Raw genomic sequence first — 72,089 nt, 5'->3', positions numbered from 1 at the left:
TTTTACCAAATTATTTAGTGGTACATTCTTAACCTGCTGTTTGCTCTGAGGCAATTTTAATCAGGAGAAATATATTATGGTGCTTTTATCTGCAAAGGTTTTTTCTACTTTATCACTTGCCAGGATCATGACAAAATTGTTTTCCCAACACTGAAAGGCTCTGAGTTGGATTTTCCTTACACCTTTCACTTCTATTTACAAACTAGCCAATTCTAATCTAAGCCTACTTATTTCTCATAATACCTTACTAAATACAGCAAATAGCAATGCACACACATTATTCACATCTTGCTTTTCAACCAGAGTCAGAAATTTGTTACTCAGTTTTCTGCTCACATTATTATAGGAAAGAGATGCATTGTTTTGCTACTAATAAAGTGAAGCTCCATCTCTCCAGCCTTTAATACGAGCTCTCTCTCTGCTCATCAAATACAGTGGGTATTAAAAAAAAAACAAAAACAAAAACCAGCATCCCACGTCTGGTACCAATTTGTACATAGTCAAGATAGGCTAGATTATACGACTGAAGCAAATAATGCTCATATCTCTGTACTCAACACAACAAAGGTTTATTTCTGGTTTATTCAGAATCTATGGACTATTTAGACAACTCTTAAGGCACTTTGATCATTGTAGAATTCAGCAATCCATGCTGTTTTGATTCGGTGGCTCCACAACACAAGACCTCCCAGTCAGTGCAGCAGTGGAAGAGAGAGACTGAAAAAGGGTAGCTGGTATTTTCATGATTTGAGCCCAAAAATGAGACACAAGACACTTCTGACTTTGTTCTTCTCCAAGACAGTCATGTGGTCCAACATAACCATAAGGATAGCAAAGATATAGGGGAAGAATATAATATTAATTGAGCATCACTCTCTACCACAAGATGGGGGAAAAATCCTCAATTTTCCCTATAGCTTTGTAAAAACTATTTACAAATATTAAAACGTTTACAAATGTAAAAATGATACTATGATATTTTTATACAAATTAAAAATTTTTATAACTAATACTATCTCAAATGAAAAATACAGGCTGTAGATTCTAGTACTTTAGAGTTGAGATGATTTTATAATCGTAATAAACTGTCTTGGCTTATTAGTTCTAGTGGTTTTAGACCTAGAGAGTAAAACACCAAACATCTGTGAAGTATTTGATATTAGCTAAAGTTGGGAAACACATTCTATTTGCAGTTTTTCTGCTTCCATACCAAAAAAATAGATATTTAATTCACAATTTTCTGCTAATATTAAGAAAACCTATTAATGGAACAATTCCAGACTAATCTACTTCATTTGCTGGTGGGAAAAAAGAAATACCACAATTTTGATTGAAAACTTCAAATTTAACTGGCTTTCCTAGAATTAATTTTAAGTGACCTGAAAGTTAGAAGACTTGTATAAAATCATTCTAAACACACTGTTAAATTGGAGGAAAGGGGGATGGTGATAAAGTGGTGAAAATATTAGGAGAAGAACAAATTAAATTTAATGGCCCCCCAAATTAAGTCTTGTCATAGATAAATTATAGTTAATTAATAGATACACATGTGTCTGCCACCTTATTTTAATACCTGCATTTTTCTGTGGTAAATCTGATAAATCCATATTATTCCCTGCTTGGCCTCTTTTTACTGGAAATTCACTAAATGATACGTACCCGAGATTACTGCTCTAATTAGAGAAAATAAGTTTCGACTTTGAATCTGATCTGTCGTCTGGCTCTTTTATAGCTGACCTGACTTCTAAAGAAACAGATCTCTTTAAAAACAGAAACTGTTAGAATGTAGTCATATTTGACATATTATAACTGTACATTTGTTTGATCTTACCCAACAATTTGAATGTATACCAACAGAAAGAACGCTCACAGCTGCCACTACAGGCATGCTTGCAATCATTTTAATGATACCATTAGATGTTGAACTTCAGGGTTTGCTGTTCCAGGCTGTTCTATTAAAAACATGTGAGATAAGTTTACCTGTGCACAGTGGGGGGGGGGGGGGTGGCAATCTAAATGAATCATGCTAAATACTGATAGAATTCAGTTCATTCCCTATGCTAAAATACGGTCTGAAAACCAAATAGTTTTTTATGGTAGAACAATCCCTTTCCACTGGACCAGTCTAATTTTTTTTTTTTTTTTTTTTTTTTTTTGTAATATAATGACCAGATTTCTCCTGATCTCAAATCATTTGAACTTCAGTGTCTCTGGAAAACTCTCTCAGCTGACAGGTGGGTTCTTAGCACATGTGAGAAACCTGAGCTTAAAAGGCTTTTCTAAAACATTTACCTGTTTCTTAAGCCCTCTTAGATTTAGATATTTGTGTGTGTGTGTGGGGGGGGGGGGGGTGGGTGGTTAAGTAACCATAACCTCATTGCTTCTAAACTTCTCTTTAGAAAGGGGAGGAAATCATTTTGTGCTTTTTGAAGGCTAAAAGAATTACAGGATAATTCCTCCTGATGAAAAGATCCTTATCTGTACTGTTGTTAAAGCACATTTTGTTTCAAGGATTTATGAGTATACTGTTCATAACATTTAAAATGATTACTTGAATAAATTCTAGAAATTTGTTTATTTTTCAGTACCTTCATTGCATACAACTTTCTGTATTTCCAGAGGCCTACGTTGTTTAATAACGCCAGAATTCTGAGTAATTCTTTATACAACTTTATATAACCACACGAAACAAAGAGGGAGACAGATTACACTTACATTTATAAAATGCCTTCTATGGGACTAAAATTGTACTAAGCCCTAGGAACAGAAACATAAATAACTAGAAAATTAAATGTGTTTTAAGTAGCTTTGTAGATTAATAGAGGAGGAACCTTCATTTTCTGATAACAGGCCGGGAACATTTCCACTCAAGGCCTGTACATGATCCTACAAAAGCTTTCCAATTACTCAGCTGTACCCAAGAGATGTATAGAAACAAAGCCTCGTAAGTATGATCAAGAAAACAAATATGTGAAAGGTGTTTGGAATATCTTCTTACTGCTGTGATCGTATGTGACAATCTAGAGTATCAAAGCCAAAATTTGCCCTTTGTAATTAAGGAACACATTACATCATGAAGAGAAAGAACTACAAGTAATGATCTCATTTTCATTTCTCACACCATGAGGATTGGAAATAGTGGTGGTGGAGTTCTCAGCAGAGCAAGTTTCTTTTTCTCTCTTTCAGATACAAAATCAAGAGAAGGAAAAAACAGCTATCAATAAGTAGCTTCTCTCACTGTATGGTTAAAGTAAAACTCTGTTTTGATTTTGACCTTCTAGGTTTCTGGAGGTGTCCTCACTTTTGTGAGAATATGTTATAGCAAATCTAACCTTTGTACCTCTTCCCAAGGGTAAAAAAGATGAAATTCTCTGATTGCCCTATCAACTGTTTGCAGGAGGAAGCCTATTTTGTGAGTCTGAAGTGTGTAATGACGCACCCTGAGAGCGCATTTAGCCTCCCTGTCTATGCAGCTTTTATGGTTTCATTTCCCCCTTCTGATTCTGAAGTATGTAATTGTGTAGCTGAACGGTACACACCTGGCTTCTGAGTAGTCTAACCCAGGTTGGTAGGAAAATAATTCATACATCTCTGAAGTCACAGAAACATTAATATATCAAATTCAATAAAACTGTACAGAGATCCTGAACATATCTGCCTCTGTATGACATAGAATCACTTGTTAGGTGAAGTAAGTGTACTTGGACATCTCTTAGTACTCATAGGAGTAAAGAAGACATTAAGTCTACTTGAATCAAAATGTGTTCTACCCATCTCCCTGCTGCCATACACCAACAAAAATTTTCTAGAAAATATTAACGAACTAATACTTGATCAGGATGAAAGGATATCCATGCTATCAACAGAACTGATACAGTCACGGGCATCTAAAGCCTTTTAAACCAGAACAAGCTTTGAAGAAAATTATAACCTGAAGAATATGTAAAATACATTCAAGAGTACTCAAAAATTTATAACTGGGTATTCTGTGCAGGCTGGGATTAATGGAAGTTATAGGTACTTTTCTAACCCCTTTGCCATTATATCCTTAATGTTGACAATATTAAACTCAGTGTATCACAGTTAGAATTTCCCAAAGTAACAGCCCCAAGTACTCTTAACATAAAGTTAAATATATAAATATATATTTAAAATAAATACATAAATTTGACACTAAAATTTACGACCATGTTTCTGAGATATTTTGTATTTATAAAGAAAGTGTAGCCACTGGTTGTCCTGAATGTTCTACTGAGACTTGTAAACCTTCCAGCCCCAATTCCATTATGGTAGGATTCTTCCTACACATCTGGCAGTCCAAGATTTTTTTTTTATTGATACTTTTAATATATTGGGCTAAAAGAAAAAAATCTCTTGGTAGTCAATAAATGTATTATTATAACAGCTGGCACCCAATTGCTGGTACAATTTCAATGATGTTTCCAGTATTAACTCCTATACAACTGGAAATAAGAAATGGCCCTTCTGATCATATGAAATATGATCTGTGAGAGCATTAGCTTCCTTATTGTTTGCTATCTTCTGACTCCCTGAAATATTTCTTAACTCTGTGCACTTAAGTAAGGAACATCTTGCTACGCTTGATGCTCTAAGGCAGAGTTTCCAAGTCATCAATAAGATTCCCAGGCCATCAGTAAGTGTCAATACCAGTCAGGAACAGGGCAGTAAGAGTGAGATGATGAAATTACCTCTAAATGTAGAATCACCTGATGATTAGATGAAAAAGAACAAGGAACCATCTTTTCCTGCCTGGACATTTTAGAGACCCTTGTTAGGATTTATGGAAACATTTGGTCAAATTACTGTTTGAACTACTTGGGGAGTTAGACAGTGCTAACAGAGGGCACTGCTGGTGAACGACGAGGAAAAAAATCAGAATGTTGGCTTGTGTTTAGTTACTTTTTGAGACCACTGGAAAAGGAAATTAAAAGAGAATAAATGAAGATAGACCTGAGGTGGGTAGTTTGAAAGCAAAAAGGAAAGAAAATATGGTTTGTTAATACTGATACTTTGCCTGTGGGTTGCAATCCAGGGTGACTGAGAGTCCATCTCATAATTTGGAGCTTGGCAAGTTTGGAAATCCAACTCCTGTTTGTCAAGTTGAAGCTAGTATATGCGCCAGCATGGAAACTTCAGCCTTATTAGGAGATACAATTGGTGGCAGATTTTCCTCCTCAGCTTTCATCAAGAGGGTGAACCTTCTAGCAAAGATCCAATTGCAGGCTTTGCCTACCCATCCCAGCTTAAAGGCTAAGTCTAAACAATTTATTTTGGCCATGGATTCAGGAGCATGAAATTGAGTAAAAGCAGATGGACTGAAGCATACTGAAAATTAAGGAAAATATACTAACAACAAAGCACTAAATCTGGGTAGTCAGCATCTGTGGAAATCTCTGGGCCTCCAAGCTTCGTGAATGGATCCTCCAGGAAGAACAGCATTCCCATCTCGGTTATATCTGACAAGGAAATCTACCAGAAATCAGAGAGGAAAGTTCCTCTCTCAGGAATAGACCTCAAGACTTTAGAACAGAAGCAAGGACTTAAAAACTGGCTAATTACTTTGTTACCCAGATAGGGACCTCCTGCTATTCCTATCCAGTAGGGTAAGAGGTGTGCTCTCAATAATTATAGTGTTTCTCATTGTCTACATCTAAAATGAAAAATTAAGTTGTGGCATTGCTTCTCCACAATTGTATGTTGTCTGTGTCAAAGGCAAATGCCTTCAGTTTTAGTCCTGAATCTCTAGTTGCTGAGTAGTTAGATTTAACTTGTCTGAGAGTAATGAATGACACCCAGATATCTTAGAAATGGAGCCCTATGCAATACTTGGAAGAGACTTTGAGGTGGTCTGCCTGTGGATAACAGGCTCGCTTTCCAGGTGAAATGAAAATGGATGCTGTGAACTCAGTGGCAGGGATATTGCAGATACCATTGGTTGGTATCCCACAATCCATTCCCAACTTCCTTTACCAATGTGAATTCCCTCCCACTAAATACTTCATGACCCTCACTTGAAGCCATGTGCCTAACTCTGGGAAAGATAACCATAAATTTTACTGGGGGGCTTATGTAAAAAAAAGTAATCTGCTGATAAGGTTTAGTAACAGGAAGAGAGCTGGCTATCATCACTCCTTCCCCATGTTTCCTGCCTTGCAAATGTGATTCCTAGAGCTTTGGAAACAATCGGGAAACAATTACAGGGACAAATTGTCAACGGACTAAGAATAAATGGATAGGTTTACACTATTCCTTATTTTTTGGATGGATCATCCATGAAACAATCTACCTCTCGGTGTCTTTAAATAAATAAGAAATTATCTTATATTGTGCAACCACTGTTGGTCATTTTGTTGCTTGTAACTTAATGCATTTTTAACTTTATATTCTAATAGATCATTAACTCAGTTTTGTTCCAATGTGCACCATGTGATTTGGAAAATCAGAAATCTAGATCATAATCTTAAGAGTAATTTCCAAGTAGAATCTATACGTCGTAGCATTCTGAGTATTGCTTGCTAACCTTTAAATAAGAATAGTTAAAATAAAACTGGATGATAATTTTGAAGTATAGTTCATAGGAACCCAGCTTTCTGTGCAATACTAGAGGCTGATTTAATAAGTGTGTCATATTAAAAAATGTTTTTGTCTTTGGAATCTGTTATAACAAAGGGCCCAGTGTGAGTGTAATAGCCATAATTGAGAGCTGATTGAAACAAAATTAAATTAAAAAAATGAAAACCTAGAGATTTAACACGCAGAAAAGTACTCTCCAAGTGTAAGAAGACATATGTAATTGGAGTTTTGAAAATTCCATAAATAAGATTTTCATTGCCAGCAATTAGTAAAGAAAATCTGCAAGTGACTCCTTGCCACAAGAAAACAAATAAGAATTATATATAAAATGTAGGAATTTCCTTTTTAAATGCCATTCTTTAAGGGAAACAAACAAACAGAAATGAATCCACAGAGTCGTAAAAGAATGAAAGTGATAATTACAGCATATAGTACTACCATATATAACCAGATAAGCACAGAATCTCAGGGACAAATAGAAAATCTCAAAAGTGGCAAGAAAAAAAGATAGATTCTAAAGAATGGCAATAAACTGGCATCTCAGCAGCAATGATGGAAGCCAGAAGACTGTGTAATAATATCTTCAATATGTTTAAATATTTTACTTAATTGTGAAAAAATGACTTATAATTCCATACTTAGACCTACAATCTTTTAAGAACCAAGGTGAAATAAAGTATTTATTTTCAGGTAAATGAAAAGTAAAAGGCTTTACTGTCAACAGACAGTTACAAAACAAAATTCTGAAGGAAAACGGTTCCTGATTGAAGATTTGGCATATACTAAGAAATGCTGAGAAAAATAATGAGTTTTATTTCTTTTTGATCTGTATAATCTTTATTTTTGCCTTAAAGAAATTATCTAAGACCTAGACTCTAATCCTTAGTTTCCTCTTTCAAGGCAAAAAATGACCTCAGCATGTTTGCAATTTAACAGAGTAACTAGTAGATAATAAGCAGTTTGTATATGCTACGCAAAATTTTGATGATGCCTTTGCATCATTGCCCAGCATAAGTTAACAAAGTATTTTTTGTTTTGGGGCCAATATTTGTATAAATGGCAATTTGGCATATATTCATTTTGAAAAGGAAATACAAAATATGATGGTTATGGTTTTGAGATTTTTATACCTTAATGATTTATATTTGAGTTTCTAGCAAGTTTTTAAAGGTATACTAATAACACCAGGGTGGAAATTCAAGATATTACAAAGCTAAGGCAATTCTGGTATGCTTATATATCAAATCATAATAGCCTATTCTATAGTACTGTTAACTTTTGCAGTATGGTTCTGATTCTAAATTATGCAAAAACCTATCCATCAACTGTTCCATAAACATTTCTTAGGAGTTCGCTTCTAGCATTCCTCTGAAATTATTCTCTATACACTGTGCCTTCTAAACCAGTTACATCATGGCCCAATGCTCTGTTCTGGGCTCTTTTGCTTCCACAGCCTTCTACAGTCTTCCAAAGCTGCCACAGCTTACTACTCCAGAGGACACCTTTCTCACCAAACCTCTGAATTACTTACTCAGTATTTGACAACTGCCAAAATGTTTATAAATAGAAACTAGAGAAGAAAGCCACTTTGACATTATTAACAATTAACTTAAGATTTACTAGAGAGTCATAGTTGCATACCGCGCCCTTCCCAGATATTCAATTGATCATGCAAAGACTGAAAATACGCACTATGATGGTTAATTCCACAGTAACGACTCCTGTAGTCTATGGTGCCACCTTCTTTCTAATATATTCATTGTCTGAAATCTTCTTGAATATTTAAAAAGTCAACAACTCAGTGTCTTGGTGTTTGATTTATCATCCTCAAACAAGAATGATAAAGCAAATCTGTTTGGACTTGACAAATTTGGTGAGGAAAACTAAACTGTGGCATATCATTTGTGGAAACAGGTGCTCTCAAAACAAATTAATTTAGATATAACAGGTTCATTTCTCAGAGACTTATGCACTGGTTTCTGAGGTTCTTCTATTACGAGGTTTAAACTACAGGAATGCTCATTTTAGTTAAGAAAATGCAGACTTTTTACTCAATCGTCTCTTAAAAATTTTACCATTTCTTTCTGTTTGGAGAAAATTAATAACAGATCACATTATAAAGTAGAATTAGGTTTACCATAACAGATTTTAAAGACATTTTTGCCACTGATAATCCAGAAGCAAATGAGAAAATACAAGCCACTTCTTTATAGTTTATCCTGTGTAAGAATCCGAAAAGTAAACTAACTTTATCCGCTTATATTACATAACCAGTTGTTTGCTGGTTAAAAGTAAACACAAGTTCTTCACACTTTTTATACACTAATACACACGCATAGAATAAACTCATATAAAACTATAAACAGCATATTTTTTTCATTTACAAGAAGTGATTGTGGCTCTTCATCTGTGGGCACTTTTCCCCTATAATTTTCAAGATAAAAGGCATTCTTTTAATGCCAGTCCCGTGTCTATAGGGTTTTGTATTATACTATTAGCAAGCAACCTGGATTTAATTCCCAACCCAGATTACACACTCCCCAGGCTATGTTGTTCAACACCTGTAAAGAAGAAAATTACCTATGCTACATGAAAGGACCTATTTAGATTTAAGGAGAGGTGCTAGTTTCCAATAAACGAATGAAGAGTTATTTTGCTATATTTTCTGGTAGAAATGTCGCAGTTGCAGCCTTTCAGCTGGATACGTAAAACCATCCCACAAAGACTTCCCCTCCCAGTGTACTCACTGCTCCATGCACTACCACATGTTTTTCTCATAAAGAAAAGGAAAATGCAGGTATTAGAGATTCTAATTACATGTTACTACAAACTGAATTAACACGGAAGTGGCAAATTGCTTGGGGGAGCATTTAGCCCTGTGTATTTAGTGCATTCAAAAGTATTTGTATTTCTCCACACTCAGATTCTTAAAAGCCTTTCGACTATTTTCCCAGGATATCTGCACCTAAAAGACTAGCTTTATTTTGACACAGTGGAAGCAATCAGAGGTTCTCCTTGTGTAACTTTTCATTGTCCCCAAATCTTAAGGTTTTTGGTAGAGGAAGAAAGCGGTGGAGTGTATTAGGGTATCCACAAATGTTTATAATGCACATGTGCATTTGTGTGTCTGGGAGTGGGCATGTGTTTAGAAGGTAGAAGGAAAGAGAAAAGGCTAATTACAATTCAGCAACATCTACAAAGAGGTAGAGAGACTGTCTCCCCTATGCTGCTTAATTTCTGGAATGGGACCAAAACTGGTAGCGGCCTACTTGGGTATTTTTTATAATGTAAAATGATTGCGATTATGAATTTCTATTTTAGCAACTAACACCTTTAAGGGACAGTGAAGAAAACACTTAGTAATCATTCAAATTTGAATGAGATATAATAGGAAATTTTATTGTTGGGAGTAATTTATCTCCCAAGGAAAGTAGAATGTTTGTTCTTCCTTGATTCCTAATTACTGTGAATCATTGAATCTAGGTCCTGTTGCTTCAATTAAGGTGTTTCCAAAATATCAGCCAAATAAGTCTTTTGTATTAAGCCCATATAAATATTAGACTACTGATATGAGAACTTCCCTTGCATAAAATATTGACATTTGGGTATAAAGATATATTCTTATATTCTATTGCTATTAAAAAAAAAACTGGACTAAATCAAATGGACTTAAATTCTTTAAACATTCAAAGTACAAAAGCCTGTAGAAATCCACTGAGAAATCATAATTTTCTGTATATTTATTATGATATTTTTCTGGTGATTTTTTTCCCCATGCCAACATTAAAAAGTTGGGGTAAATAAGACAGTATTTTGTCTTCACGTTTGTTTTCTTTCTTTTTTCTTTTAACAAAGGTCATCGTCCACCTGAAAGCAATCTTGATGGATTATATAAAACCCTTGTGAAAATGAATCCTGGTAATATAATAGATTCTATAAAATAGACACCTTGTATCTCTCGCTCCCCACCATTCCATTCTCTTGCAGCTCTCATCTAATGCAAATGTGCACTCATTTTATAATATATGATTTCTACAAAGTTGGATAACATGTCTTGCCTTCTTTCCTAAGAAAGCCACAGTGACATTTCTTACTGTGCCAGGCAAACTTTGAACTCTTAGATCCTATTTATGATAGCTCAAATTGAATGCCTTGATAAGGCTACAAAGCAAAGGAATAGCTTGAAAAGCCTACTGATGAAAGGGTTGGTAGGGAGGCAGTGTTCCCCACATACATGGATCATGCAAGAAACTATGGGAGGTCACAGGTTTTTGAGGTATGCGGATCAAGGAGGGTCATACTGGTTATGGCCAATTGCACAGCCATATTCATCTCCATTCATCCCCTGCTGTATCTCTAATCATGACCTACACAATCAGTACCAAGGCACTAAATCGTGGAACTGTATTGTTCCATGGTGTGCATGGAAAAAAAAAAAAAAAAACAACAACTGGAATTTGATTCTTAGTGAGTTTGCAAACAATGTAGTTGAAGCACCTGAGGGGTCACATTTTTACATTCTGAGGCAATTTATTAGTAATGGTACCATCAGTCAGAAATCCCCCCAAAGCTCTTTCATTGCCAGATGGGACTTTGATATAGAAATGGTTCAAAGTAAGAGTCAAATAAAACAAGGGCTAGACCATTTACAAAGAAATATTTCCTGATGAGCAAGCTTTGTAGCTGGTCTGTAGCTGTATAAAGATTATACTGACTGGGTTACTATAAAAGCAAGCCACTTTATTTGTCTATGAAGGATTGTTAAAATTCCTAATCCATGTCCACAACTTCTTCCATTTTAACCCAAAATATGTTAAACAGAAGCAAATACTATGGTAAAGACAATTTAGCAACGATGCTCTCCCTTGATGCAGGATTCTAGATAGGAAGGATTCAAAGTTTAAAAAATGTGTGTAAATTTGAAAACAGAGTCCTGTGTTTAGCCTCCTCCTGCTATACACACAAGTGTGTGCAAGCACATTTAAATTTCCAGTGCATTCAAACTTCTATTTCAGTTTACCCAGCAACTTTTTCAAGACCAAAATAAAGAATTCAATATAAGGTTACTTTTCTACCCTTGAAAGGAAATGTCCCTTTGTATAATCAAATGCAATATTTCAATAGCAGGTTTTTATTTAATTTTTCCCTATTTGTTACTGGAATCATTATTTTGTACATTTCTTTATTTATAACACTGACTTCCATTTAGGGATTTACTGTTTATAAATGCTGTATTTATGACATCTCAGAGTTATTATCATAAGGATAAAATTAAGTTATAGTGCCCAAACCCTCTAAATGAAGGCATTTAACAACACAAGTTATTTGAATGGGCCATTTAAAACAATGAACAGAGGACTTAAGGTAAAAACAATATAGAGTAGAAAAAAAATCCATCAAGTTAAATAGCATGTGTAGGGAGAAAGTAGTCTCAGTTTCATTCTATCAATCCTTATCTTCACATTAGTCATTGAAAAAGGAAAAAAACAAAACCATGGTGAATGGGAAAATGTAATGTAGCAACAATAATATTTAAAAATCATTTTTATGTACCAGGAAACATGCTCAGGTTTTACATGTAGTAGCTCAAATAATCTTCAAAACAATAACACCTAAGAAGTAGGTATTATTATTATTACCAACGTAATAGATAGGGTAATTAGGTTCAAGGTCACATATACTGCCACACTGTAAATTCCTTATTTAGCCCTGTCAACTGATATTTTATTGTAGTTTATAATAATATTTATGGGTTAATGCCTTTAACATGGAAACTCAGCAACTTATTGATACTAGTTTAAGAAGTAAGCAAACTGTGTTATTTTTATTGTTTTACATTAAAAAAATAGTTTTTGCAATCAAGTATCAGGGCCTGTTTTCAAGGGAAATATGTGTTCATCATTTGAAATTTAGAAGCCATATGCATGTGCATGCATGTCTATACACTTATTGCTGGGTTCCAATTCTGAATTCCTTTAGGTATTTCTATTGCCATAAACATTACTATTTAAAAATGAAAAATTTGATTTTGAAAACAGTAATGTCATAGCTGATTCAAAAAACAATCATCAGAAGATGCTAAAACCATTGTGTGAAATGTCACGGAACAGGACATTTACACTGTCTCAAAGTTATACTCCACGTATAACTTGATAAATTCATCTGAAAAAAGTGACTTTTCAATGGAGAATTCCTGCGATCACTGCAACCAAGGGATTAAACTTAGCATCTTCAAAAAAGAGATAAACTATCATTATGAGAACCTGGTGAGATATCACAGGCAGTGCACAGTACCACCTGCAGTATTCTCCCAAAAACAGGTTAACTTGAACTTCATCATAACTGAATGCTCAGCAATCTAGATGATGGTATATTCTAGAAGACAATTAGGGTAGATTTTTAAAAGAAAGAAAAAAAGTCAATGTCATGATTACAAAAAGAAAAGGTAAAATGGAAGGATTGTACTTTTAAATTCAAAGAAGCTAGAGATCTATAAGACAAATGACATGCAGGATCCTTAATTAGATCCTGGATCAAAAACTGAAACATAAACAAATAAGCAAAGAGCTATAAAGAATATTATTGAGATCATTTGGGAAATTTGAATATATTCAAATGCTATATTGGTTATATTAGATGAGATTATTGTTAAGATATACTGTTGCAAAACATGACTTGTAAATATAAAATAAATATTTGTCAAAGGTTTTGTCTACTTCATCAATTAATGAGGGGACCTGTAAGATGTTAAATCCATTCCTAAGAAATTAGAGGAACTAAGTTTGTATTAGCAATTTAATAAATGAACATTGGGATAATATTGCTGGTTTAGATACAGCACTGGTTAATGTCCACCAGGGCAATAAACTAGACCCATTGGGACTATTTCTTTTTCCCACTGGGACTGTTTTTTAATCATACAAAAATCGTTTGTTTCGATACCGACCATCTACAATTTAACCTCTGCTATCTTACAATTCTATAGGTATTATAAAATAGGCCATCAATAGAAATTTTCCCAAAGTATGTCTTCCAATATGGTAAAAGACACACAGGAATATCTTTTGCCTATTTACAAGTTTTAGATACTTTTTTTCTGACAGTATTGTATCAAAGTTAAAGTTCTTGGGTACATAACAGAATTACCATTTATGTAGAAATATGTCATAACATTTATGTAGAAGAATGATTCAGCCAAAAAATTGCTTCAAAATGAGAAAAAGAAAATGTGACAAAACTATCAATAACTGGTGGATTTAGGTGGTAGGTATTTAGGTATCCATTTTATTAATCTTTTGACTTCTTGGTAGGTTTGAAAGTTTTCAAAATAAACATTTGCATGCCCAAAAGAATGAAATGTTTGACTTGGACCCTGGGATTTTTCTTAAATGTTAAGGTAATATTTGTTTGCTTTTATCAGAGTCCTAATAGCAAGGTTCATATATCGAAATCATTACTTACAAGCTGTGCACCACTGGGAAATTTAATTATACTCTGTGCCTACTTTTCTCAGCTATATGATGTGGATGATATTACCCAAATTACCCAGCATGTATTTAATATCCAATAAATTTATCTAATAATAATTTTACATTTTTTTTCTATAGAAATTAGAGCAGTATTCCCTATTTGGTTAACAAGATTCCTAGGGTGACTTTAAGACATAATGCAGGTCTAATACAAAAAGCCTCAGAAAATAAATAGATGCAATCTAGACTTGCTGGTACTGACTTACTAAAACATTCAACACCTTTTTTTATTGGCCGGACATTTATGAGCTCTTGCTGTTGGGGCTTTAGTTGTCCCTTGCTGATCAGCATCTCTAAAAAGGCAGTTATGTTCACATGCTTTATTTAGGAAATGCAAAGGTTTGAGGTTGGAAATGTCTTTCAGACATGAAGCTTTGTATATAAAATAAGGTAGCGAAGAAAAATGGGAGCTTTCCCAGTTAGATTTTCAACTTTTAGTTGGAAAACAGATTGGGAAAATTATAGGAACTTGAGACTCAGAAAAATCTACAAGTTCTTAATGCTTCTTCCGTTTTATTTGAAGTTGGACAGGCATAATTTAAAACAATATTTGGCAAAAGCACTTTGGGGTAAAAGGAACTTTCATAGGGAAAGATGATGCAGAGGCTATTCATCTATTTTTAACCCATATGGAGCTACAGTTCTAATATAGCAGACTAATTAGAAGAAAGAATCTGTTCCAGGGAGGACGAAAATTCAATTCCTGGTTTGTTCATTAAGGATCCCCTGGTACGTGCACTTTTTAAGGCACAATACTTTGAAAAGCCCTAATTCATGTGATTATTTTAACTGGCCATATTATTTTTAAATTTAGGCTCTGTGTTAAACTTCTGTTTAATTTGGCTGCATTTTAAATAGATATTTAATTCCAGTTCAAAGAAACTCTATTCCAACAGAATTTATTTCGCCTCTAATAGTATTCAAATAAACAGTTCAAAAATATTTTAGATACTCTGTACTCACTACAAGACTCATTAAAAACTATAGACTTATATGCAGAATGGCTACAAGGTTGTTTGGTCCAGAACTGGTAAGGTAAAGAAAACTTTTCTTTAGATAATTTGATTTATGAACATTATTGTATAACATGCTTAGTTACGTGATGGAAGGTAAGAATGATCACTTTAAAGCCTTTGAAAAAAATAAATTGATGCAGATCTTTACACAAAAAGTTTCTGACTAGTTTGTTTCCAATATTAATTTTTTAATTTCAATTCTAAAAATGATTCTTATAAAATGGAAGCTCAAAAATGTTAATTCAGCAGTAATTTAAATTGATCAATACCATGGATACTTTTATTACAACAATGTAAGTAAATGATACAATAAATAATAAAATAAATGTTAACTTTAAATGGCATTTTTCTTTAGATTATTTTATGATATTGCTCTCAATCTTCAGGTATTCCCAAGCATCATCTTGAATGTAAGGAATATAATAACCTAATCAGAGTTAGTTTATAGGTGAGAACACTGCAGAGTTTGAATATTTATCTTCTGATGGGAATCACACAGTCTAAAATCACAGATGGAATGGTACAAAATCATGGAATTTAACAATACATACCTAGCCATTACTAGGTATCAGGCACTATTCCAATCATCTAACAAATATTAATCATTTATGCCTCATAACAACCCTGTAAAGCATTGTGTTAGCAATTGGGGCTTTTCATATGCAACTGTTTTGTTTTTTTTTTTTCTTTTGTGGTATGTGGCATGTTCATATGACATCTTTTAGCCGGTGAAAGGTAAGTGGAAATGATGTGTGTCATTTAGAACAAAAGCTCAAAACCCACTGTGATGTTTACTCTCTCTCCCTGTTTCAGGACGCTATTGCCTAGATGGAGTTTTGTTCCTTGAGTGACTATTTCAAATATGGTCCCCTTGCTGTCATGTCATGTAAATGTAGCGGAGCATTTTTTTTTTGTTTTCAATCCCTGGGATTTGGGAAGTTATTGTCATAGCAGCACAACTTTGCATATCTTTAATAATACAGTTATGTGCTACTGTTATTCTTGTTTTATAGTTGAGGAAACCCAGGCATGGAGACATTGGATGATGCCCAAAGAGAAAACAGCTTTGGTTTATCGTCAAAAAAAAAGGTCTAAAGTGGCAGAATTCAAATCTAGTCAGTCTAATTCCCCTGCCTGTGCATTTAACCACTATGTTATGCCACCTCTCATTATAAAAGGGGATTTGAATTTATTCATGCATTGAGAAAATATATAGTTTAACCTTCTAGTAATAAATATTACAACAGATATTGGCATTGTAATGCTGAGAAAAATTAAACCTACTGCCTACTGAATCACAGTTTAATCATAGTAAGAGTTTAATTCATTATAACGTAATAGTCAAAGGTTGGGGAAAAAAGTCTTCTATTCAATAAGTACAATATGAAAGGAGACACATTTGCAGTCACCGTGGAAATACTTACAGGTATTAGACTTGAATACTAATTTCTCACTATCTGAGAAAACTTTGATAAGGTTCAAGTGTTTCTGACACCTCCTTGACCTCATTTCCTATCACTCTTCCTCCACAGCTACACTGATCTCACAGTTAAAAGTTCCTTGAAAGCACCAAGAACATTCCTGCCGTGAGGCCTTTGTATAAGCAAAGTCCCTATACATACTCGAGGCTCCCTACCTCTGTATGTTCCTTCATCAAAGGTCTTTGACCAATTAGTAAATTAAAAAATTACATTCCTTCCCAGACACTTTATATTCCAATTTATTCCCTACACCTTGATTTTTGTTGTCCTAGAATTTATCTATTTTTTGTTTCTTCATTGTCTTTCTTTAACCCATAACTCCAGGAGAGCAGACATTTTATCTGTTGTATTCACTGTTGTACTGGTTTGGTAAATGCTGCTGGAATGCAATATACCAGAAATAGGACAGCTTTTAAAAAGGGACTTTACTAACTTACAAGTTTATAGTTCTAAGGCCATAGATATGTCCAACCTAAGGCATCCGAAGAAAAAATACCTTAACTCCCAAGGAAGGCTGATGTCTGACACATGGGAATTTTCATGGCTGCTGTCTGCTGGTCCTTGTTCCCTGTTCTGTTGCTTCAGCTTCTGATGACAGTGGTTTCCTCTATAAGAATCTGTGGGCCTTCACCTAGTTCCTCCAGGACACAACTCTGGGTTCTGGCTTAACATCTCATGGAAAGGCACTTGGTGACATCTGCTGGGATCTCCATCTCCAAACATCCCTGTATAGCATCTGCTCTCTCAGTCAACACTCCAAGCATCTCCAAATGTCTGCATCTCTGTCAGCTTTGAAGCAACTGTGCTTTCTCCAAAATGTCTCCCCTTTTAAAGGACTCCAATAAACCAATTAAAATCCACCTTGAATGGATGAAGTCACATCTCCAACTGATCAAAGGGCAACACCCACTACTGAGTGGGCCCCTCTCCATGGAAACCATCTACTCAGAGGTATCCACCCTAAACAATAGGTCTGCCCACACAAGACTGGATTAGGAAAACATGACTTTTCTGGGATACATAATAATTTCAAACCAGACAACTATTGCATCTTTAGCTCCTAAGAAAATGCCAGGCCCATGGTGAGCCCTCACTAAATATTCACTTATTGAATTCTTTAACGAACTATGACCAATATTATATAAATTTTCATCTCAGGAATTAACAGAATAAATCTAACCATACACACACATAGTAAGTAGTTGGAAGATTAAAAGAATTCATGATTCACTCAATCTGCTTTTCTGCCTTCCCATGAAATAATTTGTTTTGTAATTTAAAAGAAGAAAAAGTCTACAATACCTCACTTCTTCACTACCAATGGTAACTTCAGAAATCACAGAATTCTTACAAATCAAACTTAAATGTCTCCTGCTGTGCTTTAATCTTTTTCTCCCAGTCAAGAGAAACTTGTCCTTATATTCATTGTAATCATTTTTATAATATACTTTAAAAACTTTACATTTGCTAACCCTAACATATACATTTTCAAAATACATATTTTAGTTTTTATTTCTACATTACACATTCAAACCTTTAAATTATTTTTTAATTTTCTATGGAGGATGGTGGTTTCAAATTTTTTTTTTGCCATTTTATAATATTCTACAATACGATGAAGTAAATGCTGGCTAATCAACAGATATCACATTTTTGTGTGCCTTTTGTCCAAAGAGCAAAGAGATTAACCCTGTTAAGATTTAAGGGCATCCAAAAACAAAGGATGTAGCTGTTAGAAAAAGAGTTATATCATTCAGTAAAGAAGAAAATCATGCTAGAGGGATTCTGGAATATTGAGTCAATTAAATATTGTAATGAATGAATGTCATCCCATTTCTCTATTTTTCCTATAAGTAGTTGGATGAAAGCTGGAGAAATTCGATATGATTGTCTGTACTCACATGCCTACACCATGCAAAACCTTCTTCCCTAAAAGAGTAATATCTATACATTAGCCTATATTATTACATCAAGATCAAAACACCAAAGAGTAGCTTTGACTAAGATTTCCAGTGGCACACAATATAGGCTTTGTTGTTAAAAATGTGTATGATTTTGAACTAATGGAGGCCCAATTAAAAGATACCACACTTTGAAAGTGAATTATTCACCCATATGAAGCAATGGGTAGTGCTTAATATGCCACGTTTTCAAATGCTGTATTTGGAGTGCCAGATAGGCCCACTCATGGGGAATTAAAAATACCAACAGAGCTGGTCATTTGTGCTGGTTAACCATGGATATATTATTTTGATGATCAAGTACACAAAAATAGTTATGAGAAATACATGTCTGTGTGTTAACTCTAGTGTATCACTGCTTTCCTTGGTCAGTAGGACTACGTTCAAGAATCAATGTATTAGCTTCCCAGACCATGTAAGTATATAAGTATGCAAAAGTAAATAAGTAAATAAATAAGTAAATGTAGTCTCAGAGTCCATAAATTCTAAAATAAGATACTTTGTCCCTCTAATGTGGACTTTAAAAATAAATCCTGTTGCTTCTATGTCTTCCTTTGTAAAATAAACTCTCCTAAAAGCCATTCAGTCTCATCAAGAACATGTTAAAGTATATAAAAGAATACTGCCCTCTGACCTACCTGATACCCTAAATAATCCCAGTCAGACATAGCATTTTCAGGTGGCTCCCAAGAAACACATGACAGCAGGAGATCCTAATTACCTGATATGACTGAATCACCAATAAGTTTAAAAAAAAAAGTGCTAAATAACTAACGACTAATGGTTTCATAAACTTCAATAATGCAAGTACTTTAGGCTCCAGAGGATACTGAAAAAATCCAATTTAGAGAACTTTAATTTCAATATTTGGTTCCATAAGAAGTACTTTTCTATAGAAAATTGTATACATTTAGATAATCATGCAATTTACTCTATTTGGACATCAAGTTATTACTTCTTTGAAATGAATTTGGTATGCTTTCTCTATTCTTTTAAAAGCTTTGAGAATTGATCCCTAGCAGTCACCATAAATGTAAAAAAATAACTATGAAGTGTGAAAATGAGTGTGTTTACTAAAATGTAGTCAAAATGATAAATGCAACATTTTAAATTATTGACAAATGACTTATTGAATATTCACATGTAATTTCCTATGCACATACAATTTCAAGTATATTGACCATCCATCATAGTTTACTTCTTTAAAATATTAGTGTACACTCATTCTACTTTATTTGTTTAAAATGCAGCTAAAATTTTGTCATGCATTTCTTCTCAATTCATTTAAACATTAGCCTATTTAGGTTTTAGAGAATATTATACCTACCATCACTTATATGCTGAACACTTCTTAATATGGTATTATCTGTGATTTTTGTTAGTATACCATTTGCATCCCTATCTTCCAGATTGCTAATGAAATTCCCTACTAAGTGCTTCCCACTGGTTCCACATGTAATTCAGTAATACACAAACAAAAAAAGAAAACTTGATTAATTCAAATTAGATAAGGCAACCACAAATAGATTAATACACATAAAACAAAATGTCAAAAATAACTAAGTCATCAGAGAATAAATTCTTCGACTTAAAAGGACAAATTGTTTAAATGAGAAGGTGATAGGAAAACGGAATGAAATTCATTACCTTTACTCCAAATGGGGCAAAATTCTCTATAAGAAGCTGCTTTTCATTTACCCCAAAAGCAAAGGGGGATTCTGAGTAAGGGAAGACCTATGATGAAGTCCAAGGATAAAGTGGAGAAAGGAGTACACACGTTGTGGAATTTAGGTTCCCCACAAGAGGGAGTCATGATAAATTCAAGAAGCTGTAGACATAGTGGTTTTAACCAATGTGAAGAGACCTCAGGTAAGTACTTGACATCTCTTAGCCAATTTTAAGTTACTAGTTGGGAAAGCCTACTTCATCAGTGTCTCCGTCAATAATATATTAATTTACATTATTTTTGCCTGCTAAATTTATCTGCCTGGGACACTTGTGTACTTTTCCACTGAATTTCTTATCAATATGGACACTTCAAAATTTAAGTAGTAGCATGTTTTAAAGTTTCAGTAACATCTGTTTCATTCATTTTATAAGCAATGTGTGAGCAAAGATTTGTGTTTTGATATTTTAAACTAGTTTACATGTAAAATTTAAAATTATCTAATGTGTCTAACAAAAACCAATACAATGTGTCATGTAACATGGCAATTTGTGGCCTTTCCATGAATAGAAGTTGGAGTTTGTTTAATAAATTGAGCAAACATACATTTAAAATGTACCTAGTGTTAAGGAGACCCAGGTTCAATTCTTGGACCATGAACCCCCCCCCCCCAAAAATGTACCTGGTGTTGTTTGATTAAATGTATTGGTTCAACTTTTTCTTGCCCTCGTCACTCTATTCTTCAGACACCCTCCTCCCCAGGAAAAAAGAAAGCTAGAAACCCAAGCATTTCATTTGGGGATGGGGGAAACATAGAATGTGATATCACTCAAAGATACTCTTACCAGGTAGGATGAAAAATAGAAAGGTATGTTAAAGAAAAAAATAGGTAGGTAAAACATTTTCATAGTATTAATTTAGCTTACTACTGGGAATGATGGTTGTGAGAAAAAAGGGTAGATGGGGAAATGGACATGGACTCTTTCCCTCTGATCACATCTTTAAGGACAACACAGCACCAGTAAATGTTAACCCGCATAAAATACCACAACGTTATTTGCCAATGTTGAGATGGAAAGTTATAGTCGGCATTAAACTTCACACTAAGTAAATACATCACTCATACCATTGAGGATTGTGGGTTTGCTACTCTGTCAATGTAAACAGAATGTAAGTCCAATGGGGGGTTTGGTATGATCTTGACGATCATTTTTATTTCGTTAAAATATAGAACACTCTTTCTTTTTTATCTTTCAATTTTAAATAATTTTATTCCTCTAGAGCAGTCTAATTATGGTATAACATGTTCAAAAATAACATATTTCAACAGCTTTTAGTTATTAGGGGATTAATTAACAGAAATACACTTGATTTTTAGACAAACAAAAATAATTAAATTCTGACATGTGTATTATCCAAACAATAGAGCTAACTAAGTAGCACACTTCCCAGTAGGGAGACATATCACCTAAGAACTATGAAATACCTACAATGCTACAGGAACAGAGAGTAAATTTTTCTAGACATATGTGATTGTTAAAGAATAAAGATAGCTATAATTTCAGACAGAACAAGCAAAAATAAAAATGATTGCAAATTCCAATTGGCATCATCATAAGGGTCTAAAAACAATTACCCATTTAGACATTGGCATTTCAAATTTGGTAGATTGTTACTCAAACAAGACTGCATATAACATAATAATCTTTCCATGTGCTTGGTGATGTAATGAAGAAATGAAGTTCATGGGATGGATTCCCAGGAAACAGTTTGGCTTAGAGAGCCAGATATTAGTGGATGGTGGTTGTTGAAGGCACAGATCACTTGTCTCGAAGTTTTCCATCTTTTTAATGCACCCACAGTACACAGAATTGTGTGTGTGCCTGTACCTCACTGTGTTTACATCAGTATTAGATCTGACAAAGGAAAAATAAAACTAAGCTGCATAATATTTTCAATAGCTTCATGGAGTATAAAGCCCTAAAAGCCTGATACATTCAGAATATGGCCCATCAATATCATTTTTCCCAAAGAGCCAGATGATATAATGGAATTTGACATTAATAGCTACTTTGTACAGCTATTTAGAGAATTAATCTCTCCTACTAATCTGGGTGCCCTAAATACTTTACACAAGGGCAGCCCTAATTAGAGGACAATTTGGGAATATATATATATATAATTTTACTCCAAGTTTGCTTGTAGAAGGAAGCTAACTACCCTTAAACTTGCTTTTCATCCTCATGTGCAGGTGAGGAGAAATTTAGTCACCTTGATTTGGATTTACTGACCCCTAAGTCATCAAATGATATTTTTATGAGTGCTCTTTGATGTTCAAGGAGTCTCATGATTCTATCAGCCTTTTAAAGTTTTCTCCTTAAACCTGGAGGCCATGCTTTACCAATCTTAGAATCTAACTAGTTTTTTAAATGTTTATACTCATTTTTGTAGTCAGAATTCCCTAAATTTGTGTTGAGTTCCTAACTGAAAATGAAATGTAATCAAAGAAGTTATAGAAAATTTAAAAATCAGAGTTTTAATGCCAAGGCTACCTAAAATTGATGAGGAGATTGGGTTTATTCATTATTTTTCTAAGAATTTAATCTAGGAAATACTGGGTTACGGATGAGACTAGCTTCAGTAATTAATAAAAGAAGGGAATGCAAGTTTAAATCAATTTGATAAGTTTTCATTGACATTCACACTACAGAGATTCGAAGACTTAAGGGTGCCCTGCAGCCAAAGGGTTTACAGTGGAGTATTAGAGAAATATGTATAAGTGAATAATCATAATACATTATAAGTGAACTCAAATACATGCAGAGTAGTACAAAGGAGTAAGTGACTCTCTCTATCTAAAGGAATCAGGATGAATTATACAAAATGAGGCACATAGTTGAGTACTGATGATGATCAAAGGTTTTCCAAGTAGACAAAGGTAGACTATGGATTATTGACACAAGAAATACAGTTAGTAGATAGCAAACAAGGCTGAGTGATTTATCTCCATTATAGTAATGCTGGATTAGCAAGATCAACTGCATATAAGGTGGAGGATTATAGTGTTATAACCAAAAGCCTTAGATGCTACATAAAGAAATTTGGAAAAGTCTTAGAAAGAATAGTAGTTCTCCGAATATTTTATCACAAAAGTGACATGGCAAGATGTATTTTCCAGAAAGAAAATCTGAATCAAGATATGGTAGAACATTTCATTTCTGATACTGCTACTTGTATACTATTAATCATTTTATGTCTTTCCTGCATCATTAGTCTAATTTTCTCCTTATTCTCTTCTCATTATTAAACATATTTTCTAAACTTCTACATAACATTTTACTATATCAGGTGCTTCTATTTGTTATTGGAAATGCCAACACTTTAAAAGATTGATGTCTAAAGTCACTTTGAACTTCTCGGATGTACATTCAAAATTCCTTGTGCTATAAATATTTCTTACTATATTTAGGTTTAGTACTGACTACTAATACGTATTTATAGTTTCCTCCAGAAGAGGAGGAATTCGTTTTCACAAGAAATTCATCTCAAAGATCAGGTTTTGATGGTCAGTCCGGTAGTAAATTGTTTTTAGGACATTCCCTTATACAAATAGGTCAAAAATAAACACATTAGCAATATACTGTGATTAAGTATAAGCCAAAATTTCCTGATAAGCAACTTATCCTAAGTCCTTTGAGAGACTAAATATTAAATTGAGGTGCATGTAGAAACAACCAAACATCATTTATTGTGAAAGAGAATTTTTTTTATTTCTCCAAAAGACTTTTCATTAAGCTTCTCCTAGCAGTTTTAAACTGCCATTATATTGAGTCAAGTTCCAATAATTCAATTTCATTACCAAAACACAGACAAAGCAGAACTCCAATGACTGCCATCTAAAACAATTTCTCAGCAATATGTACTTTTATATTGCAACTTTCAGAACAGACAATCACAAAGGTTTTTACAATTGGCTTTCTGGATTGGTGAGATGAGTCCTCAAAGGTCCAAACAAAGAATGACATATGGTAAATTGAAGGAAGGTAAGCTTTAGTGGTCAGTCTTTCCTGAAGACCAGTTACAATGAGAAAGGAACAGGATGAATTTAAGTAGGCCAGGATCATGAGTAGGATTTAGTGCCATTTGAGCTAGTAATTAGTTTTTATTGCCAGTATTCAAAGTTACTCCCTGCTTTGGGCATTCTCCTTTGTGTGTTTCTTTCCAGTTAACAGTCCAACTTGAGCTTCTAATAATTGAAAAGATATGAAGACATTTTATGTAACATTTAATAAGATAGGATGCAATTTTCTCCTTTTTGTTTTAGTAGAATCTCTTTAATTTAAACTTAATTTCACAATTAAGCCATTGCTTTTACAGCATTAGTTTTCTATTTGTAGCCTAGCATTTTCAATAAAATAAGAAAGCTGCTTCAAGAAAAACAGTAAAGGAAATGTTTCTAAAACCTGGATATTATAATACTTAGGAATAGAGGATTTCAGATAGCTGAAGATTTCAAACAGGGAAAGCCAATAAGAAAGTATTTTGAAATGTGCAGTCATCAGATTAACAGAATGAAAGAAAATTTAGAACCTCAAAGGACTATAATGTGAGAATATACCAAAATATGTGGTATAATCAGAAGGTATTATGCATCTTTTCAGAAATAATTCTCTATACTAACTATTGCCGTCATATTGCTTCTTAAGGCTAATGTGGTAATAACTGCTCCCCTACTAACCTCAGCAGGTTTTTAATCAACTCAAAATTGTTTATTTTTATAGGAAAAGAAAGTTGATCACTAGACAAATGAATAATGGAAGAAAGTCTTTGTATGCCAAACAATCTCGACTGCAAGGGGCTGGAAAAAAACATGTAAGCATTATATATCTTCAGGAATTTCCAAAAGCCACAGAATATGGATATGCTTAGTTAATCAAAAGAAGATTAAATACTATTCTTTCAGCAGTCAACAAATATGTAATGGCTGTCTGTCTACTGTAGACCTAAAATAGGAATATGAAAATGAATTTGATGCAGATAATTGAACTCAAGAAGTTTACAATGTGTTAGAAATTATATACATACATATATATATACACACACATACATATATTTATATTAAATAAGAACTATAAAACAAAATAAAAATAGAAGGTGGTCCTGCAAGATTGTGCATTAGGCTTGGTCGATTCAATCAGGTTTTCCCACAACTTCAAGGCATTGGACTAATGCTGTTACAATGGAATCCACAGAAGACGAAGTTTGTTATTATGGTATGTGTGCTATGGTAATTATTGCTGTCATTTAGTTAAAATATCTCTGGTCCATGTAGTTGTAATGGGCTATGTAACCTTTCTTTATACAAGAACTATGCTTGGCGAGTTTGCTACTTTCATTATGTAATTCATCACAGACTGCCCCCAAATCATTGGAATGCCATGCCTTTCAACCCAAAACTGAATAGCAAGAACATCTCCCCTTCCCATCACCCCCACCCTTGGTCTGAGTAAGGGCAGACTGAGGGTTTCCTGAATCTTGCTTCTGTATGGTAGGTAAGAAGTTGGCACACATATTTCTAGAAACAGTCAAGAATTTGGGAGATTAAGGAATGCAAGTCAGTGAAGAAACACCCAACACTTTGAAGTTTAACAATTCTTACAGCTCATAAATCTGTATACTGTAATAAAATATTTTGTTTCTTTTTTTATTCAGTTCATAACATTTCATTCATATTTCATCTCAAGTTCAACTTATCATTTCTAAATGTGTAACAAAACAATATTCTGAAAATATTAATCTTTCTCATTTGTACAGAAGAAAACAAAGACAAAGAGAAAAAGAAAAGACAAAACAAAGACAAAGAAAACCAGGGGCTGCTATAGCAGGAGGTGCAAGGAGGGATGAGATGATGGTAATAAAACCGAAATGTCTTCAATAAGAAGATGAACAGTAGGGAGCCCAAGCCCGAACCTGTTCATTGAGCTCCCTCTCTTTATTGAAGATTTTCCTTCTGAATTAGTTAGGGTTCTCTAGAGAAACAGAATCAACAGAGAACACTCACAAATATAAAATTATAAAAGTGTCTCACGTGACTGCGGGAATGCAGAGTCCAAAGTCCTCAGGGCAGGCCCTGAAGCCAATGACTCCGATGGAGGGTCTGGACGAACTCCACAGGAGAGGCTCACCAGCCGGAGCAGGAAGAGCCTGTCTCTTCTGAATCCTCCTTAAAAGGCTTCAAGTGATTAGATTAAGCATCACTCATTGCAGAAGACACTCCTCTTGGCTGATTACAAATGCAATCAGCTGTGGATGCAGTTGAAGTGATCATAATTTAATGCTATGAAATGTTCTCATTGCAACAGACAGGCCAGCACTCACCCAACCAGACAAACAGGTACCACAACTTGGCCAAGTTTGACTCATGAACCTGACCATGACATCTTCTTTAGGTCCCTACTGAAGAACTTTAGTTGAAAAAGGTAAAGAAAAATATTTATTTAAATAAGAGTAAGGAAACTATTTCCATCGAGTCCAGAAGTTCAGTAAGTTCTACATTCAGTGACTTCTCTGTTGGATCTAGAATGGACCTGGAATAATTAACATTAATCCCCTATACATGCCTTGAGTGGCTATAAATTAAAGACTTGAAATTAAGAGTGGCAAATGGCCTTTTTTGATTCTCACTTGTAGCCCTGAGAACTTGATCAGCAGTTAGAGAGGAAAAACACAGGTAACTTCCTTCTCTTTCTCCTCCAACTCTTTTATTCTAAATGCTGGAACCATTCTCTGAAGGTCACCTGTGTAACCTTTATAGGGAGTGTGAGGCAAAACAGAAACCTTGATCATTATGTAGGACAAGTAGAAGTGTTTTGACCTATAGGGGTGAATTTTAACTCACTTTCATGCCTGCTTTAACACTTGGTTGTATTTCGAGAAGTAAAACTATTTTGCTATTTCAGATTACTGACTGAAATGTGAATCTTATTTACAGTGTTTCTATTGAACATAATAAGCAAGGCAGCAGGCCTGACTACTTTATTTTGACAAGCAAAATGTGTGCGCTATGAAAATTTCTGGATTGTGTCTGATATAAAAACAGAGCCCTGAAAATAGATATTTCTGATGGGACTTTTCAAACAGTGACTGTCAAAGGTTACCCACCCACAAAGGAGATTTAGACTAAACTATAAAAAGCTTGCTGGGGAATTACTAACTCTTGGAAAGTGGAAAAGGAATTAAGCCTGTGAACACAATAGAAACAGGGATGAGATGGACGCGTATGAAAAAAATCCAGCATGTTACTAATGCTCTAAGGATTATAAAATACAACAAAGCAAATGTACTATTGGATCAAGAACATATTTACCTTGAAATCATTCAAAAATTAAAAATATATTTTTTCAATCTAAGAGAAAGCAATTAGAAAATCAGTGATATATGAGAATCAATGAAGCTTATTCATTCACTTCAATATGTATGAATACCTACCATGTACCAGGTACAATGCTTGGTAAAGAGGATAAAGAGGTAAATAAACATGCCATACCCATAGATAAAAGTTGATGCAGCAGATTTTATTATTCAAGCATGACTACAATATTTCCCATCCATCAGTCTATTCTCTTCATGAAGTGTGACTTGTTAATATTTCCATTATCAACAGCTGAGGTCTATTTTCCCATCCTTTCAATTCTGGCAGGTTTGTAACCATAGCCAAGGTGATACTATGTGGCACCCAAGGTTAGGTCATTAAAAGTGGTATGGCTTCTACCTGATTTTCATGGGAGGCATACTTACTGGTAGTCCTAGCCACACAAGTGGTCTGAAACCCAGAGATCATCATGCTATGAAGAAATCTAAACTAACCCATGTGGGCAGAGTACGTGGTAATAATGTCCTGAGATGACAGAGACCAATGCCCAGTCAGCCCCCAGCTGTTTCAACACTTCTCTGTTCTTGCTTCAGCCACCATCAACTTGCAACTGTATGAGAGATGTGATCTAGAGAAATTATGAGGCCTAACAAAATGATTGTTGATGTTTATTCTAAGTCACTACATTTTAGGGAGATTTATTGTGCAGTAATTGATAACTAAAACAGTAATATATTAAGATCTGTGAAATGTAGCTAAAGCATGCATTTTAGGAAAATTTACAGATAAGAAAGTTGCAAACTCCCTTATCAGAGCTGTCACTTTAAGAAGTTCAAAAAAAGAGCACATTATATCAAAATTAAATAGAATAAAATAAGAGAAATCAATGAAATAAAAACTGACAAATCATAGAAAAAAGGTGAGTGAAGTCTAAAATAAAATTGTTAAAACTCTAGTTAGATTGAGGGACTAAAACACAAATTACAATAACAGGGCTGAGAAAAGGAACATCACTACAGATCCTATAGATTATAAAAAGCTTAATAGGGGTACAACATGAACACATATATTTGACAACCTAGGTGAAATAGGTGAATTCCTTGAAATCAGGCCTTCCTACAACTGACAAAATAAGAAATAGAATAATCGAAGCCTTCCTTGCCTGCAATGCTTCTGCCAAAACTACCATCTGTGGGGTTACAGAATGCCTTATCCACTGCCATGGTTTTCCACATAGCATGAAACCACTTCCCAGCAAATGAAGTCTGGGAATGGAAAAACGCTCATGGAATTATCTGGTTTTGCCATGTTCCCCATAATCCTGTGGCAGCTGAATTGACAGAAAGCTGAAACGGCCTTTTGAAAACTCAGTTATGGTGCCAACTAGGTGGCAATACATTGCAGGACTGTGACAATTTTCTCCAGGAGGCTGTGTATGCTCTGAGTCAGTGTCCACACTATGATGCAGTTTCTCCAATAACCAGGATGCATGGGTCCAGGAATGAAGGAGTAGAAACGGGAGTCACACCACTCACTGTTACCCCTAAAGATCCACTAGAAAAACTTTGCTTCCTGTCCCTGCAACCTTAAGCTCTGTTGGTCTACAGGTCTTAGTTCCAAAAGCAGAAGTGCTCGTACCAGGAGACATAGCAGTGATTTCACTGAACTGGAGGTTAAGAATGCTACCTGGCCACTTAAAGCTTCCCATGCCTCTGAATCAACAGGCAAAGGAGATTACTGTACTGGCTGGGGTGACTGATCCTGACAACCAAGCACAAATAGGACTACAAATATGCAATGGAGGTAAAAAATAGTTTTCCTGGAGTACAGGAGATCACCTAGACTGTCCCTTATTACTACCATGCCCTGTGCTTAAAGTCAATGGAAAAGTGCAACAACTGAATCCAGGCAGGACTACTAATGGCCCAGAAACTTCAGGAATGAAAGTTTGGGTCACCCTACCAGGCAAAGAACCATGCAAGCTGAAGTTCTTGCTGAGGGTAAATGGAACATGGAATAGGCAGTGGAAGAAGGTAATGATATGTATGAGCTATGATCACATGATCAGTTATAGAAACAAGGATGTAATGGTATAAATATAACTTCCTGGTTTTGTTATGATTATATTGATATTTGCACATAAAGAAAATAACTTTGTTTTCTTCTTGACCTTATCCCCCTTTTCACATAACATACATTGTATTGTTCATGTCATAATATTGAAGCAACAGGATATCAAGTTAAGAGTGAATATTACCCAAGGACTTACACCCCATTCGGGAGAGATTTAGTTCGTTTTCAGTTGTACGCAGGAGTTGAGTACTGTAAGGCAAAAAATGTGTCAGTTTGTTTTTTATTTAGAGATTAAGTGATATGTATAGCTGCCAAGTTGATAGGGGTTGAATGTGATGGTTAGGTTCATATATTAACTTGACCAGGTGATGGTGTCCAGTTGTCTAGTCAAGCAAGCACTTGCTTAACTGTTACTGCAAGGACAATTCATGGACTTAAATCATCAGTACGTTGATAGCATCTAGGACAGATTACATCTAAACTAAGGGGAATGTCTTCTGCAACAGAGACATTTAATCGAATCATTTGAAGTCTTTAAAAGGAGAGGTGATGAAATCATTAGTTAGAAGAGAGAATTTTCATGTCTATTTCAGCCAGCCTGCCTCTCCTGGGGAATTCATCAAAGACTTTCATCAGAATTGCTTACTTGTGGCCTGCCCTATGGAATTTGGACTTGTGCATCTCCACAGTTGCATGAGATGCTTTTATAAAATCTCACATTTGCAGATATTTCCTGTTGGTTCTGTTTCCATAGAGAACCCTGACTAATTCAGTGATCATCTCAATAGAGGGAGGAAACCATTTCATAAAACACAAATATCATTCTGGATGAAAACACTCAACAAACTAGGACTAGAAGAAACCTTTCAGTCTTATAAAAACTGTCCATGAAAACTGCATATCTAACATCAAAATAGTGGTGAAACAATGTCTATTCTCTAAGATTAGGAATATGGAAGAGATGTCCACTTACCACTACTATTCTATATTATACTGAAAGGTTTAGCCAAAGAAAAAAAGAAAGGAAAAAAAAAACATACAAGCTTTATAGGAAGGAAGACTTAAAACTAATTTTATTTGCAGACAGCATGATTGTATAAAACTCTGAAATCTACAAAAGAATGACTACAATGACTGTAAGTTAGCATGGTCATAGGATTCAAAGTTGTTATAGAAATATCAACCATGCTTATATATAATAGCAACAACTAATTGAAAAATTTAAAAAGCATGAAAATAACATCAATGATGAGAAGATACTTTGGAACTAATTTAACACAAGATGTTCTAGACCTCTACAGTAAACACTACCAATACTGATGAAAAAAATAAAAATGACCTGAATGAACTGAGAAATTCAATATTGTTAAAATATTCATTTTCCTTAAATTGATCTATTGACTCAAGGCAAAATCAGTCAACATCTCTAGCCTTTTCTAAACAAGTCAACAAGCTGACTTTAATATTTATATAGAAGTGCAAAGAATCTAAAACATCCAAAACAACCTTTAAAAAAAGGAACACAGTTGAAATAATAAAACTGCCTGATTTAAAGGCTTACTCGAAAGTTATGCTCATCCAGACAGTATGGTATTGGCATAAATATGAACTGGTACATCAGCACAAAATAAAACAAATCTCAGAATAGACATACAATATATGCGCACATTCAATCAGTTGTCACAGTGTCAGGAGAGCATAATGAGAAAGGAAATTTTATTTAATGGATTGCGCTAGGACAACTAGATATCTTCATGAAGAAAAACCGTGAACGTTGACTCAATTACAGCACATGCAATATTTATTTCTCTATGTATGATAAACCTAAACATAAAAACTATAACATAAATATTCCATAGGAAAACCTAGGGCAATATATTTGCAAACTTGGGATAGGCAAATATATATATATTTGTGCCAAAACCTGGGAAAGGCAAATATTTTTTTAGATAGAATATAAAATGTCTGACCCATATAAGAAAGAAAATTAATAATTGGACTTGGTCATAGCTAAAATTTTCTGTTTATCAGGAAACACCATTTAAATAAGAAATAGCAAGCCCCACACTAGGAAGAAAACATTTATAATACAAATATCTGAAAAAGGACTTTTATCCACTATATAAAAAAACTCCAAAGAGCCAATTAAAGATAAATATCTCAATAGAAAGGAGACTATGACTTGAAGAAATACTTCATAAAAGAAAATGTAAGATCAAAGCACATCTGAGGTGCTAGTACACAGTCATTAGAATAGCTAAAATTAAAAAGACTGACAATATCAAACGTCAATTAAGATGTGGAATAACCACAATCTTACATTATTAATGAGAAAGCAAAGTGGGAGATTCACTTTTGGAAACTGTTTGGCAGCTATCTTCTTTATAACCTGGAAATTTCATACCTATGTATATATGCAAGAGAAAGGAAAGCATATATCTACAAAATGCCTGCATCAAAATGTTCATAGCATTGTTTTTCATAACTGCTCCAAACTAGAATCCATATCCATCAACAGGAGAATTAAATAAAAGTAATTGTGTTATGAAAGCATACCATTAAGCAACATTAACAGAATGAATAACTGATAAATGCAACTTGTAAAACATCTCAAAAATATAAGAAAAAAAATCACACATACAAAAGAATATTTATTGTATGATTCCATTTGTGTAATATCCAAGACCTAGTAAAATTAATCTATGGTAATAAAAATCAGAAAGTGAATGCCTCTGGCAATGGAATGAAATAGAGGTAATCTATCAGAAGAGGGCGGTCGGAGGGAAACTTCTATTTTCTGAGGGAATGGAAATGTTCAATATCTTATTTTGGGTAGTGGTTTCACACGTATATACAATTGTCAATTCACTGAACTGCGCATAATTAAAATAAAACATAGAACAGGATAGGAGAAATTGGAGAAAGCAAGTATAGGCAACTCTTCAAGAGCTTTTGCTGTATAGGGACAGAGAATTAGAAGTAACTGTGGGAAGAAAATACGTCCAAAATGATTTGTTTTCTTATTTTTTAAGGACAAGAGAAACAACAACATAATTTGTGCTAAGTGCTGGTCGAAAAAAAATCATTGAAGATCAAAAAAAATTGATGATAATGTAGGGAAAGGGCATAAGGATGTCTGAGCAGATGAGAAAAGATGGAACCCAATGCTCAAGTGGAAAGGGTTTGGCATTTATCACCAACAGTGACAACTGCATCCAGTTACATACAAGACGTTGGAATACATGAGCATACTGCAGAGGAGTAGATATGGAGTGGGAGCTTTTAGAAGTCATTTTCTGGTTGCTTTTGTTTTTTCTCAGTGAAGAAATGCAAGATAACCAGCTTGAGAGTGAGGATCGGGAAGGAAGTGTTAGAGTTTAATTTAGAGAGTGGTTGGGAAGATACAGTCTTCTAGGAGAGATGGAGATGGAAAGCCATGCAATTTAACTGGATTTCTAGGTAAAATTGAGGAGTTACTAAGTTGAGTTTTAGTGGAGATCAATTTTAAAAAGAGACTAATCAGCCTGGATGTGGTTCTCTCTGGTTCTGATCAGTTGCATGGGCTTAGGCATGGTGTAGGCAGAAAGCTGCATTTAGTCACAGATGCCAAGCTGTGAAAGTGAGGCAAGAAAGTTTAATGTTTATAAAAGATAGTGATAATTATGATTGACCATGGAGTTTATTTTACACCTCACAGAAAGGCAGTCATTTATTTTTCAAATATCCTGCCTTAAAAGACTGTGCCTTGTTTCTCATTTAAACATGTCTGGTCAATTATATAATTCTGAAAAATATAACGTATTTTATATAACGTATGAGATGACAAAATGCATATTACAAGTCATCAGAAAAAAAATAGATATAAATATTACATTTCCCAGATCAGCTAAAATTTGTATAGCACTTGACATTTTCCAACTCATTTTCAATTCCATTTTATAGGTGAGAAAACTAAGGCTCTACCTACCTACCTGTCGCAATGACTTGAGTGTCTTGACCATCATCATACAGTTTATAGTCTCCAACAAAACAATGAGCTATTTCATTATAATGGAATTTTTAAAAACAGTAACAGAATCACAGGACAATTTTTATACATGAACAAAAGTATGAAGGTCGGTTTAATAATCAGCATTTGCTTTATAATTTGGACAATTATATCATTTTTCTTCACTTCAATGAATTTGTAGAACTTGTAGAAATATGCTGTAAATTCCTTTTAACATTTAATTTTATAAAAAGGAAACAAAGCCTTCAACTCTAAAGGAGAGATGCTTTTTTTTTTGCTTTCTTGTAAATGATAGCTCTAGAAATGGGTAAACATTTTCTCAGTACTGGCCAAAGTAAATGTAACAAGTTGTTTATGATGAGGAAACTTGTAAAAATACTGCAGAAAATTTGAATAGGAATAAATATAAAATCCACCAAGTTCGGAATATGTCCAACTAATTCATTAAGGTACTAACCCCAGGTGTGTGTGTATGTGAGAGAGAGGGTAGGGGGATAATGTAATACCTCTTAAAATTATTACATTTTTAATGCTACTGTCTTGGAGAATACCACACCATTCATTCTTAGAGACTACAATAAAGAGTTACTATGAATCATGAAAAGTCAAAATTCAGCTTTGGCATCAGACCGAGTTTCAACTCTCTGTTCAGTCACTTACTTGCCATGAAATCTTAAATTACTCAGCTGAACTATAATTTCTTCCTTTGTAAAATGGGGATAACAAATTTTGCCCCAGAATCTTGTGCCGATTAAATATTCTGTTATATGAAGTTCTTACATGGTATCAAATATGTTTTCACCACTCTATAAACAGCAGTTTTGATTATGATAACTTGCAATTATTTGCACATTTTTTATTTATTTAAATAACCTCAAATAAACATTATGAATAGGTTTGCCAGTTATGTCATTAGCTGTTTAATTATAAAATGTTTAGCTTTATAATTTAAAAAAAACCTCCAACAACCAAAGCAACAGCACGATTGGGCATAGAGAACCATTTTCTCACCCACAGACATCTCTGCACCATTTCCCTTAATAAAGTGACTGAAGGGACTCTTGTATAATTTTTTTCCTTTATTTTTACATTTGTAGCCAAGACATCGGGATTTAAGGGATGATTTTGATCAATGAATTGTTATCTATTTTTTGCTTTCTGGTATATTGCAGTAGACAGAGGAAATACATGAAATCACTAAATTGTAATCCAGGTGCCTTGATCTCCAGTAATGATTGAATAGCCCTTATCTTCTGCCCGTGATTGTAAAAACCTTATAAGTAACCTTCATTTGTACCCAGTTATCCAGTTTCAACTTTAGAGTCTTGTAATCACTAAAGACAGCCCCTAATGTCTATTAATGAAGGGTCTTAGGTCAGCTCAGAATGAATTCACCCCAAGTCCAAAGTTATCTTGATAACCGAGAATGGATCTAACCAAGGTGGGCCCTCCTGACATGCGCAGTAACTTAGACTCTAACCTAAAAGTCACCTATACATCATCCCACCATTTTCTTACAACCATTCTATGACTAAGCATATAACCTGTGTATACTCAATAATTAGATCACCTCTAGTTACATCATCTGGAGCCACTATATTCATTATCCTAAACCCTGCCCATCTTTTTCTCTAATAAAACAATCAGAATGACTGCAGTTTACAAGGACAGATTTGGGGCATCTGCTCTCCTGTTAGCACCCAGAATTAAACTCTTTCTCTGTTTGAAACCTGGGTGTCTTAGGAATCAGTTGATGAGTGCGTTGAGCAAAAGAATCCGCAGCCTTTTTCAGTAACACACGTTTTCACGCTTGCATGCTTTTCACAAAGCAGATTCCGTTGTGGTTTACAATCTATCGCAGCTTTGTTTCTCTATATCCAATCACATTTCTTTTAATGGTTGAAAGAATTCCATTGGATGAAAATATTTTATTTTTTCTTACAGCTTTATCTTAGTAAGCATTTAGGTTAGTTTGTAGGTTTTCAAGTTTTCTAATTGAATATATTTGTACATATATTTCCCTACTGTTTTACTTAAAATAAATCCTCAGAAGAAAAATTGTTGGTTTGAAATACATGTGCTAAGCACAACATTTCCCTGCACAACATTGTGCAGAGACTTTTCTTTTCTCCTTTGAGTTATATTTAAATTCAAGTCCATAGGTAATCGAGGTCATGGGGAAAAGCCCTTGCTGTCAATTTCGAATCATTCTGGAACAAATTTTGCCCAGCAATCACAAACAACTCCAAATAGATTACAGATGTTTATAGCCCTATATTATTGTTGAATAAGCAAAACTAAATCATTAACCTGAGATTCAGATTATTTTACTAGTGATGGTAGCGATTTTCATGAAGCATGACATTAGACAGAGATTTACCTTGTACATAGATGACTATCTGATGCAGGGGAAGCTAAAGCCTTCAGTTTACTAAGTCTCTCCTATCTCTGAAAGCCAGCATTATTTTGCAAATTGATACCACTTGAAAGGTTACAGAAAATGTATCACTCCTGTCTTCCTTGGCAAACTCCTACTTTAAAATTATGGATGACCCAGTTGTATGCTGAATTGATGTCTCATTGTATGTATTATTTAAAATGGGAATATAATTTCATATTCTATATGCATCATCCCTCTATCTTTCCTTTTTCCAAGTTAGCTTGAAGGAAAAGTTTAAAGTTAGATCTTTTTTCTTAATAATCTATATAACCTTTTACAATGTCATCATATTTTCCTCAAATAAGGGAAACTTACATGGGTGAAATTCTCAATTTCTGTTCCCTAACTCATACCCCTAATTTTTTAAAAATGAATTTATGCCTTCATTCAATTTGCCATTTTCAAAGCTATTTTTTTAAATTAGAATGTTACCTTTAACATCTGTTTCCTTTTTAATGACCCAACTTGAGTTTGATTTAAATAGTCATACTATTGTTCCTTTACTTTTTAAAGCTTAAAAGTTCATTTGGAAAAACAGAATAATCACATCAAATAGATATAAAGCTGTCATTTTAAGGCCAGATTAATAAAGAAGATGGACAATAGCAAAAATAACTGAGTTTCTAACACAGCCCCACTTGAATTTTACTCTGGATTAATTTTCTGTCATGAGTTTTTTTTTTGTTTTTTTTTTTTTAAGGGACTACAATAATGACATCATGGGACTCTTGTGGAGAATGAATCTTATTGTAAGAGTTGGCAATGCCAGCAAAAAAATCAAATAGTTATAATCTAACTTACAAGAGTGATGTGGCCATTTAAAAACATTTGCATATGATTCCCAGAGCCATTCATCTGGATATTACTGGTGGCACAATCGATAATACAAACCCGGTGATTTTACTGCCCAGGGGAATATCAGTGTTTTCCATCTCATTGCTTTATTTTCCAAACCTAGTAATTCCTTTTTTATTGACCTTCAGCATGAAACATAATAATGTTATGTTACTACTTACTAGGAGTCAGTTTTTAAGACTTCAAAGAGCTATATATATGCATATATATATGGGACAGTAGGAGGGCAACTGTGCATTTTGCCACAGGCACAGCTCTGTGGGGTGCTGCTGATGAAAAGACTTGCAGACAGCAGCAACAATTCACCTACCTGTTTGCCCTCTAGCAGCAGGAGGGATGCGACCTTCATCTGTCAGTGGCCAGAGGTGTCATTTTTCTTTTTCTTTCACATCTTCTCTGAACTTGATGCACTGGTTCACTTGTCGCTCTCTGTGACCATTTGTGCATGCAAAAAACGGCCTTTTTTTTTTTTTTTTTTAAAGTAAATCTTTGTGAACTCTCAGGGTCTTTCTTTTTCTGTTTTTTAACATTGGAAGTTTGCATGTAACATCCTTATAGATTTGTAGCAGATCACTTTACCAGTGATAGCTTATAGCTTACTATACTGATAAAATGTAAAACTCTCAAATTTTTGCCTCATCTTTTTCAGAGATAAGAGAAGCTAAAGGAGAAGAAAAAAAGTTGTATCCTTACCCTATGGTATGTACCATAAACAGGGAGAAGTATTCAAAGAGAAAGCCTCTGAACCCAGTTTCAGAGGAAATAATGGTTGATGAGACTATTTCAGTTTGTAGCACAGGTGGACCTCATCCTATTTCATACATGCTATGCTACATTCTTCTATGAAAAGTTTGGAAATGGCACGTAATAGAGGTATTTCAAGGTACCACTCCCAGTCTTTACCTAACAGCCACACTTGTTGTATTTTTCCATTTTTTTACATTATCCCAGTAAGGGTCTATAATTTATAAAAAAATGGCTATTGACGTTTGTTTGCTAAAAAATGTGTAAAACTGTATGCGCTAATATTCCAAAGAAAGCTGCTATGCAAAGACCACAGCAATGAATCAAACCTGACCTGATTAGACAATTTAATTCTAGTTGTACTTTTTCTTTTAGCAAAAGGAATAAGTAATACCTACCCTTCTTGATATTACAGTGATACTCTAAAATAGGATAAAGACAACTGCTGTATCAAAAAAAATGAAGTAGCTGCACTGAAGCAATTAAGATTATTAGAGCAATGAAAAAATGTATCCAGAACGTATGTACTCCAATTAGTAGATTAAAGTATATTGAGTTAATTATTTTAATATTTGCCTCAATTATCTACTTTGCATATATTCAAAGCTTTAAGGGACCTGAACATTTACTGAATAAAATTAAAGCATAAAAGCATGCAAGTAAAACATGTAAAAGAACTGTGGAATTTTACTGCAGTTTTTGTAATAATTTCTCTTAACTTTTTTAAATAGCAGATATCAAGTGATAATATGCTAAGACTTTGAAGTGTTTATCTAGTAAAATAATAATACATACATTAGCCACAGATAATACACTTCTTGTTTTAACCAAACTTTAAGGTGAGAGCTTAATTCCATTGCCTTTTCCCTTCATTTTCCATCATGTGTTTGGTGAGTATATATTATATATATTATATATATGTATATGTCTATCTCCTGTCATTCTCTTAAGTGAAGACTTGAACATAAAGGAGGCAGTTTACCAGTTCTTTTGACTCATGGAAGTTGGGATTTAACAGTAATAATCATTACAAGTGAAATGTTCCAATTCATGATACAAATAATAGCATGAGTAGATTACAAGTTATTTTATTTATAGCATAATTACAAAAATAGAAAACCTTTGACAATGAGATACTCATGATTTATTGGATTTTGTGCAAAACTTTGCTTCAGAAAAACACCCAAAATGACCCCAAAAATATTAACTTGCTCATGCTATTTAACAAAAACTATTTGATTCTGATTTTTCCTGCCATCTGGTGGCAAGATCAAAACTCAGTCAATATATATTCAGCTTATATTCATATATATAATACCCTCTAATATTAACTTAAGCTCTTTATACTGTGGTCAAACAAAATACACTCAAATTAAGTTTAATAGGTCCCCAGCAATGGATTTAATGTATAGTTAATTGTATGTACAACCTAAATAAACCTGTTATTTTGACTATGTTAACAAGCAGTATCTCAAAGATTATTTTTAGAACTATAACATAAATATGATAGTATACTGAAAATAAGAGTCTCAAATAAAAAGCTGGTATCACATATTTAAGTTCATGGTTCTAATTCACCACATTATTTATTATAAATTTAGCAGACAGAGTTTTACTACATTAATTTTTTCTAATAGTTAAAGGATTAAATTTGCTTGAATTATGGAGAAGAGTTTCAAAACAAGGGTGTGTCAGAATTATGAAAATCCCCATCCTTAATTTTTTTTGAAATTGAGGGGTGAGGATAAATACCTTTTTCTGAAGCTGTTTAAACATTTAAAAGGCAATATAAAATGAAAATAAATATGGTTTTATATAAACACTCTAAAAGTTAAATATTTTGAATATATTCCTTTCAAATCAGAGTAGAAAATATATTTTAGTGTGAAATATTTTAACTTTAATAGAAATACTTTAATATTTTCCATATATTATTTTCCATATAAATATATTCAAAAAGATAACTTTTCTAGAGGTTAATAGATGACTGATCACATAAATCATTCTATAACCTCTTTATAATATCTTAAAAAAATATGAAAGAATGCCTTATATTGCATGTTAATTTTAATGACGTAATCTGAGTTAGTGACAGCAACATTTAGGGAACTCAATTCTTTATTTCAGATGATTTTTTTTTTTCCAGAGATCATCTTTAAAATTTTCAGCGTAAATTTTCCTTACAATAGAATCTGGAGTTCCTTATCAATACGTCTGTGCTTAAGTAAGATGAATGGTCTTAAAGTTTGTTTATAACTAAGTTATAAAAATTGTCTTACGTTTCTAAATCTAAGCATCTTTGAAAGAGTTTAGTTATATTTTTCTGAATTTCAAGGAGGAAACACCTGTTCTGTTTTGTATGTTGGAGATGTAAGGATTAGAAAAGACTTAACCAATGGAATAACCAAAAAATACTCCAACTTTGATACCAATGAATATTCTTTTTTACCTAGTTGCAAATAGGCAATAGCTGAAATATCTCATCAAACAGCTGGATGGTTGATTCGTGCAGATCCTATGGATACATATTCCATCTACACAGCATTAACCAAAGTGGAAATTTGGCAGCTCCCCAATTTATGTGCTCCTTGACAATTCAGGCTTTAAAGTAGACTTAACACTTGTGAACGTGATACCTGAATGTAAGGATGCTTGGGATGATATTCTAAAATTATTACATGTACTTCACAACTTGTCAAGTTCTCCCATGGGAGAAAATATTTAAACAGTGGAAAATATCATCTTTTCTTATTTCTAATCTTCTATGCTTATAAAGATACACCTGTAAAATAAATTAGATACTTGGATGTCTAGGATTTATGAATCATGTCAAATTTGGGACTAGAAGATATATTAATAAAGCCTTAATATGGGAGAACATATCATTTTGAAGACCCAAAGAAAAATACTGTTTATAGCATTCTTGGAGTTTTCAATTCATACAGGAGTCGTTCATTCAATTTCTTTAGCATTTATGTGTCAGACACTTGGTTAAATAAGAGGCACCATCATCTCTTAATCATTCAACTTCTATAGGCCAGGTATCAAATAATAATTCTAATGTCTCAAACTAAGAATCTAGTATCACCAAATAAAAAGGGTGAAATTTTGCAAAAGTTTGGTGTTTACTAAACATTAATATATTCATTTATATAACTACATGGATATATGTCCTATTGTAAAGCCTTTTTAAAAAATCACTCATTGAATAAATTGTTCAATTAAAAAAAAGACTTTTTTTTTAAATGCAACTCATAGAACAACCATGGTTTATTTTGGCTTTATTTATAATTATATGCCCTATAATTTCACTTTAACACTAGAATATATAAATAAATAAATCTATACTTGTAGAATATTTTTAAAAGGCTCATTTTAATCTTTAGAGTAATTTTTGAGGGAAATCCTTTTATACCCATTAGAATGATTAAAGTAGAACAAAAACAAAGGTTAAACAACCCTAAGTGACTCTGTGGACATCAGTTAATAAGTAATAATTCAGGATACTGAAAATTGGGTCTTTAGGTACCAAGCATATGGCTATGTGTGTCCTATCTAAATGTAGCTGGATTTTGGTATCACAAATAAGTGGAACCCAGTCTCAGATTCACCACTTACTAACTTCTCTGAACTGACTCAAGTCAATTAATACTTTTGTGGCTTTCTACAAAGTAAGGATGATAATTGCTACCTCATAGGGTTTTTGAAAAAACTACATAATGTATTTAAAGTCTGCAGCATGGTGCTTAGCATGTACCAATTCCAAATTTTCAAAATATTAAAACAATCACTAAAGACAAATTCTAGATAGGCAGACTGAGAAGGAGCTACCATTAAGCAGGGTGTGAAAAATTGGAGAAAAGACTCCATATTTAAAGGATTTGAGCCCTGGATATCAAATTTAGTGATAAGGAATTTGAGGCATATGAGAGGGCTTTGAGAGAGGTACTTTCTGCTCTGGCAGCTACCTATAATCCTTTGATCCAAATAGGATTACCATTTAGAACATAGAAAAGTTTGATAGAAATTTTAGTTCTTCTGCTAGCATGTTCAAAACGTGCTTTAATATGAATAATTTTCCTTAACCATAGAGATTGCAGTGGGCTATATTCTACCATGACCCCAATGACCCTCACCCTTGTAATAATTTCCTCCCCTTGAATGAAGATGGAAACTGTGAATATGATGAAATATAACCCACGTGACTATATTAATGACGAAAGAGATTTTGCAGAAGTCATGAAGATCTCAACTTGATTGACCTTAAAATTGGGAGATCATTCAAGTGGACCTGACCATATCACGAGTCTTTGAAATTCAAGTCAGAAATGGAGGATGTCAGAGACTTGAAGTCTTTTTACCATACAGCTGCTGGCTTGAAGAGGGAGGAGACCACATGACAAAGGATGCAGTGCACCTCTGAGAGCTGATAGTGGGCTTCAGCTAACAGCAGTCAGGAGAGGGGGATATTAGTCCTACAACCACAAGGAACCGATTTTTGCCGACAACCCAGATGAACTTGGAAGAAGAACCCTAGCGTTGGATACAATGGAAGCTCTGGATGATACTTTGATTTCACCCTGGTGAGTTCCTAAGTAGAGGAACAGCTGACCTGTGCCCAGACTGCTGGTGCACAGAAACCGTGAGATGATAGAAATGGATGCTTTATAAGCCACTATTTTTTTTTTATATAGCAAAAGAAAACAAATACAGAAACCTTTACATACTTTAAATTTGATTGAAATGAGTTACTGCTTATGTGTTGTATATACACATATTACAAGTTTTATTAAGCATTATTTCAATTTGGCATTAAATAGGGATAAACAGGGTTGCAAGTGATAAAATACAGTGCACACACATACACTAGTGGAACTGTGCTTTATGGATCAGATAGAACGTATCTATTAACTCATCTGGACTGATAGAGAAGTCATTAAATTCTCACCTGCAATCTACTGCAATCCACTTAAGAAATGTTTGTCTATTAAATATTCTTATATACAAAAACCTGCACAATAATACAGTATGTATCATATTGACTATATTACACAGAATGGATCAACTTGTGTATATTAGTCATATAAATTTTAATTGAATATAAAAATACCAAAGATAATATTTCATTTAAATAAATAAAAATTAATTTTGTTCCATAAAATATGGGATCATAACAACTACATTGTAGAATTCCTGTGCCATTTTTGTTAAGACAGAATTTAGTGAAATTTAAAGTAGCACATGGTCACCATTTATTGCTGTAGCTGGTGAAATTGTTACACCACTTTATAAATAGAATTCTCCCATCATGAAAGCGCATAATGAGATCCCAAATAAGCATGATAAAATGACTTAGTTTTCAAATTCATATTAACCCTCTTACATAGAATGAAATTTTAGGTTGATCCATTTCATTAGCACCTGTTCACTCCCCCAAAAGTCAGCGTTGGTGCTGGTACCATTGCAGAAATCCTATGATAATGCTCTCTCTAGTGTGAAGTCAAGTGTCAGGTAGAAGAAGTTCTTCCTGTTTTCCAGCTTCTCCTGGGTTGGTTATTCTTCAAGTACAGAATGTACTCATGTTCAGTTACAGGCAAACATACCCCATATTTCTGTAAGACAATTTATAAATTCCAGTTCTGCAGTAACTCTGCTCTGTCACAGAAATTCCAGGTCTGAGTGTAGAGTAAACTCTAGGGAAGTTGCTGATACTATTTAATGGACTTCAGAAATAGCAAAGATGCAAAATCTTTTTTTATTTTATTTTATTTTTAGTAACTGTGAGAAATGAAAAAAGTACATATTTTACAAAATTTCAAATAATTTGACTACACAGAAGGAAACTGAGTTTTTTTCCCAGAGGAACTAAAGTCTTAATAAATTAAACTAGAAAATGTCATATTTAGATGAGGTATTTTTCTAGATAACAAAACATAATTTCAAGTGTTCCCATTTAATCAAGTGATATATTCTAGCTGTAAGTGAACATAGTTAACCGCTAAATATCCATTTGAGATATTCTGATTTGAGAATATAAATATGCTTAATTATAAATAAGGGGAATAATTTCTAGCCAATTTCTTTTTAACTAAATTGATCAATCATTGGGAAAAATACAAATATTGAGCAAAAAACACTTGTTACGTGGTTATTGGAAACAAAGAAATGCATAGAAATGTACAAAAATGAAATGTGGGGTTATCACTTTGGTGAATGACCAGGGCCCAATTTTTAATCCTTGCCTTTTTCCCTTGACTACATGCATTTAGGTAAGACTTTATGTTTTTAACCGGTTTCCTGTTTTGTTGATGATACACAAAATTCTATGTTTGAGAATGATATAATTTAAATTATATACATTTTCTAAACACAGAAGCATTAAGTGCAGGGGAAGATTCTTAGTTTATCTTTGATATAGGAAAACAATGTCTCAAGTTTATATTAAGGAAGTGATTTTCTTAATGTAGGCTCTGGTAAAAAGAACCCATCTTAACTCCTCATTTAACATGTGCGTCAGCTTTTATTTATGTCCCTTTTTTAAAAGAAAGAACGTACATTTTTAAAACATCTTAATTTAACTTATTATTATGCCTATTGATGCAATGAATTCAGAGACAAAAGTTATTGGTCAAGTGTAACCCTGATCCTAGGTACACTATAGGAATAAAAAAATGGAATGAACAGTTTACTTTTTAATTTTCTAATATAGTATTTGTGTTGGTTTGAAACTGTGGTGGACCCCAGAAAAGCTATGTCCTCTAATCCTCATTCAATATTGCTGACTGAGAGCTTTTTGATTGCTCCCATGGAGATGGGACCCACCCAAATGTGGGTGGTAACTTTTGATTAAACAGCTTTCATGGAGTTGTGACTTCACCCATTCCAGGTAGCTTGATTAATTTACTGGAATCCTTTAAAAGAGGAAATATTTTGGAGAGGACACTTTTTTGAGCCAGGAGAACCTGAGAGCCCAGGTAGAGAGAGACTTTTGGAGATGTAGAAGGAAAACTCCCCAGGGGGAACGTCATGAAACAAGAAGCCAGAAGAGAAAGCTAGCCGACTTCATCATGTGCCCTTCCAGCTGAGAGAGAAACCCTGAATGTCATCAGCCTTCTTGAACCAAGATATCTTTCCCTGGATACCTTAGATTGGACATTTCTATAGACTTGCTTTTATGTGGACAATTTCACAGCCTTAGAACTGTAAACCTTGAAACTTAATAAATTCTATTTTTTAAAAGCCATTCCATTTCTGGTGTATCACATTCTGGCAGCTAGCAAACTAGAACAGCATTCAAATAAATTATTTATTATTAAACGTACATGTTGTAATTGCCCAGGAAGTCTAGAATTCTTGTTCTTTTACATCTCTTTGCTTTGAGGAAAAATCCCCAGCCTGAAAGTTCTGTGGTTACAGAAATTCTTCCACTTCTCTGCCTGGTTTATACTGTTCCACCCAACCTCCCCCTCACTGCATTTCACATCTCGACTCGATACCATCTCCCTGATATCAGGAAAATTCTTTTGCGATTATAGCACTAATACCATTGGCCTTCCAGCACCAGCTCTTTTATGTTATATGTGTATGTACATATATGCATACACACACACACATTTTGTCTTTGTTCTCCGCAAAAAATTTTCTAAGGACCTATAACTTTTCAAACATGTGACTCATTGTCAGGCTGCAAAAAAGTGGTCATATTATGGAGAAAATCTCATGTAAGATGTTAAATGAATTACCAGTGGAAAACCATATGCATATTACTAAACAAATTGTCTCACATACTGAAAAAGAGAGGGTAGCTACTGAAACATGAAGAACAAGAATTTTACACTGGACCTGCCCACAAAAGAAATTCCATGCAAAATGTTATTCTTTATAATAAAGCAAAAATAGTAATGGCAAGGAGATTGTGGTAATTAGATTCCATTGTCAACTTGGCCAGGTGAAGGCACCTAGTTCTGTTGCTGTGGACATGAGCCAATGTTACGTGACCCTCACCTGTTGCTGATTACATCTGCATTTGGGTAAGAGGTGTGCCTGCTGTAATGAATGATGTTTGATTTAATTGGCTGGTGCTTAAATGAGAGAGCCTGACATAGCACAGCCCAAGCAGCTCAACGTACCTCATCTCAACACTCAGGCTCAGCCCAGGCCTTGGGAGATGCAGAAAGGAATCACTCTGGGGAAAGATGTTGGAACCCAGAGGCATGGAGAGAAGGCCAGCAGAGATCACCCTGTGCCTTCCCACGTAAGAAAGAACCTCAGTTGAAAGTCAGCTGCCTTTCCTCTGAAGAACTAACGAAATAAATCCCCTTTTATTAAAAGTCAATCCATCTCTGGTGTGTTACTTTCTGGCAGCTAGCAAACTAGAACAGAGTTATAATTTTTCTTTTTAAAATTCTATGCAAATAATTCAAACAAACAAGATATAATTTCAGTAATCCTTGTAGCAGGTGGGCATTAAATAAGATCCATCTTAGTAGAGTTGAAAAACACTATATATGATTGAGTCAATGGTGGGTGAAAATAGATACCAGAAAAGGAGTAGAAAAAATTCAGGCTCTGAACTGTGAATTTCTGAAGATTTCTTTCTTGGAAATCAATATAGGTTTTGGAAAACAATATAGGTTTTGTGATTTCCTCAGATAATTTTAATAGTCTTAAGGAAACATTATTTTCTCCAAATATAGTATTTTCTCCAAATTAATTTTGGAGAATTAATTTAATAAAATATTGAGCTTCTGTTATAATTTTTCAGAAGTATTAGAGAGGGTTTCATCAACTCAATTCAGCAATGCTGTGAATGAATTCTAATTTTCAACATAATTCTTATAATTTTTAAATACAGTTTATAATCATAGGCTATGGACTTTCTAATCCCACAACTAGAAAGGAAATAAAACAATGGAAAAGAAGTTTGGTTTTGTTTCATTAATTAAACAGATTCAGGAACCAGTATTATGGTTATCATCTCCATGCCAGAACTTATGTCTACGGACATTCTTCCAAAAATACTACCGAGCATGTGCACCTATTATTTGTACACAAAAGAAGAACAACAATATTAACCATATTTGTGAACTTTTACATACAATTTATAGGCTATGGGGCTTTTTTTTTTATCCAGTTCTCCTGACTTTAATTCAGAAACTAGCAATTTGAAATAATCATATTCTTTCCCATTTGATCAGTGTTTTACAGTTTACACAAAGCTCTGTTGTATTCTATTTAATTTAAGCCACACTAAATTTTATAGACAGATAGGAATTATTTACCCTCTCCAAGAACGAGGAACCTGAAGCTCAAAAAGGTAATACATGGAGGAAGTGGAGAAGCTGTGACTTCAATATCCTGATTTCAAGTGTTGTTTTATGACTCCTTGTGACCGACATCCAAGTATACCGAAGTACAAAATTGAATCGTATAGTTTCATTGAAATACCTGCACTCATATGCACATATTGCTTTATATTTCAAACCAACAGAATCCCCAAGGCGTGTGGTTGCAAAGCAGGCTCATTTATTCCAAAGCTTTAAAAAAAATTTTCTTCCTTTAAAATTATTTTAGAATCGCAAATAGAGCCCTAAAATTGATAGGGTATATGGCATGTTTCTTTTTTAAGAAAGTACAAGGTACAAATATACTTCATCTGAATGCCATGGAACAGACACGGTGTTGTGTACATAGTATCTAAAATAAATTGCAGATTAAATATGTTGATAAATGTTCTCAGTGAACAGTCTGCAGCTGCCTTATGTTTCAGTCATTTACATCCTTAAATTTGGCTCTTCTGTTCATTATGTTTAAACATTCATATAAAGCAAAACTTTAAGGATCTCCACTACATATCCTGCTGTGTCCCACTAGGATTTACACAATACAGGAGAACTAAGAAGACAGGTTTTAACTTCTGCAAAATTATAACATTGCTTCTTGCAAAGAGCACGTTTTTCGTGAGTAATTTTCCATCATGAATATATATCTTTGATGCAAAAATACTTGGAAAGTTTATTTATTTATTTATTTTTACAGCTCTCTTCACTTCTTTTAAATGAAACGATAATGTTTTGAGCATTATAATCAAGCCGAGGTTGTATACAAACAATGGATATATCTGCCTTCTCCCATCTTTCTTAAAATTATGTACTGACCTTTTGGGACCAAAATAAACAATGACATTCAGAGAAGGTTTCAATTCAGTTTCAAATACCCAAATTATTAATGCTTGGCCTATTCAAATATTATTAGAGTGGAGTGCATACAAATGGAAGGAAATGAAATCACATGGAAGAAGCAACTCAGCTATGGGTTTGTGTAAACAAGAAATTATTCGCTTCATGCATCTCTGATTCTAATTTCTCTTCTACTTCCAAGTTGTTTTATTATTTCAAAATTTATAAATTTGTAATCTTGGTCACAAAACCAGTGTTCGAATGGCCGGATTCGGAGATTTAGAAGATTCGAGTGTCTTAGCAATATTATTAATATTACATGATATTCAATCTTTTGGACATTTCTTTTGACACTGAACTATCATTTAAGACTATTTCTTTAAAGTGTTGTTGATAGCTAATATATCTTAATTGTTCCTCCCTCTCCTCGAATCTCTGACTTCATACAACTAGCACCTTAAACTTCATAAAGCACATAGCCTTGTGGCATGAAGCGTTGATATATTATGTATTGAATACTTTTTTCTCACAAGACATGCCTTATTACCAAAGGAGTCCTGAAGGATTAACAAAAGATGGATGGCCTGAATTTCAGAGAATAGTACATCTTCATGAGACCACTGCTGCAATATTTTATAGTGCAGCATATAATTCAAGAGGTTTATATTAATCAAGCAAGAAGAAATGACAAAAGTTTACATATAGCAACTGTGACTTCTGGAGTCTTCCCAAAGAATTTTATATAAAGAGGCTAAGGCATCTCTGAAGGAATGCAAGGAACTAATTTGCCATAATCACTGATGCTGACACTAGCATTACAGGATAGTGAAAGACCCTTATTTTTTGAATTAAAATAGCTATGGTCTATGCACTTGTCTGGCTGGCTTCCTTTAACTCACACCTATTCTTTCTCATAGGCTGGCGTTCTTAATTAGTCATGTTTTGCAGACTGTTTTGAGCGGGTCTGTAATAAGAAGAACCCTCTCTCAAGCAGCAAGGTGCCATGTGTGCATCCCTACTCGTCTCTGGCAGAGTAGTTGGCTTTATAGCACATGGTCGGGTGGACCCAAGTGAAAAAGGAACAGGACGCTCCAGTGAAAGACAATTGAGAAAGAGTCTGTCTTTCTTCAGTGTGTATTTAGCATTGTTCACCCCATAAATTTTCTGAGGTACACATGTTCAGACCTTTCCAGAGACAAAGGAAGAGTCTCTGAGTCCTACCACCAAGATTTTTGGTCTTGCTTTTGTTTTCAAATGTTGTCTCTATACTAACTCCTTTCTCTTGCCTTATAAAGAGTTTGACATTTTCCCAATCTTAATGCTTCCCCTCAGTACAAGCTACCAGTCAACATATCTTCTTTAGATGACCACCAACAGGTGCAAAGGTTGTTCACAGTAGAATCCTCGCCTGCCATGTGGGAGACCTAGGTTCTATTCCCAGTCCATCACTTCCTCCAAAAAACAAACAAGCAAAACAAAAAGTAACAAAATAAATCCAAATGGTGCTACAAAACTCACGTGGAAAAATAATGAAATGTGACCCCCCCCACATAGTATACAAAAAATAAGTAAACAGATAAATATAACCACTAACTTTCCTGAAAAGAGTTTAACTCTGTTTCTTAATTTTTAACTCCACTCCTCCCTCAAGAGGAGATTCTACATTCTGCCTGTGTCATTCTAAAGCAATGCTTGAAAATTTTACCAGTGACCTGGTCATATCCATATTCTATAACCACTTTAAAATTTTAAACTATTTAACTTCAGAAATATCAGATTCCATTGACTCTGGGTCCTTAAAACGTCACCATCTAAACCTTTTCATTGTACTCGTGACATCCTACACAGTGTTAGAAGTTCCTTAAGTGACATCTATCGTTTTCTCTGTTTGATATAGGTTTTCCTTTTTTTTTGTTAAGCACCTATTCAGCATCAAAGAACTGACTCAAAATGAACCTCTAAAAAGCCTTCTTTTGTAGTTCTACGTCCCCATAAAATATCATACTTCCCTTATTAATAGCATGTATAATATAATTATATACTTATTTTGTCTATAGATCATATGGGCCACTGTTATACTTCCAGGCATTGAGGCCTGTATATGATGTATAGGAGGCACTCAGCATTGCTGAATACACAGTGAATGAATAGTTTGATTAATTAATGGTAGGTCCTGGGCATGGCTGGGGAAGTTTCCAATCCAGAAATTTTAATCTTCCTTTAATATTTTCCGTTTAGATAGTCACTTTCCAATTTTTCCTGTCCCTTTCAACGCTAACAAAAGTGAAGTGACTCAAATTCTTTCAGGGCTAAGGAAAGCCAGAAATTAATACAAATAACAGTTTCACATAGAAGACTCTCAATTTCACAAACAGGTGAGTGTCAGAGCAGAATAGAATCCAAATCTTCCTCTCTCCAAAGTTTTTTACTCATTTTTAAGTGGAGGGCGGTAGGAACGGAGGTTGCTCTGAGGAGCTGACATTCAAACTGAGCCCTGAATGGTGACGGGCCTACCACGGGAAGATATGGGGGCGGAATGTTATAGACAGAATATAAAACCAGTATAAGGGCCCCAATCAAAAAGAAGTCTTCAGAGGTTTAAGACCCAAGTACTGAATGAGGGGACTCTTGGGTGGAGATCACGTTAAAGAGGTAGGCAATAAGTGGACTGTCATGGAAAAGTATTCCATGGTGTAGGCTTAACAGGGTAAGGAGGTTTAAGGGCAAGGGACGCTTCTTCAAAGGGTTTGAACCTGCCATTGCTGAGTTCTGTGGTCACATACAAACATATTTGCACTGTGTACACTTCAAACAAATCACCTAAATTCTACCATTATCAATTTCTTAGATATTGAATGGGAACGATAATTCAAGATCAGTGATTTTCAAGATATTTCTGGAGTCCTGAGTATTCTGCAGGAGTGGAAGGGTCTTTGAAAGGGATGAAGGTTGACTGTACAGGCAGAAGCCTTCTCCCATGCCCCAGTCAAAGAGCTCTAGTTTTTCTGTTTTACATAATAGACTCATACCACTTGATTTGAATAAAAGTAAAACATACTGAAAACCATTGCTAAATAATCTCTGAAGGCACTTTTCTGATCTATTATCTGTCTATCTACAGAGTAAAGTTGTTGACATTCTTTTCTTCATTTCTTTAGATACTATTTGTTAATGTTCTTATGCATAACACTACCACATTATTGGGGATAGAATCATGTACCCCACAAGAGACGTGTTCTTAATCTTAATCGATGTTCTGTATGTGTGAACCCATTTGTAAATAGGGCCCTTTGAAGATATTGTAACTCAAGAGGTAACTGAATTAAATCAGGGTAGACCTTTAATCTGTAGGACTGGAGACCCCAGAGGGAAGAAATTTGGATGCAGAAAGAAAAGCCAGAGGACTGAGAAGCCAGAAGTCATTAAAAAAAAAAAATCACAGGAAGAGACCAAAGAAATGAACCCTGATCCGGCACTTCTGGTCACTATAACTATGAGCCAATGAATTCTTGTTATTTAAGCAGCCTTGATAAAGTAAGCTAATCAACACATAAAAAAGATAATTTTCAAATGTTTATTTCTAATACAGCTCTGCCTCCTGAGCAATGGATGATTATTTCCAACTGTCTGTGCTTATCTGGAGCTCTCAGAAAAATCCTAAATTCAACATACTACAAACAAAATTATTTGATTCCTCTTCATTCACATCTTATTTGCCCTGACCAGAAACCAGAAAAAATCACCCTATAGTCCTTAATTTCCACCATCTTCCACATCTGAGTGATTGTCTACCCCTCTCGCATAAGGCCACTCTAAGACTGTCCTAAGCTCCTCCTCACTATCCGCTCTTGAACTGTTAACAGTTTCAAAGCATAGTAAGATGAAGAGTTTATTACCAGATTGTCTCAGATTTCCTTCAAAAGTCTGCATTTAGTGATTCAGCCCTGCAATTTGGAATTCCATCTTAAAGAAATTTCAATTTTAACATGCATTATTTAATTAACTCCTTAGCACAATATTGTAAGGGAGAAATCTAATCGAACCCTTGTACCATTCTTGAAATTGAGGTTAAGGTGAGTTAAATAAATTTTCCTGAGTTGCAGAGCTTGTAAATGATGCCAAATAAATTGCAGGCACTGGCTTCAGCATCCTGAGCGCTGAACTACATGGAGTCCCATGCAAGAGCTTTTATCACCTGGCCTCTGTCTACTTTGAAAGCCACCTTCCCACTCTCAGTGCATTCCAACATTGACCTTCTTCTGAGAACTCTTCATTTATCAATCTTTCCTCATCTCCTGCCTTCATACAGGGCATTTCCACAACCAGAAATGGCTTTCCCCCTTTCTTCTTTGATAGTCATTACCTAATGAACAATTATTCAAGTCAGCTGCTTTCTCAGCCTGACCAAAAAACTGCCTCTGAATAACAGGAATATGGTTGATTTTTCATGCTCTAATAATCTGTTTATATTTGGTCTTTTCCACTACAGCTATGAACCCTGAATGGGCAGGTGCTATAGCCTATTTATCAAGTCTAGCCAAAATGTTCCTTGAATGATGAAATGATAAACTTTTCATAGGCTACCACTGGTGAGCTCAAATGCTTGCTAAAAATTCTGGAGAATAGAGGAAGTACTTGAACATTTTCTAGTCCAACAACTTCATCTAAACGTCAGGAGAATGGAAGGTCTGAGAGGAAAAGAGGCTTGGAAGTATTCTATATATTTTTAAATGGAATTCTCTCTTCCTCCACATCTTAGGAGATTTTTGCATTCCTTATTTGCCCAAAGCTTTCAGTATGGTCATATGGCAGAATGCCAACATGCAGAACCCTTACCCCCACCTTCCTAAGACCAGCAGATGTGGCCAGGCTGTGCCCGGACCACATGGGAGTCATTCCTAAGGGGCAAGACTGTTCTTATTTATCTAAAGGTTAGAACTCCAATCCACAGCAGGTGCTTAGTTTACTACATTTAATGTCACTACAAAGGCCCTTTGCTAGGTTCTCAGATGCAGTGGAGCTAGGATCTGTATTTATGCTCATATCAAAGTGATGGTGTTAACTTTGAATTCTCCCTCTCTGCAGTTTTATCATTTAAGTCAATTGATTTCTGTTATGATTTAATTGTATGTTCTAATAAGAGATAAAGTATACATTATGAATGTATGAATGAACACATACATGTTGATATTAATGGAGAAGAAAGATTTACAAATAAAAAATTGCCAAGAAAGGCAGAAGATTTCTTCCCTTTACTTTGCAAAGGATGGTGGACATTACACAGTCTGGGTCCAAGGTTTTTCTAGTAAAGATTTATGAGTATTGGAATCATATCCATATGATATGGAATCATATCAAATCATACCTTTTTTTTTTTTTAACACTTTTTCTCTCTGCAGTAAAATATCACTTTTTTTTTTTAAATGCTTGGTTAGTCCTTAGTGTCAAATTCTGCTTAATTTCCAAGTCTGTTCCTCTTTTTTCTCCTGTTTCAGGAAATCAAAATAAAATAAAATGGTCCAAATTTCAAGAAAGTTTATGGTATTTTTTGATCTGGAGAAGTTAGAGAATTATTTCTTTAAAAAAAAATATTGTAAAAGACTGACCTGGAAAGCATCCACATATATTTCAAAAGCATTTCCTATATTTTATGTTTTGACATATTTGAATAATTGACTTTCCTCTTCCTAGGAAAGTGTTGTTACGCGTATGAATGGCTCAATGATGTAATACTACTTCCTGTCTTTGGAAGACCTTCGCTCTTGTTAGTGCTGATACTACATTCAACTGTAACCCTGTATAATCTTTAAAGAATGTTCTTAGTCATGGACCTTCACCTTCCAGTGATTTCATCCAGATACGGTTTCCGTAGGCTTTACTGGTTTAAACAGAAGAAAAGACAGACCATCTGAACAAAATAAAATGTCACCATTAAATTGGGTTTTGTAGCTTAAGGTATAGTGTAATGATATTTTTCCAGCAGCTGCTTTCAGTTGGATTTGAAGTTTAGAAATACTCTTTGCATCAGATATAAAATAATAAAGTACAAGTTGTGTTGCTTCCTTCTTTTGTGTCCCAAAACATTAGGAAAGTTTCTATGCTTTTACATGGTAACTGATGATCATTAAGAAGTTTGTTGTGGTTGTGTTTTTTTTTTTTGGCTGACCTAAATCATGGCCCACATTTGCCAAACGAGGTATATGTGAAAAGCCATTTCTAAAAAATAAAAGCATTTTCCTCTTAACCATGACTACAACTTGGGTCCATTTTTATGATTTCTCAGATACAGTGGATTCCTTCTATAAAGTGGTTAGATTATGTATGTAAAATGAGAAGTCATAGTGATAAATCTGTTGTTCTCAAGAGGTAAGGTATGGTTTCACATAATCACTGATTAATTCTATTTCCCAACTTTGCTGAAAATTTGTTCTATCCATAAAGAATATAAACCTCAGAAAAATGCAAACAAAAATAATCTGAAATAATGGTTCCGTGATATTAACTTTTTAAATTTGCTAGTGAAAATAAAAGAAACAAAATCCTTAAATAATCTAGACAAAAGTTAAAGCAGAAATTACTTTTGATATTAGCACAGTGAATAAAAATTCTCATTTACTACTAAAGCAACTACTAGGTTATCTAATGAAGAATGGGATGGAGAGAAAAAAAATAGGAGAGTCAGTAAGTTTTGGGACTCCTCTATCCTTATAACTTGTAAATCATAAATCATAGAATTAAGAATTTAAAAATAATTATGATTACCTGAATTTTTATATAGATTTTGATTTTATTTTCCCATATATTATAAAATGACCAAAGGGAAATGTCTGAGATTGCTGAACTGTGGCCCAGCTGCCTTGATCTCTGATAATTGTATAATTATATAGCCTATATCCTGTGATTGTAAAAACCTTGTGACTGCCTGCCCCCCACTTGTACCCCTTTATCCTATTTTTCAGGTTTAGAGACTCATGGTCACAAAAGACAGCCCCTATTATTTATTAATGAAGGAACTTAAGTCAGCCCGGAGCTAATCCAGCCCAATTCTTAAACTATCTTACTACACAAAGTTGAATCTAGACAAAACTGGCCCACCTGATGCGCAGTGTGGCTCAAACTTCAGCCTATAAGTGACCTCAATACTAAAAATCACACTCATCATATTAAGGTGTCGTTTTTTAACATCCATTCTGTGACTAAACCTATAATCAATCTGGCATGCACAATAATTAGATCATCTCTAGCTTTGTCATTTTAAGCCATTATGCTCATTAATCTAAAACCTGCCCATTTTTGATACTGTAAAACTATCAGAGTTATTGCAGTTCAAAGAGATGGATTTTTAGGATGACAGGTCATCTATGTTCTCCTACTTTGCACTTAGAAATAAACTCTCTCTTTGAAACCCCTATGTCTCATGAATTGGTCATTTGCATGCACTGGGCAGAAAACGTACTGCTTTTGAGCTTTATCAGTTTTCATAAATTCTCTAGTTTCCTTTACCAGAAACCTGAAGGTCAAAATTAAATAAGCAAAAGTATTTACTTTGTAAACAAATGTCATTAACAAGCCTCATTTTTTTTTTTTTTTTCATTTGGGAAAAATGTATGTCTCTAATCAAAAATACATTTAATTCCAGATTAGAACTCAGCCAAGTGATAAAGCATTTCTGGATTCACAGATCATGCTGTGGACAGTTGAAGAGAGTAACAGCGTGAAACTGTAAAAAAAAAAAAGACAAAAAAACAAAGCAAACCTCTGGGAGGTAAGATCTTGGGCAGCAGAATATATAGCCTGGGCCTTATGGGTGGGTCTTATGATGTGGTGACCCAGTGACTTAATTTAAAGACCAAGCATGATGAATTTATGATTAAGGCTTTCTCACTTGATGCTAAAAACTTGAAGCTTTTTTTTTAAATACAGATTATAGCTAAGAGCTTCTTACTTTCAAATAGTATATAACAAAGTTGATACACACAAATCCATGTATTTCAAGAGCTCCTCTACAATTATCTTTTTTTTTTTAACATTTCTTATCTTGCAGTATTCTGCTGCATGAGCTCTAGAGAGAGTGCTAGAAGAATAAAAGTAGGCCTGTTCCAACCATATCCCCACCCACCCATTCAGCTGTCTGAGATTTTAATTTTTCTCCAAGACTATACTTGACATCTTTTTTTCATAATTGGATTTCTTAAGTAAAATTATTTGGGTCAGAGGAAAAAATGCATTATGATTCATCTTTACTGGCTTGCAACCAGCAAAGATGGGGACACTGAGAGCAGGCAGAGGGGGAAAAAGAAAGGAGGGAAGAACAAGAGTTTGATAGGTTTTCCAACAAATAAATAGAAAGACTGAAATGGGAAATATTTTATTTTAATCATGTATTCCAGCAAAAACTCTGAGATTCATCACCAGTGATAAACAAAAACCACTGTTCTTAGGCCAGACACTGGGACGAAATCATTTTCCCCAATCTTTTGTGATGTTTCTTGTCTGTTGTGTTCTATAATGTATTAATGTTTATGACTATACTTGCAGTAGAACTGACATTAAGACCGTTTTTTTTTCCCACCACAGTATTTCTTCTTAGCTTTTAGAGTGACTGCCTGACACAATGCAGCATTTTTTTCTGACTCACTATATTTATACATTCCTTACTGAAGAGATACATGAAGCTTTAAAAAGGTACAAGGGAATTCCTAAAGGAGGATCTTTAGGTATCTTTTTTATATGATATTTTAAATAATATATTGGAAGTTTTCTTAATATCAATACATCTCATTTTTTCCATAGCACAAATGAACAAATCTACAAAAGAAGAATCAAAAGGCCTGGAACCTATAGTGATGTTAAAAAAAGCAAAGCTTAGATTTGTAGGACAATAATTCCAGTCTTTTGAGGGACAAAAATAGAAACTGTGTTAGCAACCTATCCCAGTGGCTTTAAATCCCCAGGAGGAAATGGGGGAAAGAAAGCGTTATGAAACCTAGACCTGGAATTGCTAGAGTGCAACAAAATCCCCAATTCCCCCAGCCAAAGAGAGACAATCTAAACCATCCATATTTCTATACCTGTTTTTTTTCCCCCCCTGGTTTCTAGGGAAACATGCTTTTATATCTATGGATGACTTGGGAAATCTTTTTCTAGGTCCCTTGTTCCAGTAAATATGTGCTGCTTCTAATTGTGAACAGCACATTAGGAGCAGTGAACCTTTATATCATCTGACTCTCAGATTTTTTTTCCCTCTAGTAGCGTAGGTTAATGGCAATGGTTATTATTAATTGCACTGACCTGACACTGATTGCTAACTCCATTTAATAGAGCTTTAAGAGACTAACTCAATGAAAAGTTGTAGATAGCTCTGGGATCACTTAAGCTCAAGCTGAATGCCCAGTCTACAATAAAATATTAATATACATGGCCATCGTTGAAAAAAAGGCTTGCACAGATGCATGTGTGAGCTTATATGGCCGAATAGGTAAAATCAGGGGCAATGACAAAATCATTCATGAAATAAAGAAAATACAGCTTTGTATTATTGATTTCTAGAAAAACATGAGTTATATAGTCTTATTTCCCCACTCCCACATAGGCCTCAGGAATATGCAGAAATTTTTACTTTTTATGGGTTATAGGTATGGGGTGATAAGGAGTTGAGGTAAACATCGAGACTTAAAAAAACAAGGTGACCTCAGCTAACATCTGAATTAGCATAGAAATAGGCTAAAACTCATTAGTGCTTTGTATTTTCATTTGTCATAAAGCTACTGATGTTTGTTTCACTTTTTAGTGTGTTTCACTCATCTTTACCTCTTCATAGTCCCTAGGCTTTTACAGATAAAACATGACATCCCCATTAATATCAGAAAAAAAAAATCCAAAGTGTTTGACAACTTAGAAAATTCTCAAATATTTTTGAGCTAAATAATAATCTATTAACAATAAATTTATGTGCTACAAAAGATCATTAACTACAATAAGAGGTAAACTCAATCAGATATCAATGTTCCGCTCTCAAGCTTCATCATAGCATTTCAAAGGAGCATAAGCCTGCTAATACAAGGCTACATAGCAAATCAGATCAGTAGGTTTTAGCATTGGAGAAAGGCATGTCTTAAAATGTAATGAAATACTGACATTCAAGAAGTAAATTAATACTCCCTCCTCAAAATGGCAGATGGTCTCATTAGTCACAGCTTTTAATAATGCTATCAGTTGTGAGTGGTGCTTATAACGTTGCTGAGGCTATATAATATAGAAGTGATCATTTAGCAGTACAAAGGATACTGCATATTGGTGTCAGACAAGTGTAAGTTTGAATCACTGCTCCACCACTAATTTTAGATATGGACCTAAACAATTCATTTAATCTGAGTCTATATATATATATACCTTCTGCATAAAAATATTATATGGATTTAATGACAAGAAACTATATGTGTAGCACAAAATATTTACAAAGTCAGGTAGAGTACCCGATGTATAAGTACTTATTAAATAGTCATTTCCTTCCCTTTTATTCTTTAAGTTTTAATGTGAATCCCTATATTTAGCCATTGTTTTTCATAATTATAATTTTTAAAATAAAAAATATGCACAGAAAAAGAAGAAATTGGAAAATATTAATATACCATTTATGGATAAACCTTTGGTATGCCATATTCTAAGCCAAATACAATAAAAGTTTTCATTTTCATGGGAATGGATATAAATATGTGATCAGTTAGAATGTAAGAAGAGAGTATTTCAAATAATTGCTTAAAACTATATAAATTATCTTAAACTGGTTTTACAATTTTTAAGACAAAAATTAAAGGTTCAAATATAGTTTACGGTGTTATACTGAGGGAAGAAAAAGCCATAGCTCTATTTTTCATACCTTTATGGAATGAAAGACCAGATGCTTGAGGGGAGACACATTGTCAGGATGCTGCTAGGGAACAGATCAGTTTAAAATCCAACCTGGCTGGGCATATCCCATCACTGCAGCTGTGACCCTCAGTCCCAGCTGCTAGAGAGTGGGACTATCCTAACTCTTTCACTTTCTTTATCTTTTGGCCCTGGAAAAAGAGGCAGTATCTTTTTTATTTCTTTGCCTATAATGTAATACTTAAAAAAAAATATGATCAGAGAAAATAAATGACCTAAACCCAAACTCCTCTTAAGAGGATAAATAGTCTTTCCTCTATCTTAAGTAGAAGAATGGACAAAGATATGAATTGCGTGCGTAACAAGGACAGCGCCACAGAGAAACTTCAGACAGAACCTTCCTAAGCGATGGAGAAGACCTTTGGGACAAACAAGTCCAAAGCTTGCTACTCTCAATAAGACAGGCTGTTTTTCAGATGGCGAAAGGACTATGGGCAGCACATGTTAGAAATTCTGCTCTCTCACCTCGACTGGACAGAATTCGGAGAGATGATTTGCCTCTTCCAACAGCAATGTGGAAGACTGCTCTTTTCAGAGAAACGTTTACAGTCATTTTGAACTGGGTATAACCATTCCACCTTGAAGCCACTTTTACACATGACATTTTATCCTCTAGGTAGGTGTAATAAGGAAGATGACTCTTCCCCCCTCAGGAGGGTGAGAGCTGGTGCATCAGAACCCAAAGGAGAAAAGAGTTGAATTACTAATATTTGGCATTATATATGTGTGTGTTTCCTCCAAAGAGCATACGGTACAACATAAAATGTTAATTAATAGGTAGTATTCTTCGTTACATCCCTAGAGAAGGCAATTGCAGGTGATGAGACTCATGCCCTCCTTTCAACTTGGGGAAAAAAAAAATCCCCACCCATGGTAAAAAATTGAGAAGACAGAATCACTAGTGGGAGTAAATATATTTGGTCAGAAGAACTGTCCCTCTATTAAGGGGATCAGAGAACTTTGGAGAAATTTTAGAAGTTTTTTAAAAATGAAAAAGAACTAGAAAGAGAAAAATCTTTTTAAGTATGAGAAAATAGAAGGAAATGGAGAAGACGAAGGAAAAAAAAAAACATTTGTGACATCATTTTTCTTTCAGAAAGCCTCAGATGGGCTAGAGGCGCCAGAGTTCTCACTGCCCCTCACCCCCCCAGGATTTCTGGGTCCCAGGAGTCCAGGACTGGGGCTGAGCGGTGGGGGCAGCCTTGCTCACAGTCCCTGGTGAAAGCGCTTTTTACTGTACGCATTCAATCTGAAGTTTCCTTGTAATGATGAATTGTTAGAGAGGCAGAATCTGTTTTTGTAGTTAGTTTGTTTCTTATGTTTGTTTGTCCATTTGGTGAGTGTGTTTGCAAAGGTGATGAGTGGCTATGCTGTTTCTCATCTATGGTTTTGGAATGATGGTGGTTTGTTGGCTTGCTTTGTTTAAGGTTAAAAAAAATCTCATATGGAACAGGCATTTTCTCAAATTCCTTTCTAGTTAGGATTTGAGAAAATCAAGTGAGAAAGTACAGTCATACAGATGCTGGAGCAGACTTTATTGGGTGGGGTTGGATTCCCTGACCTAACTATTTTACAGACAAAATAAAATCAAAATGAATTTCAAGAGAAATCTTTCAGGAAGAAAATTCACCTAACATGCAATCTGGCAGTTTAGTTGGGTAGAGGGAGGCATCTCTATTTCCTTTGTTTTCCCCCAATACTTTGTAAGTAATTAGTGCTGAGCAAATATTTCATGGACAGATAGATGGTCTGCACAGGAATACTGGTTTACTAAAAACGTCTACCTGTGACACTGGCAACACAGGTTCCTGCTTTTGTCCCAAGACCCTAGTTTCAAAGCCCTTGTTTCCCCTCCCCCTAAAACATAGTCTCTGCCCTTGCAGTTCTCTAAAACATCTCAGCCTTAATCTTAGAAGTTGCTTTTTTTTTTCTCCTGGTAGGCTTTATCTCTAATCTTTGTACCAATCTAAATTCCTAGGCATTTCAGTAAACCATGCAAAGAAAGCCAAATTTATAACGACAACACTATTCATGCAAGCCATTTTTGATTTCCATAAAGGTTTTTACATTTCCCTAAAATCTGAAGATAAGGTGGAGAAAGTTAGTTTAAAAATATTTTTGTTTGTCTTAGTTAACCAAATATATAGCCAACACCAATTTAGAGTCTGCAAAATAATGCAGTAGAAAGGTAAAACTTGATGTTAGTTTTAATATTACATTAGACTCACAGCACTTAGAGGGATTAAACAATTATTCAACAAATCATGTGAATGCCTAATACATGCTAGGGATGCAAGAGCCCAAGTAAAAATAATAAATACATGAATTCTATTACTAATATTCTGCATATGATTTTGCTATTTAACTAATATTAGAATCTCAGGTTCTTTATGTGTATCAGGCCAAACTGATAAATAACCAAAAAATGACATAGCAAGAGCAGAAAGCATAAACCAGAAAAGAACATATAATTTGTTAGTCAGTCTTCTTATATTGCAAGTGAGAGCCTACTGCAAGGTACTAACTTGTAAAGTTTAATCTGGTGTACTTTGTCCTTACTTATGCTACCATTAAATTTATTTACCTCTAACTTATAATCTGAAGACATGGCTACAGTTAATCAATCCTAGACAAGTTCTGAAGGAAAAAATTAAAATGAACATTTTGATCGGTTTTTTTTTCAGTGTCCAAGCTCCAATATAGTGCACAGCAATTGTATAAAGGAAAGAAATTTGTATCCCTTGCTATACTTAAGTAGAAAGCATTATAGAATAGTGCCTGCCACTTGTTCGTAAAGTGAAAACAATCACTCAAAAATATATCTTTCATATGTTTATATAACTGTTTCAACAATAGAAATAGCCTAAAATGGTCTTGAAATACAGTTCCTCAAGAAATGTTTCTCAAATGAGCAAATACACATCTTGAAGTATATCTGCAAGGAGAACAGAAATTTACTTCCACCCATTTGCACAGTTTGTAGGCTAAATTTGCATATATTTTTCATCACTTTGTATGAAAAGAATGTCAATGGATAATGATATATCTAAAATACTCTCCATACATACAGAGCTGTGAAGATGTGGAACCTACTAAATAAGACAGTGAAACATTAAATTAATGTGGGTTTAGGATTTAGGGGACCTCCCAGGAACATGCTTGAAGCCATGAGTGACTGGATGGCCACAAACGCTTAGAGAGTGAAATTAACATATGGAGAACAATTTCTGTGAAGATCCTTGCTTTATTCATTCTCAAAACACATGGGCAATATGGACATCTGGTTTGTCCTTGTGGCACTCACTGTGCCCACACTCTTCCTTGGCCAAGTTACCTTCTCATTATCACCTTTCTGCTCAGTTGGGGAACTGTCAAATTCCAAACGAACAGCTAACCAGCATGGTGTTGAGGAACATTTTTCTCTAGTTGAAGTCATTCTATTCCACTGGTTTGTTTTTCCAGTGAGATTTCACATTTGTTAAAATGTACCTTGGACTGCAGTTGTAAGGGAGACCCTCCCTGCCCTCAGTTGCTCACACCTTCTAGTGTCAACTCCCTCCGGGAACCAGTGCAAAGCTGAGCACTTTGGCGAATCTAAAAGTAATGAGTCCATTAGTATCAAGTTGCTTTCCAGACTATAGCCAAGGTGCTCTTTCTCCCTCCCCCACCCCCAACCACTCCCCCACCTCTCTACTCCACCTCACCCCCACTAAGATGTATTATTTTCAGAATACACTGGGAACACCACTGCCTTGCCGCTTTAACCCCAAGGATTGAAGTTGTAAAATGTAATTGCACATAAAATTACCTACACAACTTTCTGCAACTTTGTGATATTATTTTATAATGTTCACAGAGTGATTTGATATCTTCGTAGAAGAGAAACCATGATATAAAACACATACTACACTGCATTTAATTAATACTTGACATGTTGTTCCCTTCCAATATACAATTATCATTTCATATAGTTTCTAGAAAAACCCCAAAAGAAAAAATATTGATTGTGTAGACTAGAAAGTATGAGGAAAATGTGAGTTACTATTTCACTAAAATTATTTATATTTACTACCAAGAACAAATCTAAAATATTATGCTTAAATAAGATAATTTCATTTATCCATCCTCTGTTATAATCTGACATTTGTGTAAAAATATTTCAAAGTCACTAGTCTTAAAATAATTGACTCTTTCTATGTCTGGAGTAAATACCAAATAAAATTTTAGCAATAGCTATAGGAAACAATTCTTTGTCATACTTTTTTTTCATAAAGTAAAGAGTGATATATATCACAGTTATGTCCCTTATAGAAAATAATACTTAAAGATTTCCTTCTCTTCCTTTTATCAAATATATCCTGTGTTCCTCAAAGCAATTTCCCCATTTTAGAACTTTTTTCTTTATTTCTTTCTCTCTTTCAACATGTGGGAAATCAATTTGTATCTGTACAATGAAATAGAATTAAATGGGCTCTTTCAAAATACATTTTTGTATTTACTTACAGAACAATAAAACATTTTAGTCAGATTATTTATACATACCTAAAATGTATTCAGTGAGTCTGCTTTGGGGGATTGGAAGGAGAGAAACCTGGGGTGCTTTAAGGTTAATGGACAGTGAGTAAGGTTAATGATGGAAAGCTTAAGGTTAAGTGCTGTATTTACATAGCTGCCCATTCACTTTTTTTTTTTTTTCCTTAAAGTCTTTATGTCCATCAATCAGTTCCAGCTAATAGGCAAATAAACAGCAAATGGAGGGTATAGACGGAAGGTAAAGATGCATCAACCTGCATTTACAGAGTTGAATTTTCAGGTCACAATCAAGAACTATTTATCGAACAGCTCCTTTGTCATCACCCTATTGAACAGAAAGTAACAGAAGCCATGAATCCTGTATTCAGTGGTTTTAGCATCTAGTAGAGAATGGAAGTATGGAAATATAAATAGCAATAAGTGATCATTTGTCTTATGTTTGGAAACATCAAGCCACGGCTTGAACCTAGTCTTCAGTTTTGTCATAGTCTAATTTTATGTCTGAGAAATAATCTCTCTTAAGTGTCATTTCATCATTTGTAAAGGTGTGTGTGTGTGTGTGGGGGGGTTATGAATGAATTCAGAATACAGTTGATGAATGGATTTAAAAAGTCCAGTAATAGACCAGATTAAGCACTCAGTACAGATAGCTATAAAGAAGAAGAAGGAGAAATGGAAAAAGATACAGATAACACATATTAATAGAGTTCAGAAAAGGGAAAGACTAAGTTTAGTTCAAGATTTCATAGAATGGCGAAGGACATGTAAACTATACCTTAAAATCCAAAGTGCCCTAAGAGCTATTTTTATTATTAAAACAAAACAAAACTATATACAATCCCTAAATGTAAACATATGTCAGTGACATCATCTGCCATAGACACTATTTTGCTATAGCTTAAGCATTAAAACTGCACCAATTCAATAATTAGGAATAGTCTTCCTTTTCTTCACACAGAAAAATCTCAGGATCAACTTAAAGCAGCAATGACAGCACACAGAACAATAAATAACTGAAGCAAACCTCAGTTAGCACACTAAACTTTGAATTTGAAGTAAACTTCCTTAGACTAAGCAATCCTGATAAGGTTAGGCTAGTGAAAGGGGCTGAAGAATCCGGCAGTTATCCAAGGCAAACTGCATCACTAGCCTCCAAATGACAACATGATTGATTATATAAATGAAGTTAACTAAAACAAGATTAATGGTCATCTCTGCAGAAGCCACTGGGAACAGTGCTTCATAGGTGGAGCAGCCTCTCTTTCACTCAGGAACAGGGCTCTTTGCATTTTTCTTTCTTTTTTCACCTCCCCTTGAATTTCCAACTAATTTCAGAAGGAAGACATACTAGGGATGGAAAATGTGGAGAAAGTAATGAGAGATTACTGGAAAGAAAGGGAAGCAAGGTAAAAACTTAACTAGTAACACATGATGTGTTGCATAATCACTAAAAGTACATTTTAAAAATTTCTCTTGAGGGATATTTAATTTAGTAAGTTTCTGCTATTGGCTAGTTTCAAATATGTTGAAACTGCTGTATGTTTACAGCAAGAGCATAAAGGAGGCAAAGACGAATGGGCACCAAAATTTGGCAGTGAAGCTTAACAGACCCTGGTTTCTTCCTTGCAAAGGTGCCTGCTGGCCAGGAAGCTGCTTCTTGGCTTGAGGCTGGCATAAGGTAGAAGATCAAAGCTGTGAGATGGAATTGAAGGGTGCACAGCCCCTGGCCTGAAGCTCATGTCTCTCTGAAAGTGATTTCTGAAGCTAAATAGTTAGAAGCACTATTTGAATCAGTAAAGGTTATTACTAAAAATGTTAACACCCTCAAAAGATTAAAAATCTATCTATTAAAATACATACCAAACTGTATTCTTCAAATTGCTCTGAGTTTAATCAACTTCCCTTCCAGGACCCAGTAGTGATGACTATACCAAGAGAATGGGTCTCCTGCTTTAGGGATGATGCGGCAACGATGAAGAAGGAAGACGATTCAGAGCATGGAACTTGTTAAATTGAAAACTGCTGCTCCTGGCAGAAGTTTAAATGGGGGGGGGGGGGGGTGGGAATTAGAAGTCAGCAAGGAGACTATAAGCTGACATGGCCGAGTATCAAAAGATGAACTTCATGGCTCTCAAAATTTGCTAAGTATCAATCCCGTTCTTATTTTTTCGTAGTTCTCCCTGTTTCTAAATAGGAAAGGGTCCAACCTAAGGGTGGCATTGACACATGAATAGATCCTTGGGCAAATCTAAATTCCCGGGGAGCAGTCTTCCAAATACTCATTGTCATCACATTCTTGTGCATGTGTCTCAATTATTCATGACCTTTACAGTCCAGGTTTGGATATAAAGTAAACATTATTTAAAATTTCTACTAGGGTAACTTTGAGATAGCCTGCTGAAAGAAATAAATCCAAAAATGCGTTAAGCATATCATTCAGCCATATTAAATAAGAAATACAGCGGCTAATAGAAAAAAGATCTAGCAGAAACTTCTTATATCTCTGACAAATATTCAAAAAGGTTATAGCTCTGACTTCAAAACGATTATAGTTTTTCTATTTCTTTAAGTATGTTTAATGGGATTTCATGTTTTTTCTCTTATTATATTTAATTCAAGATAAATTAAGCTCACTGTCTTCAGCTAATTACATTGCACCTTCTCCATATTATTATGATGTCTATAGTTTGATGAAATAAAAATTGCCTTTCATAGAAAAAAGGCAAATTATTAATCTATTTAAAGTATAAGAAGTGGGTTTTAATTCCTCAATTCTAGATAAGCACTTAACAGAAACAGGCAAAATTAACTATAAGAATCAATGACCCCATTTTTCAATTTCAAGTAATTTGAGGATATTTAATTTCTTAAGAATAGTTAAGTAATTCTCACAAGGATGGCTTTAAATCACTCAAAATCCACAAAAATAAGGTTTGTTTAAAATTTAGTGCACATCTATTATAAAAGTATCTTCTGTAGTTTGTTTTAATGTTGTTTTATACACTATTCTTGGTTAATATTAACTCTTTATCATAAATGAAATTATATATGTATTCATCTTAATTAAACAGTCTATCCATGCTATATAATTCAAACTTCTCATTTTGTAGATGAAAATACTGAGGCTGAATTATTAAATGACATGTCCAAAGTCACACCACTGATTTTGGCTCTGCGTGTCATAGAACATCTGTACTTTTGGTAAATTCTCTACTCATTGCAACACAATGTTTGTACATATAAATACACATACAATTTAAAATTACTTTACAGCTAATATCTATTCCTAGGCAAATCGACAGTCTCAATCCGAAGTGACATATATTCTCTTGATGTTTGTTCATTTAAATATCACAATTTCAAATAGTTGCTGGTATTTTTAAAATCAATAATAAGCACTGGCAACAATAGTAATCAGGCCCCAAATGAATGCCCAACCCAGAGCCCCTTCTGAAAAATTAGTTGATGCCAATCCTTAAAAACTGGTGATCAAGGTTGTAGGAGTCCTCAAAGTATTGTCTATTATCCTACTTCCGTCTTGAAAAGCCTAAGTTCCTGTCATACTCACAGCCTTCCCTTAAGACATGCCTGCCTCGCGTGTGACCAGGTGTGTGCTTAGTTATCTGTGTAATATGGCTGTGGTTATAGCTGAGGTGCCATGGGCTAGTCCTGATTCAGCTTCTTTCCATGTCAGAGTTAGTCCTCCAGCATGAGTAGCCTGAGCTTTGGAAGCAAGTCCATGCTTAACCTATCTGAAGCCATATTTGCTTTCTGAAGTTATGTAACAGATCCTGAGTTTTCATCTTTCAGCATGCAAAGTTCACGTTTCTTAGTCTAGCTTCATATAAAGGACACAAAATCTCCTTAGACATTTTAGTTGCTGTGCTAATTTGAAACTGTCATGAACCCCAGAAAAGTCAAGTTCTTTTCTTAATCTAATCTTGTGGGGTAGACCTGCTGTTCAGGGTAGAAAGCTTTGATTAGTTTGTTTCCATGGAGACTGACCCACTCAATTGGGAGTGTGACCTTTTGATTAGATGGAGATGCCACTCTGCCCATTCAAGATGGGTCTTGATTAGTTTACTAGAGTCCTTTAAAAGGGGAGACATTTTGGAGAAAACAATTGCTTCAGAAGCAATATAGATGCAGACATTTGGAAGAAAGATACCTGGAGTCCCAAAGGAGATGCTTCGAGGGCCAACAGAGAGCTGACACCTAGATGCAGACATTTGGAACTGCAGAGGAAAATGCCAGAAGGATCCACGGGATCTGCTACAGCCATTTGAAACCAGAGGCCAGGAGAGGAGTCCAGCAAACATTGCCATGTGCCTTTCCCTGAGATGCTAAGCAAGCCAGAACCCAGCGATTTGTCCCAGAGAAGCAAAGTAAAGGGTTCACAGATGCTTAGAAAGGAAGTCACTGGAGTCAGAAGCACAGAACAATGAACTGGAAGCAAAGAACTCAGATGTTAGTCTCATGCCTTCCCAGCCGACTGGATGCCATTCGGCCTCTCTTGAATCAAGGTATCTGGGTACCTTAGTTTGGACATTTTTATGGCCTTAGAACTGTAAACTGGTAACTTAATAAATCCTCTTTATAAACGCCAACCCATCTCTGGTATATTGCATTCTGGCAGCATTAGCAAACTAAAACAATTGCCTAATTCAGACCTTTCTTAACCCCTCAAAATATATGTGTGTATATGTGCATGTGTGTGAATGTGTGTGAAATGCTTAAAATACCTTGGATGCAAAATCAAAGTAAATCTTCTCAAACTTCTTGTACACCACCTGTGGATAAAGAGCTAACAACATACTTTCTCCTTCTGCATAAGAATTTCATCTTCAATTACCTTTCAGGCTCTATTCCTCTGGAAACCTCATGAAAAGTAGAATGTCAGCTATCTTCTAGGCAAATGTACCTCTCGTAAAAACGGTCCTTAACTGCTTTACTGAATCTGAACTGAGAGAATTATACTTGATATTAAGCCTAATGCCTGGAGTATGGTGACTATTTTCACCGGCAGACTCCTTGCAGAAACCCTGGAAGCTATGCCTGTTATAAAAGATAAGGGTTCCTTTAAGTTATCTGGAAGTAGCTCTCCTACCTGCTGAATATGAGTTTCTCTTTGTCACTGAGCTCCAAAGTGTAAGGAAACCCCAAAGTAGAACCCCTATGCTACTCCACTGGCAGTCTGTAGTTCCTTCTTGTTCCATCTCCTTCCTGGAAGATTGGCAGTTGATATGGCCTATGGCAGTCCTGTGAGACTGTTTGTTTGGCAGAATCTAAAAATACCCTCCATGGGCAATACACCACAAGCCATTCTAATAAAATGAAAATCCAACTCTCATTATATTAAACAGGAATGTCCACTATTTCCAAAATAGCCAATTTTTAAAAAGGCATAGTGTTAATTTTATTGCTCCAAAAACCATGTATTCCACTTAAAAGACCTCTGTGTAATGCTGTTGGTAGCTATTAGCCATTGTTTAAAGTTACATATTAAGTAAATGAATAAAAATGCAATGTTTCTATAGCAGTAGAGAATAATCAATGATTAATACAAATATTCAAAAGTCTTAAACAGCCAAAGAAAACCAGGAAACAAATGCTTTCAGTTTATTGACTTTTCCTGTTAGTGCAAACAGTTTTGTGACGAGATTTCCTTTAATTTATAGACTATATTGCATAACACCATCCTTCAGGTGCATAAATGTATTGAAGTAGTTTAAATCCCAAAATTCTAGATCAAGGGCATAGAACTGTAATACAGTTTTACCTCAACCTGTACTGTATTCAGGCAACTTGGCATGTATGTACATGTTTGCTTTTTAAAATATATTAGTCACTTGAAAAGACTCCTTCCCACCCTCAGTAGTTAATTCATAGAAGTATTCTGTTTCTATCAGCTGAATTTATTTTTAGTTTTTAAATTTTGCAAACACACTACCTGCCAAGCAACAACTCTTCCTTCCCCCACCTCCCAGCCCCTGGTGAACTTTAATCTCTTTCCCATCTCTATGAATTTGCTATTCCTAGATATCTCATATAAGTGAATATACCCTCTATGCCTTGCTTATTTCACTCAGAATAATGTTTTCAAGGTTGATCCATGTTGCAGCATGTCTTCAGAATTTCATTCTTTCTTATGGCCAAATAATATTCCACTGTATGTTTGTACCACATTGGTTATCCATTCGTCTACTGATGGAAATGTGGGTTGTTCATATGGTAAACATATTAACTTGGAGGAAAAACTACACTGGTTACCACAGTGGCTGCACCACTTTAAATTCCCACCAAAAATGTTCTAGGGTTCCTATTCCTTCGCAATCTTGCCAGCCCTTGTTATCGTATTTTTTAATAATAGACATCCTTGTGAGTATGACATGGCATCTCATTATGGATTTGATTTGCACTGATGCTAATGGTTTAATGTTATTCATAAATAAAATTTTACTCTACAAAATAGAAATAACATTTCTATTTTCCCTTTCAATCTAAGTATTAAAAGAGATAATGTAAACCATATAGTGTATATAGTAGTTTACTGAATTAATGTTCATCCACATATAGTTGATTTTATTTCTTAAGAGAAATGGAAATATTTGAATATAAAGTAATATTGCCCAGTTATCACAGGGTGTACCTTAACTAATTCTATCATTATTTAAGAAGTGAAAAAAGTCAAAGTTTTACTGGACTATATCTCATAGTCTGAGAGCAATGATAAATATGACAGTATTTCATGTGAATTTTAATATATCCTTGCCAGGGCTAAAAATTTTCTCCTCCATCAATGTTATCGTTCACAGTGAATGGGCAGATAAATCAAGCCAAATTCAAGGGGTCATAGACCTACCCTTCAAAGAGTAAAGATTTGGTGCACCCATTGTTAACTTTGTCTCATTTCTTAAATTGTTCAAAACTGGGGCAGAGAAGAAATCTATTATTTGAGACCACTCTACGAATAGCAACAATCAAATAAGTTGTTTATCAAATTTATGAATTGAGAAAGTACTTAAGAATTGTTTCTTTGGATCAAGAAAGAAGTATTTATTTAATTTATATAGATAATGTTATAGTAAATAGAAAATAGGTTTAGATACAAATTTTCTAATAAAATATCATTAAAACATTTTGTAGTCTACAGGGGAAAATGTGTTGTGCTTTCCGTGAGGAAAATAATACCAACGGTTTAGTCCTGTACTAAATGCAAACCTTTTTTTTAAAAAAGACTTTCAAGTCTGACCAGTATATTGTGTGAAGCACCACATAAATATACATTCTCCATATGCTCTTTGCTATCTTTCAATAACTTCTCAAAGTTCTTCATGGTAATTTTACAGAGATCGATGTAAAGATCTTTCACATGTAAATATCACACAAGTGTTGCATGGTAGGTATCTACCACATTTTACAAAGGAGCTAGCAATTGCCAAAAAATGGACCTAGAGCCCAGTGTTGTTACTTCATGTTCAGTGCTCCCCTTATTTTGAACTTTAGATTTTAATTCAATCAAACATAATTATAAATGCTGAAATGTATGTTCATAATCAAGAGCATTTGGTTTAAAGAATATCATTCTAGAATAGCTAAAATTACTATTTATCAGAAAAAGATTACTTAACATGAAAAAATCAAGTGTATTAGCACATCTGGTTAGAAACAAGGTTGAAACCTCAAACTTTCAGTAGAAGTACAAATGGAAAATTAATTATTCCTCTCCACCCTTTACCATCCAAATCTATAGCGCACATTATGGAAGTCAAGTTGACTGCTATTCAAGGTACCTCTTTGAACTCTTGATTTCAACATACCTGTAACTTCTATTCTGAACACACAGCAATGATAGATAAACTATACTTCATAATAAAAATAGAACTTCATAGTCTTGTTTCATATGGTTATATGTTTCAGGGGTTCAAAAATGAACTAGAAATATTTGGCACTGACCAGGGGTAGAAGCCAAGAGATGCTGGATTTTGTTTGCAGAACTCAACCTAAGCGGTCAGAAGCTTGACTCAGGAAGAGGAATGGGGACCACGAGCCCTCCCTGCACACAGGGTGCCATGTGTTGTTGATGCAGCTGACTTGGCTGTCAGGGTGTACGAAACTGTAAAAGTGAGCAGGGAAGGCCAGAGCAGGGGAACTCTCCACGGGCACAGTCCTATATTCTTGGGGTTCAATAGTTCCCTGTGGCCTGAGCCAGAAACAGCCAGCATTAGAATTTATTCTGGACTGGGACCCTTGTGGAAGGCGTGGATTGGGTCAGGTAAGGAGAGAGAAAGAGGGGAGGGGGAAGGAGGGAGGGAGAGGGAGGGAGAGGGAGTGGGAGAGAGAGAGAGAGGGAGAGAGAGAGAGAGAGAGAGAGAGAGAGAGAGAGAGAGAGAGAGAGAGAGAGAGAGAGAGAGAGAGAGAGAGAGAGAGAGAGAGAGAGAGAGAGAGAGAGAGAGAGAGGGAGAGAGACATTCCCACTTAAGATGAGTCCACAAATGAAAATGAAGTCGTTTCTGAATCATTTGAAGAGGATTTGTAACAACAGGATTAACTTCAAGGAGCTAGCCTATTGGTATCTTTGAATAATGGTGGCAGTAAAAGAAGTCACTGACCACTGTTTTTAAGTAATCACCATTCCTCAAGGTATTTAGAGCTCTTAGGTCCTATCACCATAGATTAATTTTTCCAACATTAGTCTTTAAAAAAATT

The sequence above is a fragment of the Tamandua tetradactyla genome, chromosome 1 (genome assembly GCF_023851605.1).
Source record: "Tamandua tetradactyla isolate mTamTet1 chromosome 1, mTamTet1.pri, whole genome shotgun sequence".
Lineage (NCBI taxonomy): Eukaryota > Metazoa > Chordata > Mammalia > Pilosa > Myrmecophagidae > Tamandua > Tamandua tetradactyla.
The sequence above is the reverse complement of the archived record's forward strand: the minus strand, read 5'-3'. Positions refer to the sequence as shown.